This window comes from Convolutriloba macropyga, chromosome 8 (genome assembly GCF_964194025.1).
Source record: "Convolutriloba macropyga chromosome 8, txConMacr16.3, whole genome shotgun sequence".
Taxonomy (NCBI): Eukaryota; Metazoa; Xenacoelomorpha; order Acoela; family Convolutidae; genus Convolutriloba; species Convolutriloba macropyga.
Genome location: NC_134475.1, coordinates 11,232,530 through 11,285,080, shown reverse-complemented (window position 1 = coordinate 11,285,080; position 52,551 = coordinate 11,232,530). Strand labels below are relative to the sequence as shown.

General features: G+C 37.0%; 2 protein-coding genes across 2 annotated transcripts; one reads left to right on the top strand and one right to left on the bottom strand.

The window, feature by feature from the left end:
• The first annotated feature begins 23,942 nt into the window (after positions 1 to 23,942).
• LOC142343931 (acetylcholinesterase-like) lies at positions 23,943 to 39,417 on the top strand. The gene is given in 6 exon segments (XM_075395331.1): positions 23,943 to 24,251; positions 26,125 to 26,289; positions 26,983 to 27,261; positions 35,692 to 35,823; positions 36,465 to 36,592; positions 38,531 to 39,417. Coding segments are annotated over 6 exon segments (1,788 nt in total). The 5' UTR covers positions 23,943 to 23,996; the 3' UTR covers positions 39,360 to 39,417.
• Positions 39,418 to 41,200: 1,783 nt separating this feature from the next.
• Positions 41,201 to 42,067, bottom strand: LOC142344948 (uncharacterized). Its single transcript, XM_075397032.1, has one exon. It carries the CDS (start codon positions 42,065 to 42,067, stop codon positions 41,201 to 41,203), a length of 867 nt encoding a protein of 288 aa, XP_075253147.1.
• Positions 42,068 to 52,551: the final 10,484 nt, after the last annotated feature.

Genomic DNA, 52,551 nt, shown 5'->3' with positions numbered 1-52,551 from the left:
CTACCCCACACGTACCTACGTACCTAACCCCCCACCCCAAACGTACCTACCCCCCCCCCCAACGTACCTACCCCCCCCCCCCCCAACGTACCTACCCCCTTCCCCCCCCCCCCAACGTATCTACCCCCCTTCGTTCCTTCGTACCTACTTACCCCCCCCCCCCCCCCCCGCAACGTACCGCCCCACCTACCTAGACCCCCCAGAACTACCTACGTGCCCCCACCTACCCCCTCCCCACCAGCACCTACAGACACCCCTGAATTGAAAAAATTTTAACACTTCATGTTAAATTGGTTTACTATTTTTTTGGTATTTCTAATGTTTTTTTTCGATATTCTTATTTTGTTCAAGTTAGAATAGAGATTATTTTGCACGACGATTCGAGTCGTTTCCGGTATTCTACCGGCTATGTTTTTTGTTTCGTCGTCTGAAACAAAAAACTTCGGCTCTTTTTTCGTTTTACATTTTTTCACACAGCAAAGCTGAAAAAGTCAAATTTTCTGAATCACTTCCTTTCGCTAACGACGTTTGCGCGCGTGACGTCATTTCTCACTCGTTTTAGCAACAGTGTTTAGGTTATTTGCGTGATTGGGTTTTGATCATACGTGACCTACCTCACTTAATAAAATGACTTCTGAATTTGTTTAAGGTCAAAAGAACTCATTTGTGCAGTAAAGGTCCCTAATAAGAGGCTTCTGCGGAATGAATTTTAACAAGCTTTGATAATTTATCGCTGAATTTTTTTTACCTAGTTTTTAGAGCGGCGTCGATTTTTTTTTCAATTTAGATCTGTATCTGTTTCTATCTCTTATATGGCACGCAGGTCTATTCTTTCGCAGCTATTCCGGCAATCTGCCGGCTATGTTTTCTCCATTGTGGATTCGATTCCCGATTCCCTCTAGTCCTAACCATAACCAGAACTACCCTCTCCACCAAAGAATACGCCCCTCCAACTTCTTCCGCAACGCTAATAATATAGTCAGGCCAATATACATGGGAAAACTAAAAAATGTTAAGCGTTTTTCAGAACCTCTGATTTTTCTAGTTTTAGTATGGCGGTTTTTGTCACATTATACAGAACAAATTTATCATTAAACTTTTTTTTTAGTTTTTTTGCTTGCTTTAACCTTACTGTTTAATAGATCGCTGGTTGTGCAAATCATGTTTTTTCGATTGAAGCTTTTGACTTTTCGTCCTCAAAAATGGGAATAACAGGTAGCGCTCAGCGGGCATTAAGTGCTCTTAGAGTTTTTCAGCTGTGTTTCAGACAAACTGTTTTGGAGACATACTTATGGTGTGAGGGGAGGTTATTAGAGGTTGAAGACCCCTCCACTGTTGACCCCCCCTCGTTTGTTGCTCCCGATCCACCCCCATGCGTTGTTACTAGCTACTGACGAACAACTGCTCGCTAAAATCACGCAAATTTATACTATTTTGCACAATTTTATTGGAAAATTTTTGTTCTAATTGTATGGATCTTTATGAGCCACTGAGACTATTTAAGATTGAACAGGGATACTGGATAGTCTCTTGAGAAATTGAAATGGTTCTTAAGATATTACTATCCTAATGTTTAGCAAAGTTTTGTTAAATTTTGCAATTGTTTCCAAAAATTTTCAATATTTGTCGTTTTTTTTGAGTTTAACGACCATTACTGGCCAACGAAACTTTTTAGGTCTTGGAGAGGGGTTACTTGACAAAATTTTTGAGACAAAAATTGGCTTTCAACTTTCTTTTACTTCGAATTTAAAAATTTGGTGTTTTTAGTTTTTCCTTTTTCAGATTTTACCATACCATTCATTTACTATCAAGGCTTTAAAACTAGGAGTTGCTGAGCCGAATCCCACCATGGGAAATATTCCTTTCTCTCTCTCTCTTTCTCTTCCTGTCGGTTAGGGTTTTTTCCTTCTCATTCGCGTTCACGTTCTGTCTGTGTCTGTCTGTTTGTCTCTCTCTCCTCTCTCTCTCTCTCTCTCTCTCTCTCTCTCTCTGTGTGTGTGTCTTCTTTGTGGATGCCGCACTTCAGCTGCTGTTATGTGGCGTAATATCATCATCTCTGATCCTCATTAACAATGAGTTATAGTAGAAATAATTTTATCATAAAAAACTTAACAGGTATTTTTTAGGAAATCATTGTTAATTGCTCTTTAAAGCAATTTGTAGCAAATATAATAATCCTGTTTGTCACTTCAATGCATTTTTTTGCTTAGGGAGTTCACTCAGCCGTTTTTTTGTCCAACCCATTTGACTTTCGTCTTCAGAAACGGGTTAAAGAGGTAGCGCCCAGTTTGCATAAAGTGCTCTTGGAGCCGTTCAGCCCACTGGTCTTCAAGTATGCGATTATAAAGTGTTTTGGAGACTTATGGTGCTAAGGGCTGTTCTTAGGAATTGATTCCCCGCCCCCACCCACCCACCGCCCCCACATTAGTCCGCCCAATCCACTTTTGCGCCCCCGTTGCGGGCACCCCCCGCTGCACTCACCTTACGACCCTTCAATTAATCTAAAGCTAGCCTCACTAAACTCTGGCTAGCTACTGACGAAGCTAACAGCTCGCCGGTCGTTTGAGAGCAATTCGCCCGACGTTAGTCAGTTATGTTTATATTGCTAAAGCATTTTTTTTACACTGCTAAAGCAATTTTTTAGGATGGCAGTATTGATTTTCAGCCAAAAAACAAAAGGTACCGAAATCAAAGTATTTCGTTGATATATAGTTTTGATTTGCCTTTTTTTATTTTTTTTGAATCACAGCAACAAGAGACCAATTTCTCGCGAAGAACAGAAAAGTAAATTTTGTTGTTCAGTTGTTGTTGATAGCTCCGATAGTGCACTATTAGTGCAGTTTCTTGATATTCTGTTTTTTAATAGGTTAACTCAAATACCGGGCAGGAAAAGTCGATGCCCTCCATGAAAACAAGTTTTTTTGGTCAATCTTTTGTTCTTAATTAAGAGAGGTAGAGAGTTAAGTAGTTTTTGTTTATTTTTGACTGTGTGATTTTTTCTTTTTTTGTGTAATTGTGTACTATAATATTTTTCTTAATATTTTATTTTTACGTGTTTTACTATTGATACTGGGATGAAACAATTGAAAAGATAATTGACCTTATTTTATTTTAAAATAATTAAATAATTTGAACTTGTGACACCATTTCTTGCGCATAGTGGAAGGAGCTTTCATATGCAAGATTAACTTTTCAGTAGTATAAGTAAATGACTCGTAGTAGTACTAGGGGGGGGGGGGGGTCGCGCACAGTAAAAAAACGACCCCCTCATTTTTGGCCGAAAAATCAAAATTTTGAAAATTTTTAGAATTGATCCCAAATCGAAGGGGGTGTTTTAATTTTTATATTTAAACGTTTTATTTTTTTTTCGATTTTTTAACCTTCGGTTTTCTGGGGAACACAGTTGAAATTCTTTGTCAGCGTGAACTAAATTATTTATTTGTTTACATCACATTCCGCTCCAGTCTAGCCATTACTGCGTATGTTTGTTTAAGCATTGCGGTATTAATACGTTACTTTGTAAAGCAGCTAACGCTATAGATGAGCTATATAAACTGACCATTGTTGAGGTGTGCGGTTGGGGGATGAAACTGATCAATACTATCAACTGAACACTACTACAAATTTCAGGTGATTATAAAATTTGACCCTCTTTCTAACCAAAAGCTCTCCAGTTTCTGAGTTTTAACCGGGATCAAAGCAATAATGTTTACAATAAAACAGCTACAGTTTTTGAGGAGGAATCCAGCGTCAGGTTTTATCAGCTTCTAGACAATTTATTACATGAGTCAAGTTTGAATTATCCTGTTGTATATTTTGGTGTTTTCATTTTATCTTGCGTCCTCTTAACTTTCACTTGAAAAAGTTACTTGATTGAAAACTCCAATAATCTGACTGTTGATTGAAGTAATATTAAAATCATTTTTTCTACATTGTTGAAAATGGATTTATCATTTGATTTGCAACAACAGGATGGTTTCGATTCCATTGAAGGTAAGCTTCGGTATGTCAGGGGGGGGGGGGGGTAATTTGTAACTTGGTATTTAAAGAAGCACTTATAATTGCACCTGGTTTAGGTTTTATTTGAATGTATTGGGGAATTTCGTTTATGAATAATGCTAAGAACTGAAGTATTTATATTGTTTCAAGTGTCGCGTATTGTGGTGGACTTAACAGTTTCTCCTATCCCACAGCCCACCCTGTGTATTTCACCCGATTCAAACGATTCAGGGGTGATTCCCGAATGTGGTATCAGGTCTAGTGTTCCCCTTGTTGGCGACAACCTTTGTAAAAAATTGTACATACGTGCAAAAAAATCAGCTTCAGGCTAGAATTTATTATAGAGCTGGTGCATCAAAACTTGAAAAAGTGAAATTGTCGAACCGAAAAACAATTCGCGAGGTCAGACGACTTGAGAAGAAAGCTCGAAATTATTTTAACACCGCTGCTAGAAAACTTGCCCATGCCCAAGCCCTAGTCGAGGAAAAGGAAAATCAAGAAATGCAGTGGGTACATACCAGCAGGAAAGCTGCACTAAAAGCAAGAAAACTGATACAAAAGCAATTCTAAAAAGAAGAGCGTTCGTTGACGTAACAGGAAGCTTAAAACCAAGCAAAATTCTTAAACTGAAGTACTTTTACTGACTGAATCTTTTGTTTCTGTCAAAAATATTGTAACAATTTTTTCAGTTGTAGAATTTCTACTCACTCTCATTTTACCAGTTAAATACTGTTCTATTACGGTTTTTCAGGCGTTAAGGCAGAAAATTTTTGGAGAAAGAGAACATGTACAATGAATGATACCTAGGCTACCTGAGAGTTGCCTAAAATTTTTTAACTTTTTAAATAAGAGGTAATAATAAAAAATAACTTGTGTATTGGATCCTAAGCTACCTAGCGGATACCTAAGCGAGTTTTAACTTGTACATATCAAAGGTATTGGTGAAAAAAACCTTGTGTATAGGATTCTAAGCTACCTAGTGGATACCTAAGCGAGTTTTGACTTGTACATATCAAGAGTATTGGTGGAAAATAACTTGTGTATTGGATCCTAAGCTACCTAGTGGATACCTAAGCGAGTTTTAACTTGTACATATCAAGGGTATTGGCGAAAAATAACTTGTGTATTGGATCCTAAGCTACCTAGTGGATACCTAAGCGAGTTTTAACTTGTACATATCAAAGGTATTGGTGAAAAATAACTTGTGTATTGGATCCTAAGCTACCTAGTGGATACCTAAGCGAGTTTTGACTTGTACATATCAAGAGTATTGGTGAAAAATAACTTGTGTATTGGATCCTAAGCTACCTAGTGGATACCTAAGCGAGTTTTGACTTGTACATATCAAGAGTATTGGTGGAAAATAACTGGTGTATTGGATCCTGAGCTACCTAGTAGATACCTAAGCGAGTTTTAATTTATACATATTAAGGGTATCGGTGAAAAATAACTTGTGCATTGGATCCTAAGCTACCTAGTGGATACCTAAGCGAGTTTTGACTTGTACATATCAAGAGTATTGGTGGAAAATAACTTGTGTTTTGGATCCTAAGCTACCTAGTGGATACCTAAGCGAGTTTTGACTTGTACATATCAAGAGTATTGTTGACATTTTTGTGGCCGAACAAAGTAGCGTGGAGAGCAAAAGGGAGTGCAAAGCGGAGAGCAACGAGGAGAGCAAGTCGGAAACCGACTGCAGAAAAGGAATAATTCAGTTAGTCCTTTTAAGTTTTACATCTTTTTTGTCCAGTTTTTTTTGGTTTTTTTTTTTCATTTCAAAACTCTCTCTTTGTCTCATGGCATTTTAATTCATCACCAATTTCTGATGTTGCTCGCCTTTATATTTTTGTTTGTTGATAAATTCTATATATATTGGGAATTAATTTTAATATCTTGTCTGGAGTACAAAGTTTTGAGATAAACAGTCTGAAGAGTAGCAGGAACTGTACTCGCTTGACGCCAGTAAACTCCTTGCCTTCTTAACTTTGGCAACCCCAATGATTGAGAAGCGGACCTTGCTGGTTTAGAGAAACCCCATTGCGAAAATTAGACGGTACCAGTTCACAAACTTTTAACACGCACCACCATTCACTAACACTCACTGAGTTCACTTAGACACTTAGATCAGTTGTAGGGTAGATTATGACAGATTGCTACAATCGACAAAGATGATCTACGGAGGTAACTATGAACATGTTCCTAATCTTTTCGAGACACAGAGGTATTTTTGTTTGGCAATAAACATCAGCTACTTTTTTCATTTCCATCTGATAGCGCGGAAGCTTTTTAAACGCTTATACTATGGATTGAAGGCACTGAGGATAAAAATGACTTAGTTAATAATTGATCAACTGCTTATGTTGGAGCTTTTAAAAGACTTATACTATGGATTGAAGGTACTGAGGATGAAAATGACTCAGATATAAATTGATCAGCTACTAGTATGGAAGCTTTTAAAAGACTTATACTATGGATTGAAGGTAGTGAGGATGAAAATGACTTAGATATAAATTGATCAACTGCTTTTATGGGAGCTTTTAGAAGACTTATACTATGGATTGAAGGTACTGAGGATAAAAATGACTCAGATATAAATTGATCAGCTACTAGTATGGAAGCTTTTAAAAGACTTATACTATGGATTGAAGGTAGTGAGGATGAAAATGACTTAGATATAAATTGATCAACTGCTTATATGGGAGCTTTTAAAAGACTTATACTATGGATTGAAGGTACTGAGTACAAAAATGACTTAGATGTAAATTGATCAACTGCTTATATGGGAGCTTTTAAAAGACTTATACTATGGATTGAAGGTACTGAGGACAAACTTGACTTGGATATAAATTGATCAACTGCTTATATGGGAGCTTCTAAAAGACTTATACAATGGATTGAAGGTAGTGAGGACAAAAATGACTTTGATATAAATTGATCAACTGCTTATATGGGAGCTTTTAAAAGACTTATACTATGGATTGAAGGTAGTGAGGATAAAAATGCCTTTGATATAAATTGATCAGCTACTAGTATGGAAGCTTTTAAAAGACTTATACTATGGATTGAATGTGCTGAGGACAAAAATGACTTAGATATAAATTGATCAACTGCTTATATGGGAGCTTTTAAAAGACATATACTATGGATTGAAGGTACTGAGGATAAAATGTCTCAGATATAAATTGATCAACTGACTATATGGGAGCTTTTAAAAGACATATACTATGGATTGAAGGTACTGAGGACAAAAATGACTTGGATATAAATTGATCAGCTACTAGTATGGGAGCTTTTAAAAGACTTATACTATGGATTGAAGGTACTGAGGGCAAAGTTGACTTGGATATTAATTGATCAGTTTGTATTGTAGGAGCTTCTAAAGACTTATACTATGGATTGAAGGTACTGAGGGCAAAAAAGACTTCGATATTAAATGATCAACTGCCTATGTGGGACCTTTAAAAAACTTATACAGTACAATTTTTCTGTAACTCGAGTTGAAAAGATTTCTTATTTCAATCAAACGGGAAAAAACAAAACACAAGTCACAAAAACTAAAGCAAAGTTCTTTCACAGAAATTTATTGTCGTCACTATCAGAGTCAATTTGTACTACTCTCCATTTCTTTATTCTATCTTCATTGATAGATTCTTTGTCTGATATCAGCTCCAGCGTTCGTTTTGCGCACTTTTTCATACTTTTTGAGGGTCCGGGATGGTTGATGGGTTGCTCTTTTGTTGAAGAGTTAGTAGAAACCAGAATGGTGGATACGGGTCTTGGGTCTAGAAGACTACGCGACGAACCTGATTCAGCAGCCTGATCGTCTATAAAGGAACATCTTTCAATTTCGTCCTCAATCACTTGTTGAGTTAGATTTGCAAAATCTGCAATGTCCGCTTCAAGCTCATCGTCACTGTAAACACGCTGGTTGAGACCGGGATCCGGCGGAGACCAGACTTCTGCTGACATTTGGGGACCTGTGTATTGAGTTGGTAGTTCACTTTCTGGCGTTAATGACTCGGCAACGTGTACAACAGTTTCTTCGTCGTCACTCGAACCCCAATCAGGATCCTGTACTACGTTACGCATGAACATTTCCTCGCGCAGAGCGTGGTGGCCAAATGGTAGAGTTGTGATCTTGTCGTTTAAAATATACCGCTTGTCATCGTATCCCGAGAGTGACTTCTTGTTGCACACAACTGTCATTAGTTGGTGTTTGCTCGACGCAATTCTGGTGTTGATAAGTCGGACAGTTTCTCCTCCTGTGAGAACCTGTTTGTATAACTCATGTGTCATCATGCGCCTGGCGTCTTGCGTCACACCTTTCGCCGACTGCTTTGCAAGACCTAAGATAGAAGTTCGTGCATTCTAATTTTTGTTTTGCACTTTTTTTTCGTTTTTTCTTGGAAATCTAATCCTAGGTCTCTTTTTCTTACTTTTTATCCGGTTTTTCTTTACTCATTCTGCTTTTTGTTGTTTTTTTGGCTTTTTTAGGTTTGAAAAAGAAAGTTGACTAACCATCTGCCAGTTTTATGGAATACAACTTCGGCTTCAACACCACAAACTCAGAAATCATCTTGCCTCCCATCTCATTTTTAAGTTTTAGTGTCACCCTTGCGTTGCTTTGATCGTACATCTCTTGATTAGTTGGAAAGTTTGAGAAATCGAAAAAGTCCTTCACTGTGGTCTTCCGCTTCAAGTCTGCGAAGAAGTCGTTTGAGAAAATTTCATAAACAAACGAGTCCGTGTCCGAGTACAGTAGTTTACAATTGAAGTGTTTCTTCATTGAATTGTAGTGGAAGTCGTACTTGAATTTCTTCGAAAGATCTAAGATGCAAGCACCAACGATAGTTGGCCTGTCCCACTCTATTTCAGTCTGGTTCAAGCTTATGGTTGCCAAGTTCTCATCAATAATTTTGAACGACTTCATCTGTGGAGCGCTGGTCCATTTCATTGTCTCCTCTTCACTGCGAGCCAGTTTTACTTTTATGCGATTGCGTGTCACCTCGCACGTTTTTCCGAATGCGCTGTTCACCATTAGCTTGTAGAAGTTTTCCTCGAACTTGTTTTTGGCCTGTTTTCGCTTCTGAGTGTTCAACTTTACATATTTTTCCACTTTTAACCCAAACTGAACGTAGAGCTTCAATGTTTGATAGTGTAAAATGTAGTTCTTTTTGGGGACTAAGGTCTGGATCAATTTGTTACTCGAAGGCGGTGCATTCATCTGCATATCATTCAAAAGCTCCTCCTGATAGTCACCCAACCAGCATGCGTCAACTTTCTGTTTTGTTGGGGCCAAGGGAAAATCTGAATGAAGATCATGAAGTTCATCTGGGTACGACAAATCCACTTCTAATACGTAGCCAATATCGCTATCGTCAGGTGTCTCCAACACGCTTTGGATGAACGCTTTTTGAATTTCTGGATCCCAGTTTCCGTCAGTGTACTCAAAATTGTTCAATGGCAATGGAAACTTTTCCATAACGCCCCCATACAACGTTTGCATCAATCATCACTATGAAGGTTGAGGGTGCTTTGGGGCTGAAATTTGGTAGATATTTGTTGTTCGCAACCGCTAGCCGCTTTTTGTAAATCGAGCTTACGCCACCACGGATCAATGCTTCTACCATATCCAATTGTTCTCTTTCTTTTAGGAGTCTCAAAGGCGCTTTAGATAACTTTAACATAGCATCACTAGAGAGATTGGAAGCGGTATAGTACTGACAGCAATCCAGTCCGTATGTTTCGTAGCACACCTTGCGGAAGCAGAGCATAACTGCAGCTAGAAGGAACACATCAGTTTTGAGATATAAGCTATAGTAATCTTCAATTGTTTCACATTGAAACTTCTCGAAAACTTCCAGCGAATGTTTGTACTCGTCTTCAGTAACGCTCACTCGATACTGTTGGAGACTATTCATCCACTTTTCTCGTGGTGAGAGTTTGGTCTCTTTCAGTTTAGTGAAATTATCAATGTAACAATAGGGGAAAAACCCTTCTCTTTCAGCATTTGCACTGAACTTTCTGGCCAATCCTTAAAATGATGTTCTAGCAAAGTGAACTGATCAGAGGGTAAGTTTTGTGCTAGAGAATCCAATGACGAGGCCATGAAACGAAATGAGTCTAGTAGCCTGATATACTCATACACCGGTTTCGTTACTCCATTCTTGTCATGACGGTTGTAGACTAGAACCCCAATTTCCAGAGCTATATATTTCTCATCTGTATTTGGAACAATTGATACAGTATTTCGCATGTTGCTACCCTGGAGAGCGAGAATTACATGGTAAAGATCGTAGTTTGAGAGATTGTGTGCGAATAGTGGAGTATAGTTGAGAAACCTCCTGTTGATGTTACAAGTGTTATGCGCCCATCCGAGGAATTCTCCAGTGAAGTGACAATGATCTAGAACTGTCGGGTTATTGAAACTGTGTTCCAATGGTTCTTCACATATCCAACAATTGGCGGCATCTTCTTTCGCGATGAGAGGCTGGCCAGAGAAATATTTGTGTTGATGTTTAACGCTGTAAACTCGTTTTGCTATGGTTTCTAAAGACTGAACAAATTGTTCCATAACCTTTGGATCTGTCAAACATTCAAAATGAAACGGTTCAGTTTGGTTCTGTGCAACAAACAACATTGCATAGCTGCACGGTTTATGTATTTCTATTGTTCTTGTTTCTGAGTTCGTTGGGTTGTTCCGACATCCTGAGACAGGTTCAATTATAGACTCCAAGTCAAAAAAGCCAACAATTGGAGCAAACCAACGAGACTGGAACTTTTTTTAGACAAACGTTGTGTTTTTTGGCATTCGCACGATTGCTGGTTTGTTTTTCCAGCAAAGTTCTAAATGTTTTTCATATCGTTTTTTTGAGGTGCAAACATGAAAACAGTTTCTACAAATATGATTATCTGTTCTAACTACTCGTTCTTGACTTTATGAATAAGAGATTGCAGGTATCGGATTAAAACGTAGTGATGCATTTGACCGTCGCTAAGGAGAAGAAGGTCCATGTTGAATTCACAGTTCTGTTTTTTGGAAACTCGGAATGGTATCAGTCCGTTTTCAGCGTAGCTAAAATGTTCAATCTTATTTTTTGGTTTTTTATCTTTTTTTCCTTATTTGCTTTTGTGCCATAATCTTCTTTTTAGTTTTAAAGTTTTTCGAAAAGAAAGATTTTTAACTTACCGAAATACGTTGACGCAGATCTTGTTTAATTCTTCAAAGCGAGTCATCTGGTGGAAGCCCATAGGCATGTCAAACACACCATCTGCTTGTTTTGCAAGCGGGTTGTCTGGTCCATATGTTACAGGGCTGGTCATTCTGCGTGAAGGTGCACCAGGAGGAAGAAGTTGAGGGCCAAACTTCAAATGGTAGGCGGCAGTATAGCAATACAGAAAACAATTCTCGTCTTCTCGGTTTCTGATATTCAGTAGAGAGCATGTGCGCTCTAGTTTGCCTGGAAGCGCTAAATATGACGATGCCCTTATTGGTTTAGCTTTTGCTAATCGGATTTCAATGTTGACAATTTGGTCGAGAGTCCAACCGCTACCATGGGAAGCAAAATTGTTGAGCGCTAGGAGCATCTGTTCTACCGTTGCATGGAAGGTTTTATCTGCAAGACCGCCGAAATCCACTCGTTCCATATTTGATGCAACATGAATCGAAATTCTATCGGGCTGGTTTGATGATAGATCATCATCGGTTTTCATGGGTTTCACGAGATTGAAAACTGAGTTGAACTGAACTTTTTGTGAGTGTTGCTGAACACTAATGTTAACAATGTTTTCAATCTCTCGGCGTTTTAGCTGCATAACGTGTAATAGATCAACGTCTCTTGACCCAACGGTAATCTCATAGACTTTCAGTGTATGGCCGAAAGCGCGTTCGCTTCGTATGATGCCTGAGTCCTGTAGGTTGTTTACATCTACACTCCAAGCTGGTAGACCGTGGAAAGTGTTCATGTGCTAAAGATAATCAGCGTCACGTGGAAAACATTTTTGACAGTATATGCAGTATCGTAGACTGGTCGCCTCATGCTGCACAGTCATGTGTCCTGTTAGCTCATACAGGCTTCTCTTGGTGAAACCACATTCAGTGCACTCGAATGAGTTTGCTTGAGGATAGGTATTATGCACTTCTTTCCGATGTCGACGAACGCTTCTTCTATTTGCAAGTAGTTTATGACAAATTTCGCACTTTGCTGGCCCCATACCACCAAATTGATTGTTGCTGTAAGAGAGTAACGGTGAAAGGAACGATTTATTAAAAAGTTTAGAATTGACAAAAATGTATCAAGTTTGAATCAACTGAACGCAAAGTGTAAGGCAAAAAGCAATGAGTAATTTTTCAGTCCGAGGGACCCCGCTTTCAATAAATTGATTGACCAATCAGATGCAAGCAAGCTGTGTCTTTGTTGCTTTTGTCGAGGGGCCATCGCGTTACAGTGACGCAATTCAACCTGGTAGCGTTACTTTTTGTTTACATAGCGCACTCGGGTCCAGACAAAACTCTGAAGAATTTGTTTACAAGCCAGCAACACAAGTCTGAAGAACTTGAATTTGTTTACAAGCCATCAACGTTTTTGTCATAGTCGAACGATTTAGTTTGTTTTTCCAGGGGAGGGAATTTAGTTCTTTGTGAAGGTGAATTTTTGGTTAGTGAGTCATTGACATAACTAAAAAAGAAAGCGTGTATAATTGTTTACTTCATATGTTTTGTAAATGACAACAGCTGAATTTCATTGATATCGGGAATGAATGAAAAATTATCATAGAGAACATAATGAGCAATATAAATGCAATAAAGTCCACACCTTTGAGAGTCTGCACTTTGTAGGGGTTTATTTGAGTCACGTCTGTCTTCCATGAGGTCCACTATAATGCTATCATTAGTGCTTTGTCGAGATCGGTCTGATATGTGTTTATATGAAAAGAGAGGTATTGCATATCTCTTTGCAAGCACAATCCAATGAGATCCAGGTGAAGAGGCTGGTGAAGCGTTAACGATAGCAAATGAGTTCGTTGGCATGTGCAAGGGGAAATTGTCAGCTGCATAAACACCGTTGAATTTAAACATCAAATGACCGGATTGTAGAGTCAATTTGAATATTTTATCTTCATCCATTAGATTATAGGAAGATCGTTTTTGGAAACGTTTCTCGAGGAATCGATATAAACTGTTGAACATTTCTCCCCGAGAAATAAAATTTCAATGTTGCTGGGCAACGCTGCACCGAACTTGAGTTCCACAGATAATGAAGAGTTTGTTAATTCGGGATGAATAAAATCATGTGTGGCTTCTTGAGTGCTGGTGAGATCAAACACCATAATGTAATGGTTAGGAAAATCAGATAGAGATATCCCGTGACCATTTTCTTCAAAAGCTAGTGCAGCCATTGAGTTGTAGCATAGTCGTTTATTATCAGTTGTTGACATTGGTGTACCAGCTGTGGCGAACCCATTACGGTAAATTATTATCTCATTCAAATCAAACTTCTGGTATGAAAATGGATTGAGCGTATTAGTACCGATGAACGCATCACTGCGGCACATGGCAACTATTAGTCTACGAATAGGTTTTTTTGTGAAAATATCCTCCTGCTTCCAGCTCTGTTGCCCAGCTGTTGCTAGAAAAGCTTTCGAAAAAACTTCATTATAGCGGTACGTTGCAGGTGTCTTGAGAAGTGTTTTCTCGATTGTACCAAGCACGATATCGGAGACTGTCATTTTTCGCAGAACAAATTTGCTTCATCGATTTTGATTTCATAGTGTTTAGCCCCGTCTTCACTCACAATCGCAAAGTCATCCTGTGATCGTCGTAAAGAAATTCGCAGCGTTACTCAACTCGTTAGATGCTTCTCGCATGAAAAGAAATAGGTAGCTACTTTTCCATACAGTGTGAGCTGAGCAGATCTCACAGTTTCTTGTCGAGTTGTGATTGTAGCGGCTGGGACGCCTGTTGGGTCTGCTTCATAATCATATCCTTGACATTTCAACCAGGTTTTTTTCGCATCCGATCCATGAGAAAATTCTGTTTCAATGAAACTTTTGTGTGCGTAGTAACCATTGGCGGAAGAAATTTTGATGCCGTTTGCTGACACTATTCAATCGGCGAAAAGGGAATGTAAGACATTATTGACTAGATGTGGCGTGTCACTGTTGTTGGCATCTCCCGTGGTGAAGCGTAAATCGTTTCCATTATTTCGAACAACTCGAAATTTGATTTCCAGATAAATTTTCTGTAGGTCGATGAAGTTATTTCTGTCACCGACTATTTCAAACTCTAACGAAGATCCAGTGGGCGAGTACAAAGGTCCTGTTTTTTGCTCGAACGATTGATCAAATGTTACAAGAAGGGGAGGTTTCTCAAACAAGTCCAATGAGCTATGTGTTGCCTCTGTGGGAATAACAATGTTAGTACGCATTTTTTACTTTTGAGAAGAAATCTGATCGACTCCTTTGTGGCTTCGTTTTTCGCGAAATGATCTTTTTCTTTGGTGGAGACTGCTTTTTGTATGCTTTCTTCTTCTTTACCTCTTTCGATAGATTGCTTTTCGTCCTCGTTGAAGTGCTCCTCCGATTTGTTTTCTCGCTGTTTTTGCAACTGTACTTTTCAGAGCTTGCTTCGCTGATTTTTTTTTGTTGCAAATTCTAATAACTCTGGTGCACCTTGCACTAGCAATTCTCTTCCAATTGTTTTTGCTGCTGGTCAAATAAGTTGTCGGGCTAGGGTTAATGCAACACGACCAATGCCAGCAGCTAATGCGCCGAATCCACTTCCTCTTTGTCTATAATGTCCTGAGAAATGGGGCATTGAATTGGATGCTTGATTATTATAATAGGCTTCCATCAGTTAGCTTGTTCTCTGGAATTTGAGACTTATAACAACTTTACCAATTCCAGTGAAAGGGATCAATTTTCCAGTTTCACTTCTCAGCTCAACTTTGATGCTCTGGATATTGTTTGAAAGTGAACGCTTGTAGTCCAAGTTTGTATAGGTTTTATGGTGAATTGGTGCTACTGTGTTGAGGCTACCGTTTCTCAGACGTCTCTCCGATTCAATGATTTTGAGAATGGGTGCACGTGAGTCACCCACATGTTGATACTCAATAATATCAAGGTACACAAAAATAAGCTGTGACCCACATGTTATATCAACAGGGAAAATACCAAAATGTCTGTTAGGAGTGTTCGGGGTCCCATTTTCGAAGTTTGTCTTGTAACCAATGTGAACAAAACCATTGTGTGCAGGGTCCGGGGTCCCCTTGAAACCAAGAATGCTGGGAATTTCATCGTCTTCAAACGACAATCCTTCATTTTCCCCAAATGTTAACACAAGCTTTTGCGTTATCATGTCAAACTTTCGATCGAACTGTTTTAGTTTTGCAATGCGAACAATCTCCGAGACTAGATCTTCCCAGCTGTTGTAAATACCAGTCCGAATTTTTCTGAGTTGTCCTGATCGATTACTCGACTCATTTGGATTGGACATTGAATTCCTGTAAACAACTATTTCTCCAGAGTTTACGTTGTTGATGTTTGATGGAAAAGATAGAGATGTCAATGCTACATGCCATTCTCCCTGTAAGTGTATCGGTTGTGATAATTGGTTCCGAAATGATGCCATAGTATTTCCATTAAAAACGTCCATTGATGCATTTGATAACAAGTCAATTGTAAACTCATTGCCGTTAGAAATCATTGCTCCTCTCCAGTGTTTAACGCATCAACTTGTACTAATTCTGGTTCGTAAAACTTCCCTTGGATTTCAACGTTATTTGCGTCAATCAGGTTGTAGGTAGGTGGACTTGTTGTAGCCAATCTTAGTACTGTGAAAACTTCGTCTGTATAATTCTGAGTGTAACCTTTTCTGAAAGTATCGTCTGGTTTCGCTATTCGTACCAGGTCCCCCTCTTCGAATCGTGGTTTATATTTATTGTTGTCCAAAGCAATCGAAATTAAAAATGGTTCATGTTTTTGAATACTTTATTTGGGGCTAACTTTGTAACGCGGTTAACACGACTGTTAATGATATTTACGAAATTGGGAAGCTCCTTTGTATAGTTCCAAGTCCATTTTTCTTCCAAGTATCTGTATATAATGTTTTTAAGTGATCGAATATTTCTTTCCGCAAACGCAGATTTGGTTTCGTTTTCGGTTGTATACAAATGAATCGTTTTGTTTACACAGAATGTTTTGAACTCGCCCTTGAATTCGTTGCCTTTGTCTGTCCACACTTTCTCTGGTTGTTTCGTCTTTATCATTTGTTTGAAGGCTTCAACGCAGTCCTTCGAATACATCGTTCTGAGAGGTTGAACACGTAAATAGCGTGATAAAACGACAACTGCAATCAATAGTTATTTGACCCCACTGTTGTGCTTGGCTATTTTGTCCATATAGGCTACATCCATGGACCAGATATCGTTTATTCGGTAACCAACTACCTTCAATCGTGGAAAACTTTTCCGGAATTGACGATATTTAGTGTATGAGTTCTTCGATTGAACGAATTTTTCAATTTCTTTGTGGGGAAAAACCGCTTTCCTCTTTTATGTTAGCAACACTTCCAAATGCCGCTTTTCCTTTCGTGTAAACTTTATTTAGTTTTTTGATTTCCGCTGAATGGAGTTTTCCAGCCTGTTGGCGTTTTAATTTCTTCTTCTGCGTCTGCGAAGCCTTTCTCATCAAAGCTAGCAGTCTCTGTTTTTTCTGCTCTCTCGATAGCAGGTTTTTGTTCAGTAGCTGCTCTATCTGGAAACTGACGTAGTTTTTGCTCTTTCGGAATTTTTATGAACTTCTTTGCGTAAGTATTACAAGTGAGATGTGGTGCAAGGTTCAAATAATTCATTACTTGATAATCGTCAGGCAAAAGTTTTGATGGTGTTTGTTGTAATGCGTAGAGGAAAGTTGATGCTAGAATGTCGGTGTTCCTTCCATTAATCAGGATTTTACCTTCAAAGTCCAGTGAAATGTTGCGTGATCCGTTGATTTTCTTCAAAATTATTTTTGCTTTTCCAAATTTGTCTTTATCGAGAAAATCTATATCATCGTTCACACTCTGACTGATTTCATCAAACTCTTTTCGTTTAGTGTCGTCTGGGATACTCTGTTGCTTTTCTTCTTCATCGGAAACCATGACGTCATCCTGTTTGTTGCTCTGTGTTCTGCTGTATGACCGCTTCTGGTGGCTCTTGTTTTGAAGTTCTCTGTAGATGCGATAGTTGTTTCGACTTGTTTTTTGTTAGTGGATTGTTTAATATTTGCGAAACTTGGGGTTGTTCAGATGAAACATGTTGCGAGGAATAAGCACAAATTCCTCAGTTGGCATTTTTCTGTAGATACTCTAGACAAGGTCTGGCAATTAGTTGAATCAGAGAATGCCCTCTCGTTGTGTGGAATAATTTACTTCTTTCCAGCGCACTGAAATATTTTTCAGAAAGTTGTCGTAGTTGAGGTTCGAATTGTTGTAGTTCTTTCTTGTTGATTGGGACAACACCAGAGAGCACGTTCATTACACAATCGCTTAGGAACCAAATGAATTCAATATCTTGGGCTAGAAAAATTCTCTTGCTTTTCGATTTGGGGTTGCTGTTAACGCACCAGCGCTTCAGCATAAGCAAATGTCTCTTTTTCAATTGTAATTGGTGTAATAACAGCTTCCTCCGAAGGAATATAGAATACTGATGGTTCGGGACCAATGAGTTGTGAAGAAAATTGTAAGCCTTGACTTGTTTTAGTACCCAGGTCAATGAATAAATGTCCATAGGCTTGAGCTGTTGCTAGTTTGTATGCGTCCTTGAGTAATTGGAGACAGTTTAACTGTTTTCCGAGGTATTCTATTTGCTGAATGTCACGCAATGATTTGAATAAAACTATATGAGTTGTGTTTAGATCAATTGTCCGCGACCATTTACTCTGTTGGAATAAGTTGTGTTTGATGTAGATCACATGAAGTTTTCCCCTGTCTTCCTGACGTTGCTATTTTCACAAACTCTTTGTCGTTAAAAATTTTCCTCGCATGAGTCATCATAAACGAGCAGACAGTCCGAAAGCTTTTTCGTTATATCCAATCCGGAATACTTGATGAACTCAATGTGCGGTATTTTTTGTTGTATAGCTGTAAATGTGTCCTGGAACTCTTTGTAGAAGTAACAAATTTTGAGAAATGCTGGGTAGAAGGACCTACCTTGCAGCATGTTGAATATGAGGTCAGTTTTCCCAGAACCACTTGGGCCTACAACCGCCATGAAGATCCTATCGTTTGTGAGAATGAATTTATTCATAATTTAGGATTTGGTAAAATATAACCAACCAGACTCGAAAGCAGTGCAATCCAAATTGATTTCTCTTCGCAACTCTCCGATATCAAGAATAGCATGGCAAAACAGAGACTAATCATGAGCACTATAATACTCACTTGAACGAAAAATATAATCTCTGATCGAGGGACTACGGTATTGGAACAGCAACGCCATGGAGGTCTCTCGGTTTCCATCATCAAAAACCAAGTTTGTAATACCCCCATCAATTTCGTCTCTCGTAACTCGGGTACTCATTGAAACAGTTTTATCGATTTTACTTAACGTCTGTTTACTGGAACTGTAATTTGAAAAATGATCTTGCTAGACATTTTTTCCAAACTCATGTTCTGATTTTGTCTTCATATATTGTACCATCGCGCCCAAAGGCTTTTCTAAAGAATTTTAGTGGCCAAATGTAACGATTTAGAGGGTGTCGTTTTTTTACAGTGCGTGACCCCCCTAGTGTTACTACTAGTCATTTACTTATACTACTCTTTTCCGTCACAATAGACTTAACTAACAATGGATGCTCTACCAGGTTGGAGAGCGTAAATTTGTTAGTGGAAATGAAGTGCCTTTTCTCTAACTTTGTACTCTGTTTTTCGTAACAATATTTCGTACCTCTGGTCGAGAGTTTACAGTGAAATAATATAAGGAAGCCAGTGAATGAAGCAGATAAAAATATTGCATCGCGAAAGTCGTTGAATGGGGTGAGAGAGTGATCGTAAGAAAACGTTCATATTTGGATTCCGCTTTGTTTGAAAGACAGTTTTTGTGGTTAAAATTGTTTAGGACCGTATTAACTGTCAGATGTAAAAAAATTCAAAGAATTAAGTGTTCATATAATACTTTTGCAGTTTTCTAAATTTGAATTTAAAACCCAGGAAAATTTTTTTGCTTTCACTGAGCGACTAATCCTCCAATTTTGAGTTGGCAATCCCTCTGTTTTGTGTATTCGCAACTCTTTAACTGATCAACAATTAAATTGAATATTTCACTCCAAATTACCATTCATCAGCGAAAATCTAACAAGGAGGCTCGGTAATGAGCGTTTGCACATAAAGCTCCGACCCAGCTCATCCGTAATTTTGTCGGAAATTTCTACCAAACGAGGAACAGATAGAAAGCCCCCAAAAATCCAAGTATTTTAAAAAATCGCTTCCAACGCCAGTAATTCACTGGAGTAAAAAATGCCGCATCAGATTGATGAGATCTTCCATTACTAAGAAAACGAGGCAAGGCGAACAACAAAATCAAACAACAACAACAAACATTAATTACATCCAAAACTTAAGGTCCAGTTTTTAAAAAAAACTTGTTTTTATTATCACCGAAGCCTATATTGGAGAGCTTTAGGACCTGTCTTTATTGAAATTTGTTTGCGGTTACACAAAGACAAACAAATAGAGACAACAAATTAAAATTCAATTGAATCTTGTGAGAATAAGCTATCGAAGCCGTAAAGCCATATTCTGACCCAGTGTGTTCGGTTGCGCCTTCGTCGAATGCCAATAATGTGGTATGTGACCTCTCATTAATGAGACTAGGTAAAAATTTGACGAAAAAGCGAAAAAGAGGTAAAATTAAGAAATACGTTGGTATTTTTTGAAAAAATTTTTTTTCAAAGTCATGAAAGCCATTAGCTACGAAATAATTAAATAGGTTTGTTAGTTCGTCCAAAGGAAGCCATTGAGTCCTGTAATTATTCAGAATATGTCTAATGCTTAAAAAAAGAAGGTCAAATATAGACAAAAATATAGTTTGCTTTTCTTCGAAAAACCCTTGTCGAAGCCAGTAAAGTCATAACGGAATCTTCAAAAACAATTGTTTTCAAAGTCATAAAAGCAATCAGCTATCTAATCAAAACAGAATATAGGCTCTCCTAATCCCCATAAAAAGCCATTCAGATCTGTCATTCACCGGGCAATTTCGGACGACTAAACGACGTAGTGAAAACTACAGTTAAGGAAAAAAGTAAAACAAAAACTGAATCAAATTCTTCGAGAAAATGTTTTCGAAGCCGTTAAAATCACAATCTGTACGTTTTATGATTTTGATTTGTTCAATTGTGCCTTTTTGTGAACTCCAGATATGTGTTATGTTATTTGTCAATAGCGTGACGTGTTAAAAAACGAGAAAAAGGCGTGAAAAATAGCCAAATGCCTAAAAGCCAAAAAAAATTGTGAAGCTGGTTGCATCAAAGCCAGAAAACCGTAACTTAATGCAAAAAACCGCAAAAAGATTTGATTTCATTTCAGTAGTAAACAGAAGTTTCCTTTCTTTGTTGCCACTAAGCTAGAAGTTGACCATCCTCATTTTTGGCATAATTGTCCACCAAAAGAGGAACAGATAGAAAACCCCAAAAATCCAACAATTAAAAAAGAATCGCCTCCCACACCAATATTTCTTTGGACTGAAAAATGCCGCATTAGTTTGATTAGATCTGTCACCATTAAGAAAGCCAGGCAAGACGAACAACAAAACCAAACAAGAACAACAAACATTAATTACATCCAAAACTTTATATCCGTTTTAAAAAATAAAACATAATAACAAAGTCGAGATAGCGTCAGATAAAACTGAAACCGAGCAAAATAACCTTAATTTACTTGAAACGATATGCAACCAATACATAATAAGGCTCGGTTACAATAGGACAAAAAAGAACAAAAATAGCAAAGTTAATGCATTCCGTTATAATTTTAAAGACAATCAATTTCAAAGTAATGAAAACCGTTAGATATCCAATGAAATTATATAATTGTTTTATTATCACCGATACCGATATAGGAGGGCATTGAAACTTGTTTTTAATCAATGTTTTTGTGGATAGAAAAAGAACAACAAATAGAGATAACAAACAAAAAATCAATTGAAACTTGTGAGAAAACGCTGTCGAAGTCGTAAAGTCAAATTCTGCACCTGAAAATGTGTTCTGTTGTGCCTTTGTCGAATGCCAACAATGTAATATGTGATCTCTTATTATTGAGACTAGGTTTAAAGTTGACAAAAAGCAAAAGAGGGATAAGTTAGGGATAAAATACTTCTGTGTTTTTCGAAAATAATTGTTTTCAAAGTTATTAAATCCATTAGCTACAAAATGAAATATTTAAATAGGTTTGCTTATTCATCCAAATGAAACTATTGATTCCTGTAATTATTCAGAGTATGTCTAACGCTTACAAAAAGAAGGTCAAATATAGACACAAAAATAGTTTGCTTTTCTTCAAAAAACCATTGTCGAAGCCAGTAAAGTCATAACGAAATCTTCAAAAACAATTGTTTTCAAAGTCATAAAAACTATCAGCTATCTACTCAAATATAGGCTCATCTAGTCCTCTTTAAAAAAGCCAGACAGATCTGTTATTTTGCAGGAAATTCCGTACGGCTAATAACAAAGTGAAAACTAAAAAGAAAAATAAAAAAATAGTTAAATTCTTCGAAGAAGTTGTGTCGAAGACGTTAAAACCACAATCTGTGCATTTTATTATTTTTAATTGTTCAGTTTTGCCTTGTTGTGAAAGCCAACAATGTTTTATTTGAATTGTCGATAACATGAAAAGGTCAAAAAATGCTTAAAACCAAATGCTTGAAAGCGAAAATAATTTTGTGAAAGCCGGTAGCATCAAAGTCAGAAAAACGTAACTTAGCGCTTAAAACCGCAAAAAAATTGTTTTTGTCGGAATTGTTTTTGGATTGTAACAGTCCAACATTGGAGCACAACTAGCCTTGCTATAGCTGTTCGTTCATTAAGAACACTTAATTGATTCGAATATTGTAGATATAGATATTTTTAAGCAAAAAAAAATCAAAATTAAATGCCGCCTTTTTGATAATCATCGAGAGAAGTTGACTAAAAACGGCAAAACTTTAATTCTAGAGTACTCTCAATGGAAGTGGAGGTAAAACTAGCCCCCTCTGGAGTTTACAAAGATTGTGTTGGTGGTTTTTGGCGTGTACTTCTGGCAGATTTAGTCATTGTGGACCGTAGATGCTGATTTCGTGCAAATTTTGATGAAAGATGCTGAATTTTGAACTATTTAGCCAAACTTTAGCCCAGAAAATTCAATTAAAATAGTCAGCAAAACTTTTTGGCTGTGAAAATTAAATCAAAAACACGATTGTTAACAATTTTTTTAGCAAAATATTTTAGCAAAATTAACTAAATTTTAGGCAAAACTTCCGAAAAATGTGAAAAAAATAACGCAAATCAGTCTCCTCGATAACCCGCTCTAGAGAATGAAATTAGGAAAAAATCTTTTTAGTTCCATATGCTACGCTGTGCGGGCTTTTTAATGATACCAGTCACAATTCTCTACGATGATTATATCGATCGGTCAAAATTGTCTGAACAAGAAAACCATTTTGAGTACCTAGTTCGTCCCCCTCAGGATGGGTCAGAACAACAAATTAAGCTTTTTATATTCTCCGTGAAAGTGAAATCAGCGGTAAATGGCGGTGCTTAGCGCTGAATGTAACAAAAATTGTTGGTTGACTTTTCTGATCCGCACAATATAATTTATTATTGTCTGCACAAAATAATTGTTTTTCAAATTGACTTTATCGTTCAAATATTATTTTGAGGGTTTTGCTAGTGCTGTACAGAAAGTAATTGCTTACTGTTCCAAAACAGGTTAGCTTTTGTTATAACCCAAAATTGGTGCGGATTAGGTAACCAAAAAACATGAGCAACTTTTTTGCTTAACCATTTGCGGGCTGTCAACATTCTTATCCTACAAAATCATGCGCCATCATCAAACCCAGAATACAGTAATTGAAATTTTTAGAGTAAAATTGTCCAAGGAGTTTTGGGCAGCTTTAAATCAATAATTTGAAACTGATCTTTTCCGTTTGACCCCTTTTAATGAAGGCGTTATGTACATCGTTATTTAGTTTGTGTAGTTTTTAATATGATTTAGTTTTTAGTGACTCATTTTCATTAAAAGTAGCGAATACAGCAGTCAGAATTGGACAAGATCCAAAAATTGCCTGAATTTTTAAACCTATGAAGTGCCATGAAAACGGTACAGAAAAAAACGCTCCATATTCATCGCAAATATGTTGCTAATTTTGGCAACAAAAGTTAGAAAAATAACGGAACAGGTGAGAAATTTAGTAAATTGTAATGAAAATATGGTAAAAACTTAATCGTTTTCATTTCGATGATTTATCGCTCTATTTGAGGTGAGTATAGCGATTAAAAATGGTAAGAATTGTAGTTCTTGGAGGTAAATATTTTTCGCCTAATTTAACTTTAAAAATCGCATTTTTACGATTTTTAATAAATTTAACATCTGAAACATCGATCCGTGGGGTGTGGCATTTTCTCAATTAATTAAGAAAAGATCCTGTCAATAATTTTTATCGTTTTTCCTGTTTTATCTTCTCAATTATATAAGAAATCAGGTGTAAGCACTGCATTGTCTTGACAATTGCAATGTTTCACAAAAAAATATTAATCGGACAATGTGAAACATCCTGGTTGTTCAGACCTTCTTCACATAAATATTTCGCTTGCAAGATTTGAAGATCAAGCATTCAAAGAGCGACAAAAATGCCCAACTATGAAACGTCATCAATTCTTTCTTCTTATGTCTTTCAACTTGCCGGTTATTTATTCTTCAAACTTTGACACAATTCAATAAGGCAAGCTAATAATCGTTGCAGATTCAAGACATACAAGCATTAATAACTATGGCTAGTAGTTCAACATTGACAGAATCTACGAGCTGTTTTGTCTCAACCCAGTATGGCTCCGTGCGAGGCAACTCAATTCGGGTTCTCATCAAATGTCGTTCGGATGAAGAGTACTCTCTACCTGTTCACGAGTTTCTGGGTATTCCCTATGCTATGCAACCAACTGGCACACGCAGGTTTAAACCCCTCGAACCGGTCGAGGCGTGGCCGGGGGTTCTCAATGCAACTGAGTTCAAAAGTGCCCCCATTCAGGTAAAATTTTTCAGTTCTGAGGCGGAGGAAATTTGGTTTTGGTGGATAAATCTCAACTGAACTTTAGAGTTGTTTGGGAAAATTGAGCTGGAAAATCTTTGCCTTTGTTGTATTTTTTATCTCCAGGACTGATTTTTATTTTCAGGGGTGAATACTTTGAAACACGGATTTCGTGGACATAAGTGATAAAAATAAATACTGTTCTTTAAAGTATTTGTGAGGGTGCTTGTTCTTCGTCTCATCTGTCAAGCTCATTTGCTTAACTCAAATTGAAATGAATATTACCGCACGGTTGTTATCGCCACCGAGAATTTATCAAACTCCGAGGCGAAGCCGAGGTGTTATGATAACTTCGAGGGCGATGACAACCGTGTGGTTATTTTTTTTAGTCAACACCTGTTGCGATTATGTTTGTTTTTTTGGGCTGCAAGTTTATCAAACTGTTTCTATTAATAGACTGCGAGTTTATCACCACTCTTTTATCGCCACTGTTTACTTAGTAACAATGGCGATAAAAGAGTGTGATAAACTTGTAGTCTAATGCTGAAGTGTTTTTGCAGTGTCGATCGGGCATTAACATTTATTACACTGGCAATTTATTTAACTGCTAACTGCTATTTTCGCATCAGGTGTTGCGTCAACGTTCTTGACATTAGAAATGCTCTAAACGAATACAGATAACATGGTTTTTGTCAGTGTTTTTTCACAGATGTATATGTTATTAATTTTTCTAGCTCACAATTTTTGAAGGTTATTCCAAACCAGCTCTTTTTAGCTTGGTCAAAAAATGTCTCCTTATCAGTCGTCCATTTTTAATATTATATTAATATTAATTATAATAGTATTAATATTATTACTACTATTATCATTATTTTCAAATTTTGTTTGCTATGGAGCACAGACTTAATTAGTCAAAATATCAGTAGTAGAAAAACTAAATAAATTAAGTTCGCTTTATTTGCAATTGTTGCATTATGTGAGTTTTTATAAGTTTTCACAGCAAGTAAAATCCTTGCTACAATTCGTTGCAGTCAACGCATCTACCGGTAAAAGATGCAAACAGATTGTGTTGGGAAATGTTTATTGCAATTTACCTCAAATCTTACATTAATTTTTGGTGAAATGCGGCAAATGTATAAAACGCATATTGCCATTTTTGAGTTGATGTGGCGTTGCTCTGACAACATTGACGATACTTCTTTGCCAATTTTCGCTTTTCGTCACTTCTGTTCACGCTGAAAAATGTGCACGTCAATCGTGGACATAAGTGATGGAAAAAACACAGATTTTGTCATTCGTTTTCACAGATAAACGAAACTATTGTCTATCGATTTTGAGCATTCAGTTAGCTTAAAACTTTATTTTCGAATTTAATTAGTAATTACTTTAGATCCAATTCGTAGACTTAAAGTTTCTGATGATCAGTTATATAGTTAGTTGCAAAACTGCCGAGTGTCTTCTTAATACACAATTAGTATTACGAGGGAAGTATTATTTCTGCAATTAATCAACATTTATAGGTAGCTGCTCCTGTTCATTGTCCTCTTTATCCTTAATTGGGATTGGAACGAACATTTCTGAAATTAATCACCAGTTAGGATTTGTTTCGTTCAAAAATGCGACGAGTGAAGTTTAACTTTTAGAGTAGACAAGAGTGATAAAATCCTGTCACTTTTGCTCTCGTCTGCCCAAAAACAGGCATCATGAAAATTGTGTCGGATACATATCCAATCTTGAAGCAAACTTGAACTGATTTCTCTTATTGTCACAAGTTTCCACGCGCGCTTATAACCCTATAATCTTAAAACATGGTTGTGAAAAACTTGATTATAATGACTTGAGGAAATTGACATTTGTCAGGTAATGTTTACAGGCGAGATCAAACCCCATACTGGGCAGCTCAATAAAGTGTGAAGGAGAAGACTGTGCATATTTGAATATATGGAAACCAGTTGAGATTTCGGAGGAAGAGAGCTACAACATGGCACAGATGAGGAGGAGTCTTGTCACACCTCTGAGCAGACGGAAGTCAGGAGTGGTAGAGGAATCTACTGCCACCTCCCCACTTATGGTCCATAGGAAGAAAATGTTCCAGGGATTCAGTTAACAATTGAATCAAGAAATGGAAAGCAAATTAAAATATATTTGCGCGTTTTCCAGTCCTTATTATTAAATGTCTTCACAATGGTGTTAATCACTTCATAAGTTACTACTGAACGAATGATGTTCCCGTTATCGTACAGAATCATTGATGATTCTCTAGCAAACAAACAAGGATCGTACTAAGAAATAGCTTGTATGACATCAGATATGATCCTAGTGGTATTTTCCAGAATATCCCCCCCCACACACACACACACACACACACATACACAAATACACGAAAAATTAGCCTCCCATTATGTAGGATTCCTAACTACCATGATGGGGGGAGGGGAAGGGGGCTCTGTGTTATATGATCACTAAGCGGGGGGATAATGGGAAAGACCCGATCCAAGTATGATTACTAAGACATGGCCATCCGGGCTTTTTACAACAGCTACTTTTACTCTTAATAATAATTTAATGACTCTAATCTGATTAATACAATTAGAAGTAACTCTTTTAAGGAATTGTGAGCATAAGCATTGCTGTGTTTGAGGTAATAATACTAAACGGGGGGGGGGGGATCAGTAGAAAATATATTCAATTTGTATATTGAAACAATGCAAGCAAAAATTTCCAAGGAAAGGATTTTAAAAAATTCGAAAACAGATTGTTAACTTGATCGCTCCTTAATTAGTCTTGTGGTAACTTGACCCTCGAACGGCCCAGGAGTCGAACTCTCACCTCAGAAGGAGACGGCGAGACTGCTCTGCTGCCCGTGTTTGTGTTCCTGTACGGGGGAGGGTTTCACAATGGAGCCACCAGTGAGACCCTCTACCATGGGCAGGTGTTGTGTGCCAATCAGGGGGTCATTGTGGTTACCCTTGACTACAGACTTGGGGTGCTGGGATTTCTACATTTACCTGTAAGTTCAATTCTTTTATGTAAATAGTGCCTAATGCTCAACGTTTCAATCTTATTATTATTATTACCACTCGCCAGCGAGAAGGTATCAAACCCCGAGGCAAAACCGAGTTGAGGTATAAATTCAAGAGGAAGATAACAACCGTGTGGAAATGTTATAAATCGCAATTTTTGTTAGGAATACAACAGTTGCATAACTTACCAATAAAAAAAATCTTGTTACCGCCCGGTGATAACGACAAAAATTTGAAAGAGTGCCAACAGTAGCTTCAGTATTAGACCATATTTTTTTACAATTAATTTCTCGCCACTGTCTAAATGAAGAGTGGTGGAAAAAGATAGCCTAATCAGCTGCCGTGTTACAGAAGCCATGCACTTGTGTAACAAAAACGAGAGTTGATTAAAAAAGAAAACTATCTAGAACCTAAGAAAGCTTCGGTTTTTGTATATAATGTAGTCAAGCTTTATGATTTTGCTCATTTTTTGCAGGAATCTTTTTTCAGAGGTCCTTCTTAGACAAAAATTCTAAAAAAAATATTCCAATTCGTTGAAAATTGTTCTTTAGCTCACAGACAATTTTTTTTTAAAAAATTTAAGGTGTAACGTATTTGTTAAAATATGTGCTTTCCGTTGTTTAACTCAGATTGTCGGAGTTTCGCTTTGTTTTCTTATGAACTGTTTTTTTAACGGCTGAAACCGAACAAACCGACTGTTTCAAACAGTTCAAACCGAAAATGCCGACTGTTTCTTACAGCTGTTTTCGGACATACCGAGTTTTTGTTGCTTTTGAAACTTAAACATGCCGAAGGTTTCTCACTGTTGGAAGACAACATACCGACTGTTCTTACAGTCGAAACCAAACATACCGACTGTTCTTACAGTCGAAACCAAACATACCGACTGTTTCTTACAGTTGAAGCCGAATATACTGACCGTTTATCATAATTGGAATCAAATAGATCGACTTTTTGTTGCGGTTAAAACCGAACATGCCAAATGTTTCTGACAGTTGACATCGAACGTACCGTCTGTTTCTTATGGTTGAAAACAAACATACCGAATCTTGCTTACATTTTTAACCAAACATTCCAATTGTTTTTTAATAGCCGCACAGCGATAGCTGGGGCTATTATTGACCTTCTCTTGGTTTTTTACAATTCAAAGAATTTGAATTGTATTGGGGCGCTGTGTTTTTTTTTAAGATGTGTTCACACATTTTTCAATGACTTTGATCTTTCGAAACGGGATAAACAGGTAAAGCCCAGCGGGCATTAAGTTTCATTAGAGGTCCAAAGTGGAAGTTAGTAGTCCTTCAAGTGCTTAAAGTGTTGCAGCTGCTGGGATGGCCTCAATTCAAGGTTAAAAGGTCATTTTTGGGAGTTTTTGGGCTCAAAATGGTGCAATTTTTCATGTTTTTTGCAATTTTTTTAAGTTTTTTGCTTGATTAATCTTAGGTTGAAGTTTTTAAAAGTTGATGAAGGCCTTTTGAGAGACAGAAGTACTTGTTTTGACCATTTTATGAGCTATATGTTTTGGTGCTACAAACACAAACACACAAAATGATACTAGTTTTTACAATTTTTTTGAAAATTTTTGTCATTTTTTTGCGTTTTCCCTGCTTCAGGGGCCAGGGAATCTCCTTTAAGGTTTGGTAATAGGAAATTGTATATTTTCCAGTAAAAATGAAGTGGTTTTCAACATTTTAATGTTTCGAATTTTAGCATTTTTTGATAAAATCTGCAATTTTTTTGAAGTTTCCTATAGTTTTTTGTCAATTTTTGATATTTTTCCATTCTCAAGTTCCAGGAAACCTTTTCCACGGTCTGAAGAAGTTACTGCATAGTTGTTAATTTCAATGATATTGTTGTCAACAATTTAACCTTTCGAATTTTGAAAATTTTCTGATAAAACTTTTTTTTAAGTTTTTTAAGTTTTTTCAAAATATTTGTCTTTTATTCAGTTTTTCTTGCATGGGTAGCCAGATAATCTCATACAGGGTTTGATAGTATGTTATAAAATAGTTGCTGGGGGGTAATTGGATAGTTTTCAACATTTTAATGGAACGAATTTATTTTTTTGAAATTTTTTTAAAAACTGTTGCTTATCGATCTTTGAACCAATTAGTTTCTTAAGGCTTGGAATTGGTTTACTGGATATCCTCTACTAGAGACACTAGAATCAATTCTTAAGAAATGATTCTTAAGATTTTATTGTCACAATTTTCTGCAACATTTCATTGAAATTCCAATTAATATTATTTTAATTTTTGAAAATTTTCGAGTTAGTCGATCTTCAAGGGCCAATGAAATTTTTCAGGACTTGCTCCTATAATACTGCACCAATTTCAGAAACAAAATTTGGTTTTGAACAAATTTTTGGATCAGGTAAATTTTAAGGGATCGAATTTTGCCTTAGGGGTAAAAGCTTCAAAGTTTTATCAATGATTATACATTTGTTTAGTTTGTTGGATTGTTTGTTTCTCAATTTTTTGAGATGATTTTGTTTGTGTTATGTCTGGCATCGTTGAATTGATCTGCTGTTAAGGTAGAGTATTTTTAATTTTCTCATTCAATTCTTTGAATTGTATTGCAGGACTTGTCCTGCGATGTTTTTTTATTTCGTCGTCATAATTTTTGTTACGACCATATGACGTCACAGCCGTCTTTTGTTCATTTGTTCATGCAATTGCAACTGAATTGCATGTGTGACGTCATTTTTCGCTCTTAGTGGAGCGAGTTTTTTTGTTCATGCGCGTGATTAAATTTTTGATCACACTTGACTTACCTCACTCTCAAAAATGACCTCCTCACTTTGAAATTGACTTTTTTATTTACTTTAATTCAAAGAGATAAGGTCAAATGGGTGTGTGTCACTCTAAATGAAGGTTAATATAGAGCAGCTAGTAGAGGCAGCAAAAACTTATACAGATTTTTAATCAAATTAGAACATATCAGCCTTCAATGAAAAGAGGAGTTTTTTTGGTCTGTCTTTTTTACTGTTTTTTTTACTGCAGATCTACCAAGCTATTGCGGCTATTTTTTGGCAATCTGCCAGCTATGTTTTACAGTTCAAGCCGAAAAGTTGACACCGGACAATTAATAATAATACTGAATTGTTTACGGATTACGCATGATACAAAAAGGGCGTTTACATAATTTATTTAATATCAAATGTCACCTGCGCACAATCCAACTGTTTGGTACAGTTTAAACCCAGCATTCCGACCATTTTATAGAATTGAAATAGAACATTCCGACTGCTTCATATTGTTGAAATCAGACTTGCCCTTCGTTTCTTACGGTTAAAATTGAACATGCCAGTCTTTTTTATTACAAATGAATATGAACATTAACATTTTTAATTGCTCTCAAACGAAATATGTAGCAATTGTATTAGTACTGTTTTCTGTTGTACAAATTTCTGCTGGACCATTTTGTTTGCTGACCCTTTTGTTACTCAAAACAAGGATAAAGACCATGTTGAGGAATTTTGTTTTTCACATGTAAGAAATCGTCGTTTTTTAATCGTTTTCATTAGACAAAAACGATCAAAGCCCTTACGTGGTAATCGTCGTTTTTTTTCGTTATTTCGTCGTTATTTTTATTTAGGAAATAATCGTTTTTCATAAAAACGACGAAAAAACGATCCCTGCTGGGATTCGAACCGTTGAACTCCTGATACATTTACCTGCTGCACTGACCTCTGCGCTATCAGTCCATAATACTTGTATGCCAAAACGGTCTAATAGTGAAAAAATAGTTCAAGAGCAATTAAACGACGAAAAAACGATCAAAAAACGACGATTTCTTTTAACAAAAAAACGACGTAAGAAACGACAAAAAACGACGAATAAACGATCAAAAAACGACGATTTCTTATAACAAAAAAAACGACGTAAGAAACGACAAAAAACGACGACGAAACGATCATTTCTTACACTTAAAAGACGACTAAAACGACGAAAACTAATGAAAACGAAGAAAACGACGACAAAACGACGAAAACGACGACAAAACGACAAAAAACGACAACTTCTTACAAAATAATGTCGTTTTTTCGTCGTTGTCCTCAACACGGGGAGGTAACTCCCAGAGGGCATCAAGTTCTCTTAGAGCCTTACGTCTTTCAAGTCTCTAAGAATGTGATTCAATGAAATTTGTCTGAGGAGAAAAAACTGTTTCAAAAGTTTGACCTCCTCAGTCACCTGCATCCACTCACCCCATCCCCACTCTCAACCCTCCCTCCCACAACACCACAATCCCCTGTTTATCGTCCTCCGGCTGTCAATTTGGAGACTCTCTTGTCCAGCCCTCTCAACCCTACTCCTCATTGCTTGACACTAACCCCCCTGCCCACCCAGACAAGCACGCACACACACACAACCTCCGCTCAACCTCCCCCATTTCTAGCATTCCTAAGCTCCAGCTGGCTTATACACAAGCCAACAATTAGCTGGTTGTTTGATAGCAGTTCACCCGACATTGTTCGATAATGTATATACCTATAAAACTGAAACCAGCGGTTTCTGTTGTTCCAAACATCGGTCACTTTTTGTCTTTTGATCCTCTATTTTTGTACGAATATCATCATTTAATCCATTTACAAATATTTTTCAAACCCACTTTAATAGGGAATTAACTATATGCTCAACTTGTTCTTCATGCAGTCGTTTTTTGTGGGTAGGCATGTGCATCGTGCAGTTGTGAATGGCTTCATTTGAAGAAACCTTTTCAAGCGTTAAAATTCAAATAAAAAAGTTTTTTTTAATTTTGCGTTATCTGAAGCGTTACGGAGGTCTAAAATTTCGTGAACTGCGGTTGTTTCGTTGGCATTTGTGTAAATTTTGCTGAAATTGTGAGCAATTAGGCAAAAATTTGTTAAAATTTTTAGCGATAGTCTCATTGATTTTACGTTTGTCGAAAAATGTGTTGTTGAATTGTTTGAACCAACATTTTTGGTTAAATTTTTGGCAAAAATTATGAAATTGAATTCTTTTATTTTTTTCATGAAATTTGGCACCAAAAATGCTTTACTTTTCCTCAATAAGCTTTATTTTTCCAACATGACTGGTAGTTTATAATCGATATTTACAATAGAAGTTTGCTGTTTGAATTCATTATTTATCAAACGTGCATCTTTTTTTTTGACATGTAATGATTTTTGTTTGCCGAAAAATCTATTATGCAAGTATGCGGAGCAAAGACATTTTTTAATAGCGGTGCGGTGATAGCAAGGCCGCCTTTGGTCCTATCGTTAATTTTTTTTCAATGGAAGAGGATTCCGAATGTTTGCTGGGTCTGTTATTTACACAATGTTTTTGCAACTCATTAGTTCCAATTTGCATCTTCTAATAAATGAGGAATAATAGGACTAACTTGTGTGCAAATGAGGCCCAATTAAAAATTTTTTTCAGAGTAAGTATCGTTGTTTTAAACGTTTCGATAAAATAATTTTTGAATTTTTTTGTGAATTCTGTAGTTTTGCCAGCAATCTATTGTTCTTTTTGTAATCTTAAATCTGAGTCTGAATCAATGATCTTATTCGCTCTCTAAGTAGCCCACAAAAAAGTATCTAGTGGTTTCAGTCGATGCATTATCGTTTCCTAATGTACCTCGATAAGTTTTCCAAAAATTGATATTTATTCATGATGTTAGTAAATGACGAATTTCAGACAATTAAGGATTTTTATTTACGGAAAACCATGGGTATCAATTGAAAGCACCAGATTTGTTTCCTTTTCAAATTAGACTTAGAACATTTGTTTGGTTTAAAGGTCTAGTAGCAATAGTAGGTCTAATTTGAATCTAATTGTGGATTTTTACGATTGAAAAAATTATTTGGATGGTAATGGGTCCTTGTCTTTTTCTCAAATTATTTTTTGCGGTTTTATGTTTTCATATTGGTTTGAGACCACAAAAATTTAAATAAAAAACTCAACTTTAGACAGACAAAACTTTTCTTCAAACCAGGGCCATTGAACTGCAAGACAATTTCAGATGAATTCTGACGATTTTTTGGCTTCCACACTTTGCGTAAAACTGTTCGTTAGCGTTTGAATGCTCTTCGTATTTTTTGATTATTTGTAGTATTTTGGTTTAGTCTCAATGATTAAATGTCCCATTAACTTCCTACGCAGTATCAATTTAATCTATTTACTATTCAATTGTTGAAAATTTTTGGGGTTTTTACGATTTATGGTTTTAAAAAATTTGGTTGCAAAAAACTAGTATTTTTTTTAGATTTGCGTCAACTAATCTCATTTCCGTCAACTCATAGCGTTGTCTCAGCACCAACAGAGGTCGGATCTTCCTTCAAATGTATAAGAATGTTGTCTCCTGGTTTATATTGTTTAATTGAACGTTTTTACGAAGAGCATTCAAACACTCACGAACAGTTTTATGCAAATTGTGGAAGCAAAATGTGGAATTCTCTTGAATTCTTACTTGTTTTTGGACCTTTTCCTAATTTTGGGGTTCCTGATGCTATCTTGTCCAGTTTTTACACTTTTCTTACAGTTTTGGCAAGTCCCATTTCTATATCACACTAATAGCGATGATAGAAGTTGCAATTGATTATACTTAATATTTTTAGTGGATAGATTTTGTTGTTGCCGGCTTTGGCACAGTTTTTACGTAAAATTAAATTGACTCGTTGATTTTTGGCTATAATTTCTCTCTTTTTTTGTAGTCGTGGGTTGTTCTTGATAATGCGAGTTCTGATTGGAACCGTATGGATGTATAAATAAGCCAAATGATTTCTGTTGATGGCTAATGGTTTTCATAATTTGATTTTAGTTTTGCCCGCCTCATTTTTTTCTACTTGTTAATTATTATCAATAAAGACAGGTCTCATAAGGTTTCTGGTGAAATGCTGGTCAGTTTGAGTAGATTTGTTTTTCATTGATGCTAATTTTACTATTTTAGTTTGTCATTAATTTTTCAAAATTAATTTTGAGTTTTCTTCGTGCGTACTTTGAGTAATGCTTGTTGTTTTCGATTGATTTTGTCATTTGTATTGTCTCTTAGCCTCCGTAATGGCAGATATTATCAGCCTTCTAAGGAGGTATTATTCAATTTTTTAAATTTTTTTTGTGATTTAAGCTTAAATGGGTACACAATTGTTTTGGAACAATAGATGATTTTTTTGAAAATTTTCTATCTCTTCCTCATTTGGTGAATAATTAAGTCAAAAACGTGGTTGAGTGGGGTCGGAACATTATGTTCGTACGCACATTACCGAGCCTCCTTGTTCTTTTAAGCTTCAATTCTTTATTTTTGCGTCATCCAAGATTCCCTCACATAGAAATTAAGTCTTTTGCTAACGCAGAGCCCATTCTTAGCGAGGATACGTCAAAGTCGGGTTTAAGTTAGTGGTTAAGATCTCAGAGTGGTGTCCGGAGACGGTAGGTTTGATTCTGCCCCGAGTCGGTACTTTTTGCACCCATTTTTTCGGAAAATTATGCGCAAACGCACATTACCGAGCCTTTTTGTTTTAAGTATTAATCACATAACGAAAACGCGATCAAAGTGTTTTTTATGTTAGACTACATTTTTCAGCTCTTTTGCACTGAGATTTATATTTGAAGTGAGATACAACTAGGCTTTTTTAAATCTTTCACTGAATTATTTATTCACCAAAGGTTTATTCAAGTTCAACTTCTGCAACATTTACGATCTAACATAGTTCTTCAATGATAACTTGGTAATGACTTGGGAAATGAATTTAATATTCGGTGAAAAAATATGTAGCTTACGTTTCTCTCAAGAAGTTAATGAAGAAAATTGGGCATTTGTCATGAACCATGTAGTGGTTCGAGATATAAGTCAGATTATAGAGGTAAAATTATTAGAGTCAAACAATCTTTCTGGAAACACAAACTTTGCAAGTTTTAAAGTCTCACGCTGTGTATAGGAATATAGGGAAATTTAATATCTGAAACTGTAGAGATCTGGCGATCAAAAATCGCATATTAGGGTTTTAAAAAATTAGGAAAAACTCGGTAAGTAGCTTAAACAGACAAGTTTTCAACTAGAAAATAGCAGCAGAGTAATCGCAGCTTTGTGTTTTTTCCCCATTTTTTCTACATTAGTGCAATTTTTTAGTTCACTAAAATGTATATAGATTAAGTTCATTGTTTACTACAGACACTTTAAAACGCGTCCGTTAGGCCTAATAGGCGTCATATACTCAAAGTATGTTTAATAAAAACAAAGAATGTATTTTAATATCGTTATAATATGCTGCGTTATAATAAATCGTTTCGTTATAATAAATAGTTATTCAAGCACATTATTGTAACTGTCAAAAACAATGTCCAGACCATGTAAATAACGACTGCTAGGGTACCCCAACCCAGATCCTAAAATTCGACTCATATTTCCACTACCTCGCCCGGGCACAATTGTTGATGGTTAACAATTCATTGATTTAGGGAATCGTAGAATCGAATCTAGGACTGAAGGACCAGTTGGTAGCTTTGAAATGGATCAAAGCCAACATCCACAGTTTCGGAGGAGATCCCGAAAACATCACCCTCGCAGGGCACAGTTCCGGGGCAAGCTCGGTAAGTATAGCGTTGAACGGCAGTGATAGTAAATATATTTTACCGCAAATCACCTGCAATCACACTTTTAGTGGTGGAAATTTTTCACCTCGTTCACCCCATTTAGCGCTGCCCCATAAAATTTACATGTTTAGAAATTTTTAGTATTGGCGCCCAGACTTGGGACCAAGTTAGGCAACAAACTTTATTTCAGGATGAGAGCAACTTAGATCACTCAAAAATGAAGATCGGAAGTGTGAAAGAGTCGCTGAAGAAGTCAAAGAATGTTCTACAACAAAAGCACAAAAACTGCCAAGAGAAAAATTTGCATGAAAAGACACGTTTTTACAATGATTGCCTCATATTTCGTTCCGTTCGAGAGCAATTCACTGGTTTAGGTGCGCAACCCTAGACCTCTCTGATCAGACCATTTCCCAGACTTTGCCCTCTGATCAGACCATCGTGCGACCCAAAGCCCTCTGATCAGACCGTAGCACGACTCAAGTGTTTCCCCGACCATGTATTTTGGGTCGCACCACGCCACCGGTGTGCGACCCAAATGATCTGATCAGAGAGATCTAGGGTTGCGCACCTAAACCTGGGTTAATAAATTTGTGTTTTGATTAAAGGGATGGTCCTAATTTGTATCCCTGTTTGTTTAGGTGTTTTGTCACTACTTGTCAGTGGAGAGCAGAGAATACTTTCACAAGGCAGTTGCAATGAGTGGATCTTATGACTCACTCTGGGCTGTGGGCAGAAGTCGATCGTCACTTGTGCAACACAGCAAAAGGTCACTTATTATACTTATTATCACCAAAAGACATACTGAAATAATTTGGATCTATTCTTTTCCGGACCCAACCCCCCCCCCCTCCCAAGCTTAATGTGCATATATCTTTCACCCCCCCCCCCCAGGGAGTTAGAATGAGGTAAGATTGGGACTGTAACGGGTAATTCTTAAAAATTCTGACTTAGATCATTTTATTGCTCTGCTCTGTCAAAAGTCCTCTCGTTGAAGCTGCAATTGAATCCAATTTTCGGCAGGAGCTGTTTCATAGAAAAGGTTTATAGTATTTATATCTGTTACTTATCTTTGAGCCTAAAATCCGTCATCAGTTGTGAAAGTTGAGCGGAGGCTGATTAAATATGCCTCCCCTCCCTCCCGCCCGCTTAGTGGGCATATAACTTTTACGACCCCAGGCGAGCCCTCTACTTTTTACATAGTAATGTGCTATATAACAACACAAATTGTAACTGGTGGCATAAAAAGCACGGGGGCCGAAACAGGATAGATGCCGAAAATTCCAGCGGTCTGAGGTGTGATAGGATTTAAGTTCTAATTTTTTTTAGAGAACCAAAAGTTTAAAAAAAAACATCAAGCTCCATCCCTCCCAGTATTTGACGATTGGAGGAAATTTGATACCATTTTGTGGTCTTCGGGTGCTGTGAAGTGGTGTCTATGAAGATAGCGCACAGCAGTCCTATACGTTTTATATCACTTGTACTTCGTAATTATGTTAGTTTCAATTACTAGCTATGAATGAAACATATAGGAACATAGGAACTTCAGCATTTTTTTAAACTTTCGGCACAGCAGACTTTCGGCATTTTAGAAAGTGGACGTTTCTTATGAGCAATTTGTACTTAAGGAGCGAACTTAATAACAAGCAAAATGTAAATTTTCTGAACGACGAAAGTAAGTTAGCACCCATGAAATTTTTAAGTGCTTCAACAAAAACTGATTTTGAATTTTTACTATTTATAGGGATTGTTACCACTTTTATTGATCTGATAGGCTCAAATTCAACGAGTCATTGGGTGAAAAAGTGCTCGTATCGCCGATTGAGTAGAAGTTATCCAGCAAAATTTCATTGCGTTTTTCAGTTGACCAACATTTTCTTGGCGGGGGTTTAAATTTTCGAACTTTGCGCTTGACTGAGTCACGTAAATACTCGATGGCGTTGAGGTCAAGAAAATAATGGTGCCATGGAAGCTCTGTAACAGTGTTTTCTCGAAGACAATTTCCTCTCTGCAGAGCTCAATGAGGTTGAGCGTTTTCGAGATGAAAAATCCATACATCGGTATAATTATCCAAGAAGGGCGCAACGTGGGCATCAATGATCTCTCTGCAGTATTTTGTGGAGTTCAGTTTGCCATCAGCAAAATTAATTCGGTTTTGTAATATAAAATGATGTCACCTTATGCGAATACTCCTTTTGATTTCCATCAATCGTTCTCAAAAAATACAAATCGTTCAGCCGGATATGGCGTTTCTTTTTCCGCTCCTGGGTTAAATTGGGGGCAATAAGGGGTTGGCGACATTTTTTTCATATTTTTTGAGCACTTGACGATCTGTATGTGGTCCGATAAAAATCTCTTGAATGTTTCACAGCTGGTTTGAACCGATTTTCTGCCTTTCACCTATCATAATCTTTTGGACCGTTCCGTCAATATTTTTGGTCGCCCTCTTTTACCACACAACCCGTGCTGTTGTGTTTTTTTTTAAAACGTTGAACTGTTGGTCAATCGCATTGAAATAACCTTGAATTATGTGATAATTTTGAACTTTTTTTTAAAAAGTAATTTTTAAGCAAATTTTTGAAATTGTCGAAAAACTTAGGTGCTAACTTACTTTTGCCGTTCAATATACCAATTGTGCCTATGGTTGATCGGTTAATTTTCTTCTTTTAAGGTTTATATTTCAACTGTTCTCGTGCTTTTGTTTCAGATTTGTAACCCAAAATGGCGGGTCACTGAAAAAAACGCCTGAAGAGATTCTATTATTCCTCCAATCTTTGCCTCTGATGTGTTTCTCAATTTTACTGGATAGACATTTTCTCCCTTTTGGTCCGATTGAGGACTCGGCTTTTTTCACCATCAACAGTCCAGACGCTTCCAACGACGGAAAAGATATCCCTCTTTTAGCGACCCTTACGAAAAATGAGGGCGATTTTTTCACGTGGTTCATTTTACGAGAGAACGTTTCAGAAATACTCACCGACAATTATGACATCTATTCGTCTTTTATCAAACAATATTTACACGGATTTCTAACCGAGGAGTCAATCGCAGCCATTGATGATTTTTACTCGACAACAACTGTTGAAAAATCGGATATCGAAGTTTTTCACAAAGTATCAGAAATGATCGGAGATACTGTCATCAATCTTTCTTTCACTAAATTTCTAAAAGACGTTGCTTTCTACTTCCCTACGGCTCCAATATATATGGGCGTTCACGATTTTCGCCCGGCGCTGACCCATTACCCGGGCATCGCCGTCCAGATACCCGACTATATAAGATGTTCACACGGGGTTGATATTCTTCACTTATTTGGTCATAACATGCAGACTTGTACTGAAGAAGAACTAGTTATGATACACAGTTTACAAGAGTGTATGCAGGAATTCATGTGTTTCGGAGCCCCGATTGACGCCGACCTCTTGTGGCCGAAATTCACAAACGACAACAACAGTTTTGTATATATCACGCCTTACGATTTGGTTTTGTCCGAAGATTTCAGATCGGATTTCGTCAATTTCTGGGAAAACTTGTAAAAAAAATTTTATACTTGTTTTTGTGCTAAATTTTTGTTATGGTAAAATGACACATCATTATCTGTCAATTTTAAATTGATGTCTTTAATTTTCAAGGGCAGAATCGAATTCTTTGTGGAATTACTAGTGAAAAATGGAGTAATTCATTTCAAATGCAAATTGAACTCGGATCAAGAAACATCTGATCAAAAGCTGAATTATGAGTTTTATGGCTTATTGTGACAGAGTTTTTTTCATTCTGATTTTTTTTCAAATCAGAATTTTAATAATTTAGCTTGAATTATTTGACAGCCAATCAAAAGAGTAGGAGTTCAAGACGGCGCGAAAAAGTGCCATCGTGCTAATTTGCCTAAAAAATAAGACTAATTGTCATTTTGTGATCACTGTCGTGATCATTTTGATAAATTTGGGTTGGTAATCGAAACTTATCAAAACTCAATAGTGACAGAAAAAAGTGATCTCTTTGAAAAATCTTTGAAATTACCAAGTTCACATTCCTCGTTTCCTTGTGTTAGAATTTCTCCTCAAGACAATATTTATCTTCTTACAGCTTTTATTACCACAAATTCTAAAAAGTCGTTTAATTCATTTCAAATGAAAATTGAATGCAAACTGCATTATGAGTTTTCTGGCTTATGGCGGCACTCTTTGTGATTATGAGTTTTTTCTTAAAAGAATTTCGATAACTGAGCTAGAATTTTTTGGTGACAAACGACAACAAGGCACAAAACCAGAATGCACAAAAAATTAAGGCCTAAAGATATCATTTAAATATATGTGAGAAACAAAGATCTGAACAACTTCAATATTAAGTATCCCAAATTTTGAGGTTTTTATTTTAGGCGCAGAATGGCTACTGGTTTTCTGTTCATTATTTAGTTGCTAAAACCAACAATCAAATGTTATGCTACATCCATTAATTGACAATTGTTTTTCTTACCAGTGAGTATATTCACTCGCCATTGTCTCTAGTTTTTAAGGAAACTAAGACAAAACACAAAACCAGGAGCCACACGACGTCTAAAATTAATTTTCCGAAAATAAAAATATTAATCCCTGATAATGAAAATATTCAAGAGCTTTGGTTCTCACATACAGTGAAATTAGATTTTTTTGTGCTTAATGTTTTGAGCTTTTCGCTTTCGGCTTTGTGCCTTTTTATAATTTTTGATAAATTAATTTTAACTCCATTGTCAAAAGTCTCAAAAAATAAACCCGAAACTCTTAATGCAGTTTTCTTCAAGAATTTAGTTTGAATTTGAAAGGATTTTCTCCACATTTTAGACTTTTTTTATGTAGTCGGTAAGAGCGCACAAGTACTCGCTTGAAGAAAACTTCCATTAGGAGGAAATAAAAAGGGCAGCGTGGTCAATCGCCTCAAAATTTCAAGATACGTCACTAATGCCCTTAATACCCTTTGTGAATAGTTCTGTAGTGAAAACATATTTCTAGTATTGAAAAAGTCAAATTCAGATGTTTTGTTTCCATGTTTTTTGGTAACTGACAGTTAGCAATGTGGGACATAAAATCAAGTTTTTTGCGGCAAATCATCCTAACTTTCATATTTAGCCATCTTGAAGTTGCATCCGCAACATGCTCCACGGGGGCAACAGGAATAAGAGGGTAAAACACGAATAAATCCACCAAATATATATGTTTCCAATTCCAGTTAGAATCCATAAACCCAAATTAAATTGAATAAAACTATATGCAACTCCCTTTGCCAAAAACCGGAGCGCAAAAAATATCAACAAAAAGGCTAATCAGCGAAAACACGGGCGAGACCGGACACGGGGTGGAGGAAGGTGCCGTAAGCCGTTTTCACTTTAACTAGTCTGTTGTTACCATCTCGTCCAGGGAACACTTCTTCTACTCTTCCCAGAGGCCAAATACCACGTGGGGTGGAGTCTTTCAGGATCCACACCACATCGTTGACTTTGAGTGAATTCCCGGCGTTTTCGGTCCATTTTGGTCGCTTTATCAAAGTCGGTAGGGTATTCCCGGACCAGTCTTCTCCAGATGTGGTTGAGGAATTGTTGAACATTCTTCCAAGACTTCATGTTAGCTGGCTTGGTTGACGGGAAGATACCAGGGGGAAGAGAGTTGTAAGGACGCTGAAGTAGAAAATGGTTTGGCGTCAATGGTTCTTCGTTTTCCATGGCGTCCGACACGTTTGTAAGGTGTCTGGAGTTCATCATAGCTTCTGCTTCAACCATGATTGTGTGGAAAACGTCGAAAATAAACTTTCTTGACCCTAGAATGATCAGGAGCGTCCGCTTGACACTCTGGATCAGCCGCTCCCAAGCGCCGCCAAAATTAGGGCCATAAGGTGGGTTGAAGTGCCACTTGGTGTTCTGTGCTGCCAGTGCTTTGTGAATTTTATCCTTGTCGAGATCATTCAGACACCTTTTGAGTTCTTCTTTGGCACCAGCAAAAGTCTTACCGTTGTCACTGTACAAATCAGCGGGCTGACATCTTCGCGAAGTGAAGCGGCGATAGGCGTTCAGAAAAGTGTCTGTATTCAAATCTGGACAGGTTTTCAAGTGGACAGCTCGCGTTACCAGACAAGTAAAGATGAGGCCGTAGTGTTTCTGAAGCTTATCTTTTCCTTCCTCAATGTAAAATGAGCCGAAAAGGTCTAATCCGCAGTTGGCAAATGTAAATTGTTTGTTTTCAGTCGGGAAGCGGCAATCAGGTAGCGGTGCCATAAAAGTCTCAATGCTTTGCGGTTCGAAACATCGACAAAGGAAGCATTTGTATCTAATGCTCTGCAGTGTTCTGCGGAGACCAATTACGTAGTACCTTTGCTGTACAAAAGCCTTAGTGGCTTCTGTTCCCTGATGCACACAGATGCGATGGGCATGTTTGAGGTATAAACGACAAATGTGATCTTTTGCATGAAGTAGTATTGGTCGCTTGGCCAACTCGAGTTCACTGGGAGCAAAAATTAGCCTTCCACAGACGCGTAATATACCGTTCTTATCAAGCATTAGGTTTAACGACCTGTGTTTGAATTTCGGGTCCAGTTTACGGCTACTTTTTAGCAACTCGATGACGGTTGGGAAGCTATTGACTTGCGACATTTGTATCAAGTAAGATTTTGATAATTCAATGTCTTCAACAGTGTATTGATGGTGATTGTCACGCTGTTTTTTTGCTCTTTAGATCAGATTGAAAACAGTAGCTATCGTTAGCAAAATCTTTGTCCATGTTGAAAGCTGTTTAGGGTCGAGTACTGGTTTCTTGGTTCTTAAGGCAGATCGTGTTGTTGGAGCACAAATCGGCATTTGCTTTGTAGGTTTACGAAAGACATCACTTGTAGAGAGAAAATCTGGTGGCTTAAACCATTTTGCTTCAATTGCCTTGGGTTCTAAACCACGAGTACCATGATCAGCTGGGTTTAAGTTTGTCGGAATATGATTCCAATTGTCAGGTTTGCTTTTTACTTTTATTTCTGCAATGCGATTAGCAACAAAAACTGGTTGCTTCTTGGAAGAACCAATCCAGTCAAGGACAACTTGACTATCCGTCCAATAAAAAACATTGCTGATTTCAACAGAGAGTTCATGTCTAACAAAATTCAGGAGTCGAACACCTGTGACAGATGCCTCTATTTCCAACTTTGGAACGCTCAACTGTTTTACGGGCGCTACTTTGCATTTCCCGATCACGAATGCAGATTGTACTTCGTTGCTGGTCTTATTCAAGCTCCTGAGGTAGACAAGAGCACACGTTGCAACAATCGATTCATCAACAAAAACATGCAACTGGTTCTCTGTCTCCAGTAGATTCTGTGTTGTCATCTGTTGTGGAGTTTTAATTTGAGGCATAGAGTGATAACTGTTAAGGAGCTTTTGTGAGGGATGTAGAAGTTCAATTGGGAGTGGCTCGTCCCATTTCCTACCTAACTTCCAAAGTTGCTGAAGAAAAATTTTGAACTTTATTGTCATTGGGCCAAGAAACCCAATTGGGTCAAAAATCGATGACACCAGACTGAAAAGTTTCCGTTGAGTGTATTGTTAAGCTTCTTTAGGGAATTCTCCTAAGGATTTCATGAAAAATGTATCTTTTTCATGGTTTCATTTTTGTCCGAGGACTCTTGTTTCACTCTTGGGCTCCTCGAGGTCTTCTGGAGTAATACACTGAAGAGCCTGTTGATGGTTTGACAGGAATTTTGTGAGGCGGAAACCACCGGCTCTCAGGCAGTTCTTTACTTCAAATGCAGTCGCGTTGGCATTTTCAGGAGAGTCGAAGGACTGGATGTAGTCATCCATATAAAAATAAGACTTTATAGCGCTCTGTGCTTTTGGATATGTCTCGACGTTGTCCTCTGCGCATCTGTTTAAGACAAAAATTGCACAAGATGGTGAGCAAGTTGCACGGAAAATCAATCTGGTGAATTGAAACTGTCGCACATCATTGTCAATAGACCATAGGAAACGTAGTGCAGATTGATCTTCACTTCGGATGCCGATTTGCTTGAACATTCCTTCAATGTCTGCCAAAATAGCAATAGGTTTTTCACGAAATCTGACCGAAATTCCTATTAGACTGTTTAAGAGGTCTGGTCCTGTTAGAAGATTGGAATTTAGTGACTCGCCTTTGAATTTTGACGCTGCATTGGCGACACGACGCACTTTGTTTGGTTTGTTTGCGCTTTGAACAGGGTGATGCGGCAAGTACCATATTTTCTCAGGGGGTGGGTCTGTCATATCCACTGGCTTGTCGTAATTTTTCTCGAGATCTGTGACAAAAGTCTGTTGGTACATATCACTTAGTTTTGGATCATTATTAAGTCGTTTGTTCAAACTGTTTAGCTGGTTGAGGGCAGAAAAATAGTTATTTTGACGATTGGCAGGTACTTTCCATGGAAGACCTATTTCATACCTTTCCCCTGTGTGGTTGATAGTACTCTCAAGTATTCGAATGGCAGACTTTTCATCTTCAGTGATAGTATTATCTTCTTTTCTGGTACCATCGTTCTCTATTGACCAAAATTCTTGTATCAAATTGTCCAAGGGTTGTTCTGGACTTTTCCGACAGACATGGTATACAAATACTTTCGATTTATTAGAAGATTTTGAAGAGCGGTTTCCTAGTGTGTTCAGGTACTCTCCTGCAAGTGTCCATCCAAGCTTTGTCTTTACTCCGAAGGGGCGGATTTCGGTGCCTTGAATTACTTCAGTAGGATGCGTAAAGGCAAAAGCATTGACACCAAGGAGTGCTCCAATCTTACCTTCGGCAATGTCTGGGAAATATATGTGTCGAAGTTCATTGAATGCATCGCAAACATAGTTTAGCTCAGTGACATTGGCTGCATTAACGTTTAATGTAGGGGTGCTGTAGGCTCTGGATATTTGGAACTTTTCATCAAACTGATTGAAAGGGCAAACTGTTATTGGTTGCTTTATTTTTGATAGGGGCATTTCGTAATCAACGCTTAGATATTGAACAGTAGTTGAAGATTGATTTTCACGTGAGAGTTCCAGGTAGTCAGAAACAGCATCTAATAAAAACGTAACCTGACTGCCGGGGTCAATGAGAGCATACGTGTCGAATACTTTATCTTCTTTGATAAAGGATACTGGCAGCAGCTGTAACTGCTCAAACCAATATTTCGGTGTAATGGATATTTGGTTGATATCGAAATTTTGGCTGGTAGAAGGTCCATTCAAATTCGCACGTTTCGATGACTGTTGATTATTATTATTTCCAAAATTTTTTCCGTACCTGACATTGCTTTTGGGTTTGAATTGTGTTATTTTATTCTGAGTTGCCTCAATACTTTTTTGCGTTTGTGAGTTGTTGTCGTCTTTCGATGACTAATTTTGTTGACCTGAGATTTTATTTTGCTGTTGGAGGTTGCTGGTAGTAAATGCGGCATGTGTTCTGCTGAATTGTTTAGCTGGATTATGTAGTGTTGTATGGTGAAAACCATTACACACTTGACAACGCTTCGAGAAAGGACAAGTGTCTCTGCGATGTTGATTACTTAAACAGTTTGTTCACAAGCTATTTTTCTGGATAGTTTGAAATTGACCTTCAGGGGACAATTTATGGTAGTCTGAACAAGTTGCAACAAAATGCGGTTTGTGACATTGAACACAATTTGTGTGCTTGTTTGCAAACTTTTGCTCATTTTTCGAGCCGTTGTGATTAACCTTTCGTTAATCTAAATCGTTCCTTTGAGACTGTCTTGAAGTTGTTTGCTTAAACTGTTTCGGAACTGATTGTTGTGCTGTCACAGCAGGATAATTACCGTTTTTGTTGTGAGTGAAGGTACTGGTTCTATTTTCCTGGTTTACTTTGTCATAAACCCTTGCTTGAACATCAAGCCATTTTTGAAACTCAACAAGGGTAGTTGTTGTAACATTCTCTGTCAGGGTGTATTCAGTCCATTTTAGAAGCAAGTTGTGGGGAATTTTTTCCTTCGCTTTCCTCAATAATGTAGACGATTGAAGGTCGGCTTGAAAACCTAGGTTCTGAAAAGCCTGGACAAGTCTCTTTAGAAATGAAGAGAATGCTATGAAGGATTACTTATTGTACGAACTATTACATTTCCAGCTCTCTAATTGATTGATAAAAGCGTTGTCAACAACTGAAGGGTCGCCAAAGCGGCTCATTATCTCGTTGACGGCTGTATTATAATAGGATGGATCACAAGAGTAAGCATGTATCAGATACTTTGCCTTACCCGACACTGAATTCTGTAGGTAGGTTATTCTGTGTGTGTCAGTAATTGAAATGTTATTGTGAACCATTGAGAAAAAATTATTTATCCACTCGTGATAGTGCATGGGGTTACCATTAAAATTTTGCAATTTTAATGGCGGCAATTGGATCGCGCATTTTAGGTCGACGGATGTTGGCTGAAGTTCACTATTGGTCATTGAGGGGACAAAATGTCCAGCTGTAGCAAACACCGGAGCCTGATGCTGCCTTACGCTTGAAGTTGGCAAGATGTTAGTTGGATAAAGATTAGGTAGAGTGGGAGGTCGCAAGTGCGAAATTTCGTCGTTTGAATGACTTTGATTTACAGCGGGTTCAGCTGCCATGTTCTTGATGGGTAAAGGACATGATAAATAAGCGTTTGTGTTGTTCTGACCAATATCCACCATACTGGTTTGAGTAGCCGGATTGAAGCTATGGACTGGTTTGTTCGCTTCTTGAGAGGTTGTGGAATGCGTTGTAAGAAGTTGTAGATCGCTCTGCACTGACCAGATGTTTGCTTGAGCTGGGGTAGTAGATGGGTAAACAGGAGGCCTTTGAACTGCTAAACCCTGAATTGGGAAGCTGTTTGTCAAGGTTGTGCTTTTTACAGGATCATTGGGACCGATGTTGAAAGAACTGACACGTTGCACAAAACTGTTTTCAGGCTTTTGAGGTTTGAGTTGAACATCTTGTTCTTTTGAAACATAATAGCTCTGGACATCCGAAACTACGTTTGCAGCTGTTGTTGGTTGTAGATTGTTTGTGAAACAATAATGCATAGGCTGAACGTAGTTTTGTTTAGATGAGTGAGGGTTTTGATCTATTGTCACGTATTCAGGTCCATGATTAAGAGGCTTGTCAATAATTGCTTTCCCAAGGAATGGGTTTCCACCTTCATTTTGAAGGGTTGGACAAGGTACGTTGACGTTCCGGAAGCCTCTCTGACTTTCAGGTGTCAAAGATAAACTGAGACGGTTAACAAACTGCTTTTGTTTGGATTGAGAACCGCTGAATTCTAAATCCTTTGCCGTTAGGAAATTGGATTCTTGGTTCAACTGATTATCCAAGTTTGACATGTTGAGAGGCGGCAAAATTAAGGTTTCTTGCTGATGATTAGCATTGGGTTGTTCTAGGGTGTTTGATGCCGTTGGATGATAATGACTAGCATGATGTGTTGAGTTGGAGTCAACAAACTGGTTTCTGTTCTGTTGATGGAAATTTTGTTGTTGATTTATCAAATGGCTAATAAGAGGATCCTGGATTTGCTGGTTGTTCAGGAATAGTGATGGCTTGACTGGTCTTGGAGGAATGGGCGATGGATTAATGAAGACTGTTGTGTCGTTCGGCTGTGAACTGGCTGCTTGCTCGACAAATGTTTCTTCAGTGATAACATTGCGTGTTGGTGTTGATCGTTCTGAATCCAGTCGTCGGCTGCTTGGACGAGAGGGAATTGTGACGTCATCGCGAAATCTTGTTGAGGACTGGCTTAATAGACCATCATCGTCCAATGTGTCAACTTCCAGTTCGTACTGCTGCAGTCTGGATGTTAAGGCTTTCTGTCTGTCGAGAATCGAAGTTGCTGTACTCTGGTGAGGCTTCGCCCTCATTACTGCTTCTGTCTTCTTGTCCAATTCTGTTTGCAGCGTTTTGGCTCTGCTTATCAGTAGATTTAATGATCGGAAGCTCTTTCTATCGTCTATTGCCTTCTGTACCAAATCAAGCTGGCTTTTCAAAGAACTTTCCGTTGATTTAAACATTATTACTGCAAACTGACACTCGTCGTTGTACCTTTGCGACATTTTTGATCTCTGTTGTTGTTGTTGTTATGGTTGTCTTTCAGGTTAAAATGAAAACGGCGAAAAACCGGAGCGACGAACTTTTGATCTCAAAATCTAATTTGGCTAATCAGCCAAAAATTTCCTATAAAAGTTCAGCGACGCAAATTTTTTCAAAAACAAGAATCCTAAGGTTGTGGTGGTGCTAATTATAGTAGATTTTATTTGCTAAAAAAGAAAAAAAAACTCGTTCCAACGTTTATCGTCTTTTTTTTTACAGGACCAAATAACTGCTACGAACAGATTTTCTTTTTTGTTTTCAAATAGTTCTTTTTTCTTCGGACAATGACTGTAAACTTTATTTGGTGCTTTCTCCCTGAATGTAAGCAAAAAACAATTAGTTCTACTGTTTTACTTTTACGAGAAGCCCAAAAGGAGGTTGCAGAAAAAAAAACTATATAATTTTTTTTTTGCGGAGCGACTAGGCAACGAGAATTACAAGAAAAAACGTTGGTTGTTGAGTTGTCTCTGTGTTGATTTAGGAAAACCCACTAAGGTCTTTACTGTGTAGAACTGCTTGAGGTTCTTGAGAGATGTTTTGCTCTTCTTGAGATAATTGAAATCTTCTAAATGGGGTGACTACTGATACCAGAAAGAAAAGGCTTCTCATTTTACAATGGTGAGTTCTGAAACCAGTAAAAATTATCGATTTCTTCTCGGTAACTACTGGAACCGTACAAATTTTGTTCTTCTGATTGTTGAATACTGAGACCAGCAGGGGAATAGGGACTTCTTCTCGGTGACGTTTGTGACCGCGGACAAGGAAAAAATTAAACGGTTCTTAAAGTTAACAGGGGAAAATTTTTTGCGTTTTTTTTGCTGAAGGCTATATTTTATATATATCGTTTTGCAAATCTTTCGAAAAATCAGAACTTTGTTCTAGCTGGGAAGTTGTTTTATGTGTTTTGCTTTCTTTAGCGGAGGTGTTCTTGGGATTTTTTAATAAGAGTTTTCTATTTTTAAAGAAACCTGTTTCGAACTTTTTTCTGTAACTCTCATTGATTCCAGACTCCGAATATAATATATTCGAAACGAAAACTTTTGAGACAATTTCAAATTTTACTCAAAAAATGAGTTAGACTGTTTGGTTTACTATTTAGGTTTTTTTTGTGCAGTCCGAAAATCGAAACCGTTTTTCTTTTCTTTTTTCGAAAGGCCTTTTTAATTTCTCTTTTTTTCTGAGGCTGACTCATATATCTACTAAATATCAACTTTCGGCAATTGCACGGTAAGTCAGAGGGCTAGTTTGACATTTTGTTTTGCTTTCAAGGCGATGTGTAGACAGAAAAATAAACTATTTTTCTGAATTTTTTTGCTGATTTCAAAAAAGTTTTCTTGGCAATTCGCGTTATTGAGATCACAATTCAATGTATTGACCTAAATAGCTTTCTCTCCTGTGTAAAATTAACTCACAGGGCTAGCATAAGAGTTCAAACTGCAAATAGACAGGATATAAGGTCAGGAAATCAAAAGGAGTTTTTTTTTATTTTTCTGGCTTCAGAAAAAATTTTAAAAAATTCCTGATCTTTCTTGTTTTTGAGATCCCAGTGTACTATATCGACTAAAACAACTTTCTGGCTACTGCAAAACTAACTCAAAAAGATAGTTTGAGAGCGTATTTTGTGAATTAATAGGGTATGGTGGTCAGAAAATTGAAATGGGTTTTTTTTTATTTTTTTTGGTTTCAGAAAAAGTTTTCTGACATTATTCGTGTTTGATAACTCAGTATACTAAATCGACCAAAAAAGCTTTCTGGCTACTGCAAAACTAACTCACAAAGATAGTTTAAAGGTTTATTTTGTGAATCAATAAGATATGGGGTCAGAAAATCAAAATGGGTTTTTTGATTTTTCTGATTTCAGAAAAAATTTTCTGACAATTCTCGTTTTTGATAACTCAGTATACTATATCGACCAAAATAGCTTTCTGACTACTGCAAAACTAACTCACAAAGATAAAGATAGTTGAAGAGTTTATTTTGTGAATCAATAAGATATGGGGTCAGAAAATCAAAAATGGTTTTTTGATTTTTCTGATTTCAGAAAAAATTTTCTGACAATTCTCGTTTTTGATGACTCAGTATACTATATCGACCGAAATAGCTTTCTGGATTCTGCAAAACTAACTCACAGAGATAGTTTAAGAGTTTATTTTGTGAATCAATTAGATATGGGGCCAGAAAATCAAAATGGGTTTTTTGATTTTTCTGATTTCAGAAAAATTTTTCTGAAAATTCTCGTTTTTGATGACTCAGTGTACTATATCGACCAAAATAGCTTTCTGGCTACTGCAAAACTAACTCACCGTGATATTTCAAGAGTTTATTTTGTGAATCAATAAGATATGGGGTCAGAAAATCAAAAAGGGTTTTTTGATTTTTCTGATTTCAGAAAAAACTTTCTAACATTTCTGGTTTCTAAGACTCCAGTATGACATATCGACTAGAATGGCCTTCTCGCTATTTGAAAACTAGCTCAAAAAAATAGTTTGAAGGTTTATTTGGTATTTCATTACAATATGCAATCAGAAAATCAAAATGGATTTTTTGATTTTTCTGATTTTGCGACCGTTTTTCTGACTTTTGGCTTTTTCTCACCAAATTTTTCTTTCAAAGTAGTTAAATTGCTTTTACTTGTTATTAGAAAATAAAACTATTCAAAGTTTATCAATCGAGGTGTTATAGTAGCAGAAAACAGGTTTTTGGGGGACAAATTTCAATTTTTTGGTGGCTTTTTGTCGAAAAAATTATAGATTTTTGGCTCGATCTAACCGGGGAACAGGACATCAGAGGTGGCGTCTAAGACCTCGGGCGGACTTCTGCTGGTGACGTCTGAAACCAGTAATAAAAACTAGAACCTCTTGTAGGGGTGACGTCTGAAACCCAACTTCCAAAAAAATTGTTCTTGGTGACATCTGATTCCAGTAAAAAATCCATGCAGGAGATCGTTGTCTGCTCTTGTCACAACCAAGTTATCGTTAGCGTCTGTAATTGTAACATCAGAAGGTTGAATGTCGGTTAGTTACCTTTAATATTTAGTGAAAACATATTTTTAGCATTGAAAAAGTCAAATTCAGATGTTTTGTTTCCATGTTTTTTGGTATTTGACAGTTAGCAATGTGGGACATAAAGTCAAGTTTTTTGCGGCAAATCATCTTAACTTCCATATTTAGCCATCTTGAAGGTGCAAAAAATAAACCCGAAACTCTTAATGCAGTTTTCTTCAAGAATTTAGTTTAAATTTGAAAGTATTTTCTCCACATTTTAGACTTTTTTATGTAGTCGGTAAGAGCGCACAAGTACTCGCTTGAAGAAAACTTCCATTAGGAGGAATTAAAAAGGGCAGCGTGGTCAATCGCCTCAAAATTTCAAGATACGTCACTATTGCCCTAAATACCCCTTGTGAATAGTTCTATAGCCAATAATAATAATAATTCGTGTTATTTTTTGTCACTAATGTCAACCGCTTTTAATTGCAATTTCCCCACATTGTTGCAACTCCTTATTAATATCTGCACAGCGATAGCGGGGGCTATTATTGGCCTTCTCCTGGTTTTTTACAATTCAAAGAACTTGAAATATACTGGGGCGCTGTCTTTTTTACGACTCGAAGAGTAGTATTGGAGAAGTCACTTTTTTTAAAATCAATTTTATTGGAGTGAATTTTGAAGCGGGAAATGAAACGGGTGAAAAAATTTGGAGTTATTTTGGTGCTGAACAAAAGTGAAAAGCGGAGCAAAAAGAGAGTGGTTTTTGTTAATACCGCTGTTTTTGAGAGAGCGAAAAATTGATGTGTGAAAAAATTTTCTCTAAGCGAGCGAATTTTTTTTGTTCACGTGCGGTTTTTTGAAAGCAGTTTTTTGCTTGCAAATTTTGATGGTTATGAGGTCCGATTTTGACATCGCGTTAGTTTTAGGCTTGTTTGATAGAAATTGAAGGTTTCAACCAGTCAATTTGAGATTGATGCTAAACTGGAAGTTTTTGATCAGTTTTTGCTGATTTTTAGACGAAATTTAAAGATTTTTTGTCTTTTTTTATTTAACGCTTAAAGTGGGATTTGAATAGAAGCTTGTTACTTAAGGAGTACTCAGATACCAATTGACTAAAGTTTTCTTAGCATAAATCACTTTTTTCTTAGGAAAAATGACAGAAAAATTGAGAAAATTTAATTATTTTTCATATTTTTTTTGCACTTTTTCTTTTTCTTAATCTTAGACAAGTTTCTTAGCCTATTATGACTAACCCATTGTTTTGCAAGCTTTTCATTGCTCTAATTGCAAAGGAATTCTGTTTCCTTGCACTATTAAAAATCTCGATTTAAAACAAAACTTAAGTTTTTCTAGTTTTTTTTGTTCAATTTGTTTATGAAGCACTTTCTATTCTTCCTGAAATATTTTATGGCATTTGTGGAGGATCAGGGTTCACAATTGCTGTTCTAATTGTTTAGTCATAAGTATGGGCAATTTTCTCCTTCGAGTCGTTTCCGGAATTCTGCTATGTTCTTTTTTTAAGATCTGTTCACACATTTTCATGATTTTTGAAGTCAAATTGGAGTGGTGATTTTGGTCACGCCGAAACAGGAAGTGGAGCGAAGAAACGAGTGGTTTTGCGGCTTGAAGTTCTTTCGCTCTAAATTTAAAGTAGAGTG

Excerpts from the sequence above, each read along its gene's own strand:
- LOC142344948 (XM_075397032.1), bottom strand. The coding sequence starts at position 42,067 with ATGGCACCGCTACCTGATTGCCGCTTCCCGACTGAAAACAAACAATTT.